Source organism: Aquila chrysaetos, chromosome 4 (assembly GCF_900496995.4).
Source record: "Aquila chrysaetos chrysaetos chromosome 4, bAquChr1.4, whole genome shotgun sequence".
Lineage (NCBI taxonomy): Eukaryota > Metazoa > Chordata > Aves > Accipitriformes > Accipitridae > Aquila > Aquila chrysaetos.
The window spans coordinates 1,782,313-1,836,603 of record NC_044007.1 but is presented as its reverse complement, the minus strand read 5'-3'; the positions used below and the strand labels follow the sequence as shown (position 1 = coordinate 1,836,603).

Sequence of the window (54,291 nt, the reverse complement as noted above, 5' to 3'; positions counted from 1 at the left end):
GTAGGACAGTCCCCCAGAAAGGTTTCTTGGAGTGTCCCAGGTTCAGTATGTCCCACAGAAATAGCTAAGTCGTCTAAGAAATGAGCTGCAGGGAGGGCACTGGGGGAGGGACCCTGTGAAGCTGACTGTCAAGGAAGCCTGGGAATGGAGGAGATGGCTGGTGAGGTAGCAAGAAGCAAGCAGGTTTGACAAACTCTGTATGCCACAGATGGGTTTAATTCCGCAGAATCAGCATTTCCTGGCAAATGCATCTGTCAGAAGAAATTCCAGCTCCTGTCTTGTCAGAATGCATTCTGAGTTCTCTACTTGGAAAACAACACCGTGCCTGCAAATCCCCACTTCCCTTTTCTCTCCTATGGCTCATTTTTATTTGTCATTGCCAGTTATTCTAGCAGGAACTGACTGCGAGCAATGTGTTTCTGTGGTCTAATATCTTCCACTGGAACGGGCTGCTGGCACTGTTTCATTCTCTGGTTTACAAATCAAATGCTAAAAAACTGGGAAGTTTCAGCTTTGCGGTAGCCTGAGCAACTGTAATTCAGGTACACTCACAAGACCCCTATCTCATACAGACTGAGTTCAGGTTGTGCCCGTAGGAGTTGGTCTGGCTTTTTGTAGCCTACATGTGAGCAATTTCACAGCATTTATCTCAACTTTGAGCTGCAGCACCTGACATTTAATTTCTGGGTATCAGGAAGGCATAGCTTCAGCTCTCCTGTTCCTTCCATGTCTTGTAGACTCCCTTCATCCCCACGAGAAGTATAGAAGGGCCTACAGCTTTCTGGTTTTCTCCCCCCCCCCATCCCCCAAATTTAACATTATCAGTTCCACTATTTCCTGGAGAGGACCTGTCTGCTGCTAGGAAGGAAGAGAGAGGACCTAAGAGTCACACAGGACACAACTCACCACAGGATCTAGAGTCATCCCAATACTACTGAAATGGCTGGGTGGGGACAGTATTAATTACGGGATGCTGCAAACAGAAGAGGTGGGCAGAGCGACTGGGGACCAGTTCGCTATGGTGGAAGATGCGCCAGGTAAGGAAGCCCTTCTGAAAGCTTGCTGGTCTAAGCCCATGTCTCCCACCTCCTTACTGAGGCTGCGGTGTGGGACAGCAGACTTCAAAGCTCAACACAGCAACTCTGATGGCAGGGCTTTCTGTTCTAGACGAACACGCAGCAAAACACCACACCGAATGCTCCAGACTCTTCTTGCAAGTTTGGGGTTTGTTGGAGGGCTTTGTTGAACCGTTGGCTTCATACTGTGAATGCAAAGCAAAAAAATGTCTCTTCACAAGAAGAGGGAGGCGGAAAGAAAGGCAGCAGAGGTAGAGTCCAGCAACAGGAATGTGTTCCGTGCTGGGGAAAGGTGGACACAGGTACAAAAACATGCTTAAGAGAAAAGGAGATAAGGAAGCAGCTGGATCATAAAGCAAACTGGTGCTAGAGTAAATATTTCAAGGTTTGCTTGCATGATGGGGAGGAATGGCTAGTTTTAAAATCAGGAAATGAAGAGTATGCCAGCTCCCTTCATGGGTCAGGGGAGCAGGGTAGCAGAGATAGGTGCAGCAATTAAAACTAGAATTACTAGGTCTGCAAGGCTTCAGCGCTGAACTGGCACTTCAGGACTTTGAGCTTGAAACGCGGGCCTGCTAACAGCTTGCTCAGCTTCTGTGGAGCCAGGTGGCAGAGAGTTTCCTTTACCATCACGTTTCTGTTTCAGGGCTTAGGTAAGACTTCCTGAGCCTGGCCAGGGCTGTGCACGTGGCTGGCTGTGAGGCACTTAAACCCCAGTCGAATTTGCAAATGAGGTGTTTCCCCAGTTAGTGGAACAGAGAGAGTTTGTGGAGCAAACCTGCTAAAACCACCTTGCACAGATGGCAAAGGAAGGGGACAAAGTCCTTTCTTTTCAATAGTTACATCATTCTCTGGAGATGAGAAGTGTTCAGGCTTCTCTTCTGCAGGAGGGGATAAGGACTGCTCTGTAGAAGGGTCCTGTGCCACCTGCCAAAGCTGTCTCACCGTAAAATGTGGAGTATCAATCTGGCAGAGCAGAGGACTCGGAGGACATAATCTGTTCTCTAGCCTGGAAGAGCAGGAGCCCAGGATCTCCATCCTTGCTGCAAGGTGTGTTTCAAACAGACAGGTCTCTTTGCCCAGAGCAGTCTGCTACTACGTAGTCATGATGTAAAGGCCCTCACTGCCCCAGGTGCTGGCATAGCTTCCTACGCTGCAAAGAATGCTGGAGCCCTGATTTACCATCCCTGAGACTCCTGCTCACACCGTCCTGCTCCACCTGGCTGAATGAGAGGTGTGACTTCATCTGCCAGCCCTTCCCCATCATCCCACCCCTGGATGTTTCTCCTCCTGAAGCTCCTTCTGGTTGGTGTGGATCAGAGTTGCCCAGAACACCTTCAGGAACATTCTTGGATCATCCAAGGATGCTCCAGACACAGGTTTTTCATAGGCAAATCAAGGCATGGGTGCTTCTTTGAGCCTTCTTGCTGCCTACGGTGCCAAACAGCTCACTGTCCTCTGTCACCCTGACAGGCCACTCTCTGCTGCAGCCCATGGGGACAGACCTGAGATAGCTCTCAGTTAGCTACTGAGGTTCCTGGAAATGTGGGTGTGTAACCAGGTATATCTTTGGGCTGCGCTGTTTACTGGAGTAGGACCTTCATCTGCCCACTTAAACCACAACCTGCAGTCATGATCAGGCTGTCAAATTTATGTACTTTTGTTTCTGTTTGATGTCAACGTTTCCATTTTCCTTTTCTCCCAGAGCTGTTAAGTTGAAAGTGGTTCACTGGTTGGTGCATGCTCAGTTGGTATGAGAGAAATCGGTATTTTCACATGTCCTCCTTCCAGAGTCTGCATGACTCACCCTCTGTCTTGCTTGTTTATTCTAGGCTTTTGACAGGAAAACAATTGTGAAGCTTTAAGCAGGGGTCATTACTCAGGCAAAAAGTTAAACTCTCATTGCTCCTGTGATCTCTCCAGGCTGCTGAAAGTGTGCTGGAACATATGTCCATGTCTGGAGCGACAAGGCTACCTGTAAGAAAGGTTGTTCTAGAGTGCTCCAGCATTATAAACTGACTCCTCTACAAATGGGCTCATGTTGTCATGCCCCGAGTGCATGCATAAGCCTTAATTGCCCTGACCAGCCTCACCAGGGACCTCCCTTCAGACTGCGGCCATGGGTCCAGAAGCCCTATTTAAGCTCAAGCCTGAGCCTTTTGCCCTTGCCAGGACTCTGCTGTAAGTGTGCCTATCTCCAGCCATCTCCCGGATGGACCTTGGACCCTTGCTGTAGGTAGTTTGTCTCCAGCTCTGTTTCTGGCCTCGTGATGGCTACTGGACTCAGGTTGTGACCTTGTCTCCAACCCTGTCTGCTGGATGGCTCTTGACCTACGTAGTAGATACACCTGCCTCCAGTCCTATCTCCATCTCCTGGGTGAACTTTGGGCCCGTGTTGTAGCCTTATTTCCAGTCCTGGCATCTTTTGAACCAACAATGAGGTTCTGCAGCAACCTGCAAAGGTTCCTGTGCCTGGGGGCATCTCCTCTCCCACAGCAGGGCCCTCACTGACTGATGGTTTTGGGGAGGGAAGAGGCTTTTCAGGCCCTTCCCCATCCCTTCCACCAAAAATGTGCCTCTCTGTAAACAAGGAATTCACCAGGCTCCAGGGAGGCTGCACAAACCGTGCTGAAGATGTAGGCAAGGTGCTCGGGTTGCGGAGATTTGAGGTAGAAATGTTAAGTTTGGTATGAAAGACATAGGAGTGGGAATGTGCAAGTGTGTGAAAGCACCTGGAAGAAACAGCAGAGCAAGGGTTAAAAGGAAAGGCATGTGTTGATTGCTCTAGAGCACCCTGTGTCTGACTTCATTCAAATGTAGAGGAGGAATAAACTGACCTTAGATAAGAGTCTCCGGAGGGTGGGAGCCGTAAAACACCCAGATAGAGAAAACAAAAGAACTGATTAGGGAATTTCATCTAAGAGGGCAAAATAAAAGGGAAAAGGAGCCAAAACAGCATCCTCTCTCTAAAGGCTGTAAAGGGGGAGTCCAAAAGCAGTTTGTTGTGCTCTGCCAAGAACCTCAGAGGCATGATGAGAACTGCATAGCTGTCATCTCCTGGCTACCTCTGGCATAGAAGTGACACTGCCCAGATCATCAGGGCACACACACATGTTGGTGCTTGTGAGACAGTGATCAAATTAAATCTGTAAGGATGAGTGTGAGAGGGCAAAACCAACTTGCTTAGAGATTTTGTATGATAAAATTGCTTTCTTCTCCTGGAAGATCTTGCAGTGAGTTTTATTACACTAATTTCCCGTAGACTGCAGAAGGGAGTTTCTTGTTCCCAGGAGCAGTGTCTGCACGTTATCTAATTGCTGATTAACATCTAATGCTGGAGCAGGCCCTGGAGCTGGAGGCAAGTCCCAGGTGAGCTACTGTGAGAAGGAGGCAAGCAGCCAGTGACTGGTTCCTGGCCCTTCTGGACCAAGGAAAATTGAGTCCCTGTCACCCCCATGCATGATGACAATGCTTTGTGTGGTGCTTAGGGATTTGCCTAGGTGAGAAATCAGGTGAAAGAGGAGAAAACCATATGTCATTCATATTATGGAGAGCTGTCTCTCCACTCACTGGCTCAGCACATCTATTGCTTTTACTGTTGACTGAGATCCTGGGAACCCTGAAGGTGTTCTGGGGGTTGAATATCCTTTGGAGTAAAGTTCCTACATGGTGGCAGTGGAAGAGCAACTTTGGGTCACCTTTGCTGCTAGACATTGCTGTATATTTGGCTTTGAGCAACCTGGTCTAGTGGAAGGTGTCTCTGTCCATGGAAGGAGGGGTGGAACTAGATGATCTTTAAGGACCCTTCCAACCCAAACCATTCTTTGATTCTATGATAAAGCAAAGTCAAGCCTGAACACCACAATTCTGCTGTAGTGAAGGGAACCAGCACCCACAACGGGTACATGGGAATGACAGAAAGGAGATGGAGAGAATCAGGAGAGACAGCTGAGTTCATTCTCCAGCCCCAGTGGATGCTGAGGACGGTATTTTTCTGTCATGCTTTGATGTATCTCGATAATGATGCTCAAGCTGCTGATGTTGGAGGCAGTTCTCCAGCTCTTCACTATACATTAGATGCTAGGAAACCTTTCTGATCCTATCTAAAAGCTCCTTTGCTGCTGTGTGAACCCTAAAGCAAAAAGTGGGGAGAATGGAGCAGCCCAGGCCTTCCATTTGGAGAAAAGACTGGAAGGATCTCATCCCATCACACACTATTTTACTCTTCCCAGTGTAAGACTTTTCAATGGATTGCAGAGTTCCAACAAGGCCGCCTTCTTTTTCATAATTTTTTCCCTAAGTTTGACACATGTTAAACTTGTGATCTGTTATAACACCCACCACAACTTCTTTTTCTGCCAGATTGCTGGAAGGAATCATCCTGTATTTGTGCAGATGACAGGTCCACACTAACTGTAGAGCTTTGTGCTTGTCCTTCCTAAATTACATCCTCTTTCTCAGACTATCGCTTAGATTTAGCAGAGTCACACAGAATTCTCCTATTTGCAGATTCTCTCAGTTTGTCACCTGCAAGCTCAATGAACTTATCCTCTAATCCATCATTCAAACCGGTAATTAAAACATTGCATCATACCAGAGCCAAGACAAGCCACAGAGGACCCTCTTTAATAGATCATTCCAGTTTGACAGCAAACTGTTGACAGTTATTTGCTCATGATTTTAGCTAGACTGTGTTTTCTTAGTTTTGCTTATGAGACTGTCATGTGATACGGTGCCAAAAGCTTTATTAATACTGAGCTATGTGACAGGTACCACTTTTACCCTAACTACAGATTTTGCCATCTTGTCACAGGTGGGAATAACACCCATCTGTCACAAAGCTCTTGCTGTTCATCCCCATCTCCTTGATAGCCCCTATACCATTGCAAATTGTTTGATGATTTATTTCAGAGTTTTTTTCCAAGACTGGGGTCTGGGATGACTGCTCTGTATGTCCCCAGAGTGTTCCCCATCCCCTTTATAATGATGGATGCTGCATTTGGTGGTATCCAGTCTTCTGAAATACCAAGATTTCCCTATTGTGAAGAAACAGGAGCAGGTGAAACAGGCTGGGTTTGGTAGCTGTGATGGATGCCAGAGATTTCTTTTCCCAATACCTCTGTGCCTGGACACCACTTAGTTTGGCTGATGTCCCTCACTGATGTGCATATTCGTATTGAAACCACCACCTTTTATTTGCTTAGACCTGTGCCCTGCTTCATTTTAATATTCTTGCTTTTGAAGTGTTAGTTGGCTAATCCGTGTTAATCTCACGGATCTGCGGCAGCAATATGGCTCTGTTACTCTTGTGTTAGATGTGGTTATAGTCTCCACACCTGTCTTCCCTTTTACTCTACATGTACTGCAGGCTGGAAGCAAAAACACATCTCCTGACTCTGGGTGTGCAACTCAAAGTTGTTGTGAGATTGCGAAACAAATTCTACACTGAAGAGGCACCTCCAAGCATCACCTGGATGTCTTCTCCCAGCAAGCACAGCTAAGCCTGGAGAGCACCACCAACCAACCACACACATTTGAAAAAGCAAATGTGACTGATTCTTCCCATGGAGAAAGAGGAGACTAGGCTGTCTGTGCCTAAACTCCTGGGCCAGAGGAGCCCTGACCTTCTACCTGCACCTTCCTCCAGCCCAGGAAAGGCAGGTACCAGTGTGGAAAGGGAGCTGTGATCATGTTCAGCCAGACCAACACCAACCATTTCTCACCTCCAACCAAGAAGGACAGCTTTTAAGTGTCCCTCTTCCTTCTTTATTTGAAAGAGTTTCAGTCATTTCCCACTCGCAGCATCAGCTCTGACAAAGTCCATTCATAAATCCTACCCCCATACTCACTTTTCAGAGACCTTCATCTCCTCATTCACGACTGTGGGCTTTCAGTCCAGGAACCAGGTGGGTGCTGGTATGACTGGCAAAGTAACCAGTAAATCCATTTAAACACAGTGAAAACCTTAAGGCACTTCACCTGCAAGGGATCAATCAGTGTAATCCTGGTATGGTCAGGTGCTCTGGCATCCAGAAATTTAAAGAAAAGAAGGGGTTCCTCTAAATTTGTAGACAAGGTGACCTAGGAAGCCCTCTGTCCATTTTATCTTGTCGGAGGCAACATCCGTTTGGGTGCTACCAGCAGGCAGCACTTAAACTGGCATGGTGAAAAGGAGAGGAAGAGCTAGGAAGGCAATAAAGGCCTTCGAGGGGGCACATACAGAATTCTGCCAGCAGGAGAAAGTCCCCATAAGCAGAACCAAGCAGCTTTTTTAAAGAGCGTCTGATCACCAGGGATCCCAGTGCAGAAGTGGAAGGCCACAAAAGGGAGTCCTCAGTAGTGATTGCTGGGCTCAGCTGGGCTCTGAGCAGACCACCTCTCCCTCCAGACCCTGCAGCAAGTCCCACTCTACTGCTCTAAAAAATGATCTGGATGAGGTTTCCTCTCCCTCCTTCACTCTGCCCATCCTGGTCCACCACATGCCACCAGCCTCAGTGGACTTGTCTCAACCCTTGACTCGTTTCCTCCCCGCCAGTTGGTCTCACACACTAGGTCTTTGCCTTCTCACGTCCAGTGAAACTGGTTGAGATATAAATTGCTCCTTCTGCTGCCCCTTGCCTGTGCCAACTTGCCTGGCGGTAAAGATAGTAATGGCTTTGGCCCGGAGCCCAACTTTCCTGGAGTTTTTTGAAAGCACTCGATGTATTGGGGGGGAAGAAGTGTCTTCTGTCTGTGTGGGTTATTTGTGGAGCATGTGCTCATGGAATCGGGATGCAGCACGGCCACCACAGCCCCTACCAGTGCTGCCAGCCTGTGCGCTTAGCAGCTGGACATCTCTTCCTTCCCTTTGCTTTAAAAAGTCTTTCCCTTCCCCTTCTCCATCATAGCTTTCCTTCCCTTTTGTGTTTGTCTTTGGTGAGAGAAAATTAATGGCATGTGCTGCTGGCAAGTTCACATTTGGCCCTCTTGACATCTGTCATCCCCAGGCACGGCTCACCAGTATGCTCAGATCAATGGGCATCAGCGTCTTGTCCCTGCCCAGCACTGTGGTGTCACCTCCTTCATTTGCTTTGTTTCCCTCCTGTCCATTAATCAAAATGTTTAAAAACAGGCACCGGGCTTCAGAGTTCGCAGTACAAAACATGAAGCTGATGGGGCATCTTTGGCTGATCATCCTCTTGAGAAATCAGTTGCTTTGTAATCCAGGCAGTGTGAAACATCTCAAAAATGCATATCGTTCCACATGTGCAACCAAAACACAGCAGATTTCGAAGGCAATGCTTCAGACAAACCAAAGATCTCATTTAACCATCAGATACAACATCTCATCCAAAAAAGAAAACCACCCTTGAATTGTTTTGATGATCTCTAGTTTTCCCCAGAACACAGCTGAGCTAGTGATGCTGCCAACTCTTCCTTTTTGTTTTGGTTTTTTTTTTGTTTTCCAGAAAAGTGAGCTTGCAGCAGGGGCTACGACCAAGAAGCTCTGGGCTGTTTGTGTTAGCCTCTGGCTGCCTGCCCTTCTTCTGCTCTGTAGACACCCCCAGGCCTCCTACAAAGCTTTTCTGTCTCCCCTCAGCTGCAGCTCTTGGAGGGAGAGGAGGGAGCAGAGATCTTGGAGTGCAAAACTAAACAAAGCACAGCACAATCAATCGTTTCTACGCCAGGAACATGGTTTTGTAGAAACCATCTCACAATCTCTAAATGACTGGGGTTGGCAACAGCTGTCAGGTTGGTTTGGCCCTGCAAAAAAAGAGCGTAATAGATATGGGGACATCTTCTTTTCCAGCTGGAACAGGTCCATGAGGAGGCAGTGTGTGGGCAATTCCCAGCGCAGTGCTTACCATGCTGGCCCCCCCTTCCCTTCTCCATCCCATCTCCCCGCTGGTGCCCTGCTGCTGCCTGTCCTCTCTCAGCCACGTTTGCTCCTCTCTGCCTTTTCCCCAAGCTCAGCCAACACATCGGAGCTGGGGGATAAAGGATGCTCGTTTCAAAATGTCATAACCCTATGAGAGCAAAGAGCCAGAGGAGCCAGAAATTATTCCCCACTGAGGCTGGAGGAATGTCCAAAATACTGCCAGAAAGCAGCTTTACCTCTACTTACTTGTTTATGAACTGCTTGACTGATGTGTGATAACCAACCTAGTGTGAACAGAAGATACTGAACATCCCCTCTGTGCTGACATAACTATTGAGCTATTACCTGTGTTTCAGGCAGGGTGGGTTGTTATTCCTCACAGTGCTTTGAAACTCAAAGAGACAAAAATATGTCTTCAAGGATCTCTTCAGAGCTGTAACAATTTGAAGCCCGAACATGTCAAAAGGGCTGTCTTTTATGTGTTTTCTTAGGTGACTTGAATGGCTGGGGACGCTTAGGATTCAAGTAGGCTTAGGAAATCAATGGTAGTTCACCACCTAATTAGACTCTCTTGAAAATCCCAGGGGAAGCTCAGCTGCAAAGCATGACTCTTTGAGAGCAGTAATTATCCCAGAGCAACACAATTTTATTTCGGCCAACAATGCCATCGCGGGGAGCTTTTCCTAACCCATCACAGTCCACATGCAAAGATGTAAGTGATACTGGCTAGGACACCCAGGGACATCGCTCCATAGCTGCTTTCCTTGCTGCTGACTCCATTCACATTGCATAATGGTTTCTCACAGCAAGAAACCGTCTGATAGGTTTGGTTTTGTTGCTGACTTGTTGCTGGACACGTTGGAGAACACATCTTAGAGATGACATATTTAGGCTTGTTGGGCTCTAAGGCAGAAGAGAAGGAGGAAAAAAAAGAAAGAGTAGAATGTAAGAATCATTGTTAAATGTTTCCATGGCTAAATCTGCATTGGTGAGTAAAAGAAGGCCAGGCACTAGTCCCCAAGGCCAATATGTCCTCTGCTCAGGATAGCAACAGTCTGGCCATGTCCACACTGCTGCAACAAGAGGCTGGTCTTCTCTGGGCTCCACGTTTCATCTGTCCCTAAACTGGAATTATGGGGATGTATGGGTGGCTTTCAGTTCAAGCTGCCTGAAGCGATGCTCAGGCTGGGTCACTGCCCACCAGGACAGTTTTCCTACAACATAAAACCATGGGGAATGTATTATATGATCTGAGATTTGGTCTGAGAGGACATGGAGGTGTTCGAGGGTGCCGAGCCCCAAGGACAGACCTGAAGGATTGTGCGTGGCAGGGAGAATCAGCTGTGGTGCAGTTTTGCTGAAACATTTTTGAAAACAACCCTGGGAGTGAATATCGCCATAACAAGAGCTGGCTGGCGCGGTCAGCAGAAAGCTGGTGGGAGCTAACTGTGAAGCCGTGCACACAGCCCCAGGCTTGAGTTCACTCTCTGGTGCTGCTATATGTGTCTTCAGAGTTTCCCCAACAATATCAAGTATGTATCGACACTGCAGTGACTGCAATAGCGAGCAACAAGGTCGGTGTTTCCTAACAGTTAGTGTTCGGGGGCTATTGTTTCCATATGTGGCCGTGACTGGGATGAAAGCCCATTCCTGGGACTGCTGTTCTATAGCACAAACAAGGTGTTGTTCAGAAACATACTTGTTCCAACGTTGTTACGGACAGTCACGCAGTATTTGTCTTCCTTTGCACACATGGAAATGGTCAAACAGTTCTTGTTGGACTCCTGTTCTTGGCACACATAGCAGATAAATGGGTAAGCTAGGGGAAAAAAAAAAAAAAAAAAAAGAAAAAGCATGTTACATGATTTAGGAACCACAATACCTACAATCCAGATATCTCCATTTTCCTAGTTATAGCCTGATGAATGCTTGTGTGCGAATGACCAGTGACTTTCTTTATCCCTTGACCCATGGCAGCAATGCTAAATCCCTCTCTGTCTCATATGTCTCAGACTGTGAAGTGCTATTGATCTGTTTGCAATCTCTGGCAGCAGTAGATGTGAGTGGAATTCAAGGATTTGGGGTCTTTTATGATGGAGATTATTGCTGAGCAATAGCTTCTCTGTCCTGAGAGCTCTGCCACGTGAATTGCCAATTACTGCTCAGTTGCTTCTCCTGGGCCAGCCTAGGCAGGGCTTGCCAGGGAGAACTTGAGGATGCCTGGAGCATTTTGAGGAGGTGGACAATGCCCAGTGTCCTATTTCTCTTTCATCTGGCTCAGAGACTACTGTCACATACCCTTTCTTGTGGTCAAATGTCACTAACTGAACTGGCCTAACCTCAGTCCTAGGAAGTCTGGCGAGAGTAGTCAGATGCTCTGTCGAACTTCTGCATACTACTGTAAGATAGAGAACAAATGGGACATCTTAACCAAAAGTATGGTTTAACTAGTAAGTGCAAATTTGGTAGGATAATTCATACATCTGCAATACAGATACAGAAGATGACTGGCAGGAAGGGCAGGCAGCAATGAGGTGTATCTGTCAAGAATGTACACACTTGACCTTAAATCCAGAAGGTGGTAGGACAGACCTCTGGAAAGCCTCTGTAAAGTAATGATAAAAAGGAAGAAGAGCAAAAACAGTCTGGATGAGAAACCACACCAAAGTGTTCTGCAGAACACTCCCCAGCCAGGCAGATTAATTGTTTTATAGGTTTTATGGTGGTGGTTGGGTTCTGAGCTTGCAAAATCACCCAGGGCAAAGTACATGGCTTTGTGTGTAGGAGAGGGGATGAGTTAGTTACTTTAAAAATACAGACATTTTGGGGAAGGGAAGCAAACACAGTGCAGAATGCTTGCTAAGTTCCTGGTAAGTCTGGGGACAGTCTGTCAATATGGAAAGAGCAGAAAGCAACTAGAGGACACGTTCCTGTGAGTGCAGTTTTGCCTGATAAGAAGTTGGCAGTAAGAAAGTGGAAGGGCAATGTAGGTCAGAGAGACCATTAAATGAGAAGTTCCTGATGGAAGGGAAGGAAAGGGAAGGAAAAAGTTATCCACAGTTGATGCTGAGAGGGCCATAACACTGTGTAGCTTTTTTGCTTTGTTCATCACTAAAAAAGTTGAAACTTCATGAACAGGGTAGAGGCGATGCAATAAGGTTTTACCAAAATTTTTGGCACAATCTTGAATGACATTGTTATGAGCAACCCCAGGAAACACAAGCTAGTGAAAATGCAACAGAATGGGTGCAAAGCCAGACATGAAAACACATTCACAGGGTTGTTCGCAATGGTAATTGGTCAAACCAATTGGAGCAATGCAACTCTTACGGTTCTCTAGAGCTCTGCTGTGGGCTCAGGTCTATACAGTATCACGACTAGTGACAGTAGGAATGGAATAGAGGATGCACATCACATTTTCAGATGATGTAAAGGACAAAATAGCTGAAAATGTACTATAAGTAGAGTTCTAAGTGATTTTGACAGATAGATATAATAAAAGAATGAAAAAAGAATGGATGCAGTTCAATAAAGAGAAATATATTACACAAAGATAAAAATTAGCCACTTAAATGTAGGATGAGGAACAACTGGCTGAGTTACAATTAAGGACTGCAATGCAAACAGCAGGAGTCAACAGTGTCACACTACAGCGATGAAAACAAACGTCATCCAAGGGAACACAGGCAGCAATGTCATGTACAAGATATGCAAAGTGGCCTTTCCACTCTGGCAAGGCCTCAGCTGGAACACCTATGACCAAATCTGTATGCGGCACTTCAAAAAATATGCAAAGCATTTGGAGAGATACCAGAGGAGAGAGAGGAGAAATGGTCAGATATCTTGGAAATATGACCGCTTAGAAAAGGTTAGAAGCATTTAGTTTGTTCAATAAAAATAAGAAAATGCTGAGGAAAGACACAGTAACCTTCATGCAAGCAAAAAGAAGCTGCAAAGAAGAAAGTAATAAACTGTTCTACACATCCTATTGTGAAAACACAGGAGAACTGTACAGAAAGAGATGTTAAGTGATATTAAGACTAACTTTCTAAAGGGATGAGGGTCTGAGCAATTCCAGGCTCTAGAATCTTCTTTGTTGAAAACTTTCAAGGACACATTAAACAAACATCTGCCTGGTTTGGTCCAGCATTAGAGCAGGGCAAAGGATTTGACCTTTTAAGATTTGACCTTTTAAGATTTCTTCTGGACATAATATAACAGTGAGTTCATGGAAGCAAATGGCAACAGAACCTCTTTGGTGGGCTTTGAGATCAACAGTTTTGATCAAAAGTTGCTTATTAAGGTCCGTAATGGGACCCCAGATACATGAGAAAGACCAAATAACAGTTGTCTTGAAGATTTCCTTTGTCCCTGTATTAGGCCAGAAAGCTGTGATATCTTACTCTTGAATGTGAAAGCCTTGATATTAGAATTACTAGCTTTCTCCAACCTAGAACTGGCTATAGAAAGGTGCTGTATAAATGACTGTCCTTAAGTCCATTTGGAAGCTAATGCCAATATAAAACGTCATCAGCCTACTACAGCTATAAGGTATCCCACCATGAATGTGTGCTACCAGAGACTTGGATCTCTATTAGCTTTCCACTTCATCCTGCTAACACTGAGGATATTGCCTTTGATAATTACTCTCCTCTGTCCATACTGTGTCACTGCATTCAGGAATTATGGGCAGAAAATCCTTTCTTCTTTCAGAATTTAATACTCCTTTTCCCATTCCAAAACTGGCCAAAGCTTTTGATCTTCCAGACATGCTGCAGAGCTGTCTGTCCAAAAAAATTTAGGAGTAGGGGGTTGATACATCAAAGAGCAAGAATTAATTAGATGCTTCTTTCTCAACTCCTGCTAGATATGTATCATGGTTTCTGGGAAACCATCAGGCGTGGGGGAAATATTGGCAATATGGTCATTATTCCTACGTGCAAGTAGCGATGTAGCAACACACGTGTATCAGTCCCAGAAGAGGGAAACACACTCAGCGTACCTCAGACTTCCCTCTGGGAGAAGGATGCCTTTAACATGACATGTGCACAGAAAAGCTCTTTCACCTCTGCCTCTGATTTAATCTACATAATTCTCCCTGGTGCATTTCCTAGGGAGCGAGACACATGGCACACCACGTGGCTCGCTACAATGGAGGAGGCAGTAGTACAGAAAAGTCTGGAAAATACTCAAAAAACGATATGGATTAAAAGCAAATGTTTTGTTCCGCTTTCTGGCACTTCCAGCTTGCATTGTTTGGGACGATCCCATAGATCACTGCATGGATATAACCTGGCATCCAGCACCGTACAATTAGAACACTATCACTCAGTACCGCCGCTGGAAAGAATTAGTTTATCAGGATCTTATTTCTGCAGCAAATTGTTAATCAAGGTGCAAAAGGAAGTTGGTGGCAGCATGGTTGCAGCAATGCAATGCTGCTAAGTTGGTGACAGCCCTCTAAAGTTTTGCCACTCGAAAAGTTTCCACCGTCTTCTCTATAAGCCTTAACTAGTAGTAGCATTAGAGGCTTACCTTGCTCCACACACAGGACAGCAGCCAACAAGGTGACAAGACTAGTCTTCATCTCCACCAGATCCTCTCCGCTGGACTGGGAAGATGTTTGGAGGACAGGTTATATACCTTTTGAACGGCAGCAGTTTTACAGGTTCCGAATAGCTCACGGGTGGACAAGAAATCAACCCAAGGGTGTGTAATGTGCATGTGGGAGTTCTCCATGCTGGAGCCCATGGAATAGGCTGGCACCTTGGGGAAAAGTCCTGTTAGCAACACATTTCTTGCTCTTCCGGTCGTATGAGCGATGGGAAATGAGGTTCTGCTCTCTTCTCTGAGTTTCTTCCTTTTCTTCCTCCCAGCAGAAGCAGCAGCTGCACTGATGAAACAGCGGAGCCTGGAGGCACGGGGAGATAGTCCTAACAGTGCCTTTTTCTAATCCCTTTGCATAGTCAGCACATGAAGTACAAGGGTTCATACCATTCATTTTCTTTAATTATTCCACGGTACCAGAAGTTCAGACTCTCAGCTGGCTTGCGCTGGTTTACCGCCAATAAAATCAGTGTATTTTACACAAAATGAAATTAGCTAATTGTTAGTTAAACAGAAGATTTCCCTCAAATTTTCATGTCAGTCTTCATTTCTTTTATCAATTTTCCATTACCTGTAATTAATCCCTCTGCTTGCTCCTCTCTTGGTTGTAATTCTCAAATACCTTATACACTTTTTATTTAATGAAGTTTTGCTTATGTCTCAGGGATCCTTTAGGGGGTCTGCTTTTCTCCACGCCCAACAGTTTCTGGAAATCATTTATGATACCACAAATTGGCATCCTGGAATTTCTGCTCTACTTTGAAAAAAGCCATCTCTCAAACTGTCTCTTTTTCAATCTCTTCTCTTAAATCATTCCCTTTGTTCTATTCCTCTGTGTTGCTCTCCTCTGAATTTCTTAAAATCTGTTTCTGATATTCTGGGAAATAAACCCTAATACAAGATGCATCTTGTAAGAGCTCAAGCTGCCACCTCAATGGAGCTTCTTCCAAACTGAGATTAGTCCTGGACAGCAGGTAGCAGAATGTGCAAAAAAAAAAAAATTTCCAATTTGCTGGCAATTACAGAATAACTTAAGAGGCAGTTACCTAGAAGTAGCCATCAGTAGGGTATTTTTGTCTGTTTCTAATATGAATCATTCCAACACTGGATGATTTCCTTATCCATGTGAGTTTCTGATACTTTTTCCGGCCCTCCTAAATTGCTCCTTGAATGACATCATCAGGTGGTGAATTCCAGAGTTGTTCAAGCCCGATGTCAAAATAGACATCCCCACTCCTGGTTTGGGAGGTTTGTGAGGTCAGCAGGGGACATGCTGGTAGGGACATGATCAAATCCAGCCTTCTGCTTTGCAGAGGGGAATTCAGTTTACTGCGTAAGTGCATTATAAACAGGTTGTTCTTCATAATTAGTGGGTGTGTCCTCTTGCTGGTATTTTGCAGTGAGGGTAAAAGGAAGCAACCATTTTTTTCCTTTTTTCGGTCCTATTACTTATCCCACAGACTTCTGTTATATATATGCCTTTTCCCTTCCTCCGTGAATGAAACGGTGCTCTAATTACTGCCATATGCCCCCTCATGTTGACTTTGCCAACATCCATTTTTTTCTACATGAACCTTCATGCTCATGCGCATGTTGGCTCATTGCAAGTCAGCTTTGAAAGAGAGTGGTGAGGCTAAAAAATCCCCAGCACTGCCAGAAAACATGTACTAAGGAGAGAAATTTGAGTAGGAAGCAAGCTCTTCTATGTCAAACGGTTATCTGGGAGCTGTCCCCAGGACATTAACATCTTCGTTAGTACCTAGGCATACCACAATGCTGGAGCATGCCCTCTTCTCAGGGTCTGGAGAGCAGTAATTTTGCAGCACAGTGACTGGGTCGCGATGATTCCTTCTTGCTCAAGAGGACAGATTATGAAACTCAATGCGGTTAGAGGCAACACTTAAGCAGCCAGCGTGGGGAGGATGTCTCCTGCTGCCCAGCATCACAGCCTTCAGCCTGGAGGAGGGCCTGGAGCCGGCAAGCCAGGGACACCAAGTGAGAAGTAAGACTGAGGAAGACTGCAAAAAACTCAAGGAAGCTGAATGACCTCTGTAGAGTAATATCTCATCACTAACCATTCAGGAAAACTAAAATGGACCTCAAAATGGAGCCATGAGTTGGCTATATGACAAGAGAGCGGCAGTTAATTTTGAAAAAGGGATGCCTTTGTCTCTTTCCATGGCTTCCAGACGCTTTTTAGACCCAGCGGAGACCTTGCTTTGATCTTGTGCATCCATCTTGTCTCTCACTTTGCCATTGATTCATTGGGTGTTAATCGGATCTGGGCAAATAAACAGAGCGAAAGGGAAGAAATTTCATGTTGTGAGGGAAAAGACAGCCAAATTATTTAAGGAGAGCAGAAGGCAGCACAGGTCCTTCAGAATCAGTGGGGATAGAGCCCTGAGTGAGGGAAAAGAAGGGCCAAAGTTAAACCACCTCCTCCAGGTGCCTAATTTAGGCAAGGCAAGGCCCCCTTGGCTGATTCAGGTCCTGGCACAGTGACTTGGAGAACCGAAAACTGAGCTTTTCCATAATCCAGGGAGAGACAGACAGCTACCTCCCAGGAGCAATCCCAACTATTTGGATGAGATGCCCATCTTCTTCCTGAGAGCGCTCCAGGCATCCCAGATGTCTCTGCAGGGCAGCTCGCCACTCTCATGCAAGGAGTATGCAACCATGGGAGCCAGCAAATAAGAAACGCTGGGCGGAGAGATGTGGAATTAGGCAGCAGCATCTGCGTGGGTGATGTCACATCAGGATTTCTCAGGGAGGCTGGCAGAGAGGAGTCTCCTCTTACACAACACCCGTTGCCAAGGGAGGGTTCACTAAGGGAGCTTTCATGGGTTTAGGACCTCCTGTACCTCAGGGCAATTGCTGCTCCCACCTCCAGATAAGGACCCTTTTATGTAACCTGAGATGTGGGTCAACTTTGGCCCACGTGCATGGGTTGTGTTGCTGGGCAGCAGGGAATGCAAAACCTATGGGAGAAACCAGACAAGAAGGAGGCAGGCTGGGACCCGTGGATGGAGCTGCTCCCTTAGGGATGGGACTCCTGGCTTCCTAGTGCTGATCATAAATTCTCCATGCAACAGCCATAACCAGACCATGAAAGCCTCCACAGCAGAAGCAGACTCAACCACGTGCCTTTGCCCCCTTTGCCCACACATTTTTATACCTTCCTTCACGTGCCAGGTTCCCTCCCGGCCCAAAACGGAGGCACCTACCAAGTTCAGGTAGCACAAGACATGACCTTATTTTAAACCTGGATGCCAAGAGCAGTTCTGTATTCATCAGCGTTGTCCCTAAGAAATCCTAAACCTGTGGATAGCAAAGGCTGAAGACTACTTCAAATAGTTCGGTTGTTACCACCTTATGATCTGGGTGTGGGGCAGAGTATGGCCATCCAAGGCCACAGAACAGTTCTCGGCTCATTTGAGGTGTTCAAATGTGTGTGCTGCTTGAATATCTCTAAATCTGGCAGGAGGGGAAGAAAGGTGAAGAGAGTGGATTGGACAGAAGGCTGGAGCCAGCTCAGCTGTGGGATGGCAGTGCAATAGAAACTGTGAGGACAACGGAGAGTCTCATGGCTAAAGCTGGACTATCCTTGGCCAATCTTGCATTTGCACCAAGGAGAAAAAAATGAGCTGAGGCTCTAGTGAGAAAATAGAAGTTGGAGGTAAAGCCCAGACTAAGGCTGGATGAAGAATCCAACGGGGAAGGCTGAGAGAGAAAACAGCCAGGGAGTGCACAGCTGGGGGTCGGATGTGAATAGGAGGGAGGGTGGACAAGAAGGGATGGGAGCAGGTCGGGGTGAGCTGGAGCTATGAGACCACATTTCCTTTGCAAACCTCTTATAAATATCCAGCTGTTTCTGAGTGTTGTTGTTCCTCTGCTCTCAGTAAAATACCCAGCAGACCGAGCAAAGTGTGTAGCTGCTCTCCCTGTGCAATGAGTCCACAGAGAGAAAACCAGCTGGGTGAGCTGCACCCAACTAATTATCCTGGGAGATCTTGTTGGGGTAATCCTCGAAGAGAGCTTCTTCAGCTCAGGAGAAAGCATTTCAGCCTCCTGTGACTCACTTCAGAAGGGTTTGAGTGAGCAAATCTCTCATTCCCAGCTAAGATTATCCATAAGGAAGGTCAGTGCAGAGGAATGGTTCCTTCAACTTTAACCCCGATAGGAAACTTGACCAGCAAACATGAAAGATTTATTTTCAAAGTTAGTATTTTGTTATAGATGAAGCTGAAATTTCCAGACTCAGCAGACACACGGTAGAAACGGTCTGTCTTTTCCGATGATTTTCCTTTAAGCACCATGCAAGATGCTTTTCTTCCCTTTCAAAATAATCCGTAATGCTTATAAAGCAATTTCCACTGGAAGATCTTAAATCAGTTTAAAGAAAACTTAATGCTCAAGATCCCTTCTTGCTGGGTCCCGCCTTGTCCCCTCTGTTTGCCTGCTGGAGAGCTCAACAGCCATTTCCTTTCAGCTGGCTGACCCAGAAGAGAAACTGAAAGCAAGTTAAATAGAATACAGTTTACTCTGAAATGGAGTCACAAAATGACACTTCTGCCAATGCAGAAAAAAAAGAAAAATCTGGGGAGAGGCTTCCTGAAGTGAATGCAAAGCAATTGCAATATATTTCAGCATTATTTCAATTCGACTTGCAGACTAACGCCTCCGCTTTTATTGCTGCTAACGTGGATGCATCCAGCTGCTACGCCCGATGTACCATACCACACAGTCACACAATAGAATAAAATAACACTTTATTGTGCCCAGCTTCTGTTTAACAACTATAATATTAAAGGCTTCCTCAGAGCAAAATGATACAGGGCAGAAAATGGTATAAAGGGAAAAATGGCACAAGAGAATGGCAGGGACAAAATGAAGGGGGAAAAAATGCATGGAGGAATAAAGGCCAATAGTAAGAGAGATGGTGACTATATGGTGCCCTTCTGCATGTGCAAGGCTCCACATCACGCCTTTCTCTTCCAGACACCATTCTGAGGTAGGGCTGTGCTCTCGCGCATTGCCATCAGAGCACAGAAAGCAAAAATATTTGGTGATGGGATGTGACCTTCCAGGTAGGAGAAACAGGGCAGCATTCACACTGTACAGATGAGGGTTTGATCCCTTGCAATGCAAGGCCAGGCAGCTCCTTTCCCCCTTCCCAGCCCATTTAAAAACCCAGCCGGAGGATGCAGGCGAGACTGGCCAAGACGCCCAGAGCTATCATAGTGTAGCTGGTTTTCACACTGCTGGCACCGCTGATGTTGCACAGGGAAGTCTCGCAGCAGCTGGTAGCGACCCCGGCTATGCCAATATTCAGGTCAATTGTTGGGCAAAATGCAGAACATTTCTTGGTAATACGCTGGTTACGGTCATTGCCTGAAGTGGGAAAGAGAGAAAACAGGGAGAAAAGTCAAGTTTTCAATATACAAGTTTGTCTTGTATATTTTTTACAGACTTCAATGATAGACTGGCTGTGCACTATCCAGTGGGGAATACATTGTTCTGTACTCAATGCTGTTGGTTTTCCCTTGGGCTTCGTTGCACTGCATCGTTATTTGTGTATGTGCGACCTATGGAGACGATCTCCAGGCCTTACGACTCTGCTGTTTTCAGGGCCAACTGAGTGCAACCTAGGGCAAGAATTCAGAGATCTAATGCATTTGTACGGTGCAAGATTGCAAGACATCATCCTCACCATGCCTTGGGATTGCTCCTTCCACAGGACCTGGCCCTTTCCAATCCCACCACCTCATGAGCATATATTTGAGCTTGGAGATGAGACACGGGGTTTGTGCAGAGAAATCCTCTCTCTTCCAGTATCTCTCTGTGCTAGTTTTGGCTGGCATAGAATTAATATTCTTCACAGTAGCTACTACGGGGCTATGTTTTAAATTTGTGCTGAAAACGTCTTTATCTGAACCGACAAATTTTTTCACTTTTACCCTTCCGATTCTCTCCCCCATCCCACCTGGGGGAGTGAGCGAGTGGCTGTGTGGGGCTTAGTTGCCGGCTGGGGTTAAACCATGACAGTCCTTTTTGATACCCAACATGGGGCTCAGAGGGTTTGAGATAATGACGGGTTTGCTTGGAATGTGCTAGATCGAATTTATAGCTGTTATTGCTGTTTAGCTTTTAATTGGCAGGCTCCTGTGCTTGCCGTGGGGCTTACTTGCCTTACTGTATATTAGAGTCTAGAGCTCGTTAGTGGCTGCTTTTTGCTTTCACTGCTTGCTATACTGCTTATCATCTTACTCTGCTGTGCCTGGGAACATTCTGATAACAGCAATGGTGATGTGCCTGGGCTGGCAGATGGCCAGGGCATCGCTGCTGTTTCTGTGCTGCTGTACCGGTCAGGCTGGAACACCAGTGTGAACTCTAGTCGAAGGGACTGTGACCTGTGGAGGAGTCCACGCAGGAGCAGGACATCCTGAAGTGTCTGCGGCCGTGGATAAGCCCATGCCAGACCAGGTACATCTCGAAGTGTCTGTGGCCGTGGTTATGTCTGTGCCACAGCAGGTATACCTCTGAAGGGATTGTGGCCCAAGGATAAATCCATGCTGGAGAAGGTACACCTTGAAGTATCTGTGGATAAGTCCACGCTGGAACAGGTACACCTGAAAGCAACTGTGGCTGTGGATAAGTCTATGCTGCAGCATGTATACCCCTGGAGAGACTGTGGCTCACAGACAAAGTGGAGCAGGTACTCCCCTAAGGGACTGCAGTCTATAGACAAGCCCAAGCCGGAGCAGGGGAAAGGGGAGGAGTTTATTGCAGTTTTAAACCCCATGGTCTGGTCCAAAGGGACCAATCTCCAGGGGTGGAGATTGTAGTAGAAATACCTTTAGATTGTTGTAACCCATGATTTGTGTTGCATGTTTTAGGAATTACTATAGCAGGAACCACCTGAACCAATAGAGGACAAGCCTTAGAAGAAGCAGTGCAAGTGCAGCAGTGACCCAACCTGAGCTGGCTTTGGTGCCCAATAACTCCACGCAACACACCACCTCTCCTGTTCTGAGTGACCACTATAAGAGATGGAGCCCAAAGTCATGGACTAAATTAACTCAATTTGTGGACATTTCTGGACATTTTGTGGACATTTTACAAGGGTGGTCCATAGACTACGGTAATGATATCTGTGTATTACATCAAAGGATGGGAAGGGGAGTGGTGGGTAATGAGGATGCATTGGATAGCACAGGACCTGAGCATGACGTAAATGGTATGGAATAAGGGGTGGAGAATGTGCTGGTTTTGGGTGGGATGGGGTTAATTTTCGTCATAGTAGCTAGTATGGGGCTACATTTTGGATTTGTGCTGAAAACAGTGTTGATAACACAGGGATGTTTTAATTACTGCTGAGCAGTGCTTACACAGAGCCAAGGGCTTTTCTGCTTCTCACCCCACCCCAGCAGCGAGGAGGCTGGGGGGGCACAAGAAGTTGGGAGGGGACACAACTGGGACAGCTGACCCCAACTGACCAAAGGGATATTCCAGACCATATGACGTCATGCTCAGCATATAAAGCTGGGGGAAGAAGAAGGAAGAAGGGGACATTCAGAGTGATGGCGTCTGTCTTCCCAAGTAACCATTATGCATGATGGAGCCCTGCTTTCCTGGAGATGGCTGAACACCTGCCTGCCCATGGGAAGTAGTGAATGAATTCCTTATTTTGCTTGAACATGCGGCTTTTGCTTTACTTGTTAAACCGTCTTTATATCAGCCCACGAGTTTTCTCACTTTTACTCTTCTGATTCTCTCCCCCATCCCACCGGGGGGGGGAGTGAGCGAATGGCTGTGTGGGGCTTAGTTGCCGGCTGGGATTAAACCATGACACTCCCTTTCCTGAGTGTGTTTAATAAGCAGTGCAGTATTGATACGATATATTGCAACAGAGACAGGCTATGCTGAGTTCCCACCTGCTGCAAGATTTGCTCTCTGTGTGCTACAATCGTCATTAATTGTTCCATCACAACTCATGGTGGGAGGAGGCTTTGCAGTCAGCCTAACCTGAACCCCATTTTGTCATCAGAGCCTTAGAAAAGCTTCACACTTACCGAGTCCTGTGGTAGAATAGGTTGTGAGACAGTACTTCTCATGGTCAGAGCATGTGGTTGTACTGAGACAATGTAAATTGGAAGTTGCATCTTTGCATGTGAAACATGTCAAGGAGAAAGCTGCAAAAGAAGCACACAACACCCATCAATCCCCTCTAGAAATACCCATAGGAGCACAAAACTGGTGGTGCTCGTCCAGATGGAGGATCTGTCAAGCCCAGTGGCCAAAGGCAGACAACCTTCTGGGTGTGTGAAACTTGGCCCCAGCAACTCTCCTGGATGCAAATTACTTTAAGCTCAGATTCCTGACACTGATGTGGTTTGCTCATTTAGTAACCCTCAAAGGATCTTCTTTCTGGATACTTACTCGAGTGTCCCATTTGAACATCTGGCATCCCCAGTGTGCTTTTGGGAAGAGCACCCCAGTCTACTACCACTTGCAGCATGAAGCTCTTGTGGTTTCTTTCCAACCTGGCTCCTCCAAGCCTTGGTTGGTGGCCACTATTTCTTGTATAGAAAGAGAACAGTGGATTCCTGTCCACACTCTTTCGCATCCTTTTCAAGTCATCTGAAGAGTCCTGGCCTACACATCCTTTCTCAGAGCACACAAACCAACAGTGAATTACTTTAAAAACCTTTTTTGAATACAAAAAGAGAGACACAGACCTAAGAGTAACGCCCTCTGGCCAAACTAGGCATGAATATTTTACTGCATGCCCCCACAATGTATCTCAAATGAGGGACAAGTGACCTAGATCTGGTTCTCAGCATTTGCTGGGAGGATGGATCCTAGCATTTGGCTGGTTCATTTTCAGAGCTCTCCTGTGTGGGGAGGCAATCTTGGACCTGTAGAAGACAGGACTCAGCAAACCACCCCCTTGGCTGCAGCAGATTCCTTTTTACAGCCATCTGTGGGTGATGACTGCCTAACACTACAAAATGTGTACATCTGTAACACTGTGCATCTGCAAAGCGCTGTGCTAGTATGAATGAATGAAAACAGCTTGCACTCAAGTAAGCTAAAGCAGTCATTCATAGCAAAGAGATCCTTGGGGAAGGTTTCTCTGCATGATAAGGGGAATTTCCTACTCATCTGTTTATCTGGAGCAAACACTCCTGCAGTAATGTCACCCACCAGGGATTAGACTCATTCTTATTTCCAGGATATCCCTATCTATGGCCAGTTAATACCCCTCTTATTCTTGTACCAGCACTGTCCTTTAGCTTTGCCTTCCTTGCTCTTCGTCTCCCTTGCTCTTCTCCCTTGCCCGAGCTTCTTTGCCATTGTTACTGCCTTTGCCAGCAATGCCCCAACCTCATTGCTGCCCTTGTTTAACCTTAGACAAGCTCTTCTGGCCCAAACAGGGTCTGTGCTCCTTAGCATCATACTAGCCCAGACCTGGTCCCAGCTCAGACCGTGACCCCAGGTGACCACGGTCACTGTATTTCATAGGAAGCCACAAAAATGCCTTTTAGGGCACTATTCATCCTTCTCTGTCTCTGTGGAAACTGTATTCTCTCCCCACGCCAGCTAGCAGCCCCTTTTCCCTTTCCATGGCCACCCAGCACTGACCTTCACTTTCTTCTTGTGGTCCATAGTCCTCACAGTTCCTGCTCTCCCTCTGTTGTCTCTCACTGAAGAGTAGCTAGCAGAGGACACAGACACCAGGCAACTGGGCTCGCAGTGACTCAGATCCCATCTCCCTCTGTTCCCATGCTCAACACCCTTATTTCAAAAGCCTTAGACCTGGCACCCCGCTCGCTCTGACTTGATACCGAGACTATTGCAATTTAATTCCTACCTTGGTCATTTCCAACTCCAGAACCTCTCAGCTGTCCTGTGTGGCTCTTGCAGTCAGTATTGTCCTGACACTGCAGGATAATTTTTTTTTTTTTTTCCTAATTCTAGGATCCTCCTTTAGACCATCTGCACGCAAAGTGGTGTGGCTTCATTCTTTATTGTGCAAACCCCATACAGGCACATTTCTGCTCCACCCCACTGGGAACCACCCTTTCCTCCCAGAATAAGTGTAGACCAGAGCAGAGTCCCCAAACTGGGATTTCCAGACATGTAGCTCATTTTATTCCTTAATTAATGCAGCTTCTTTAATCAAGCCCTTTCCAAGAAAAACTTCCTGAATCTGTGGAGGAAACAGTGAAGCTTATTGCATGGCCAAGTCCTGTTTCATCCCAACCTCCCAAAGCTGCCAGATCCCAGTTGCCCTGGAACCCTCCTAGCCAGGAGAGGGGGCAAGCACCCTGCAGGGATGATTTTGCCAACCTCTGTGCTCAAGAGGTTTCCTTCTCACTCACCGTGTACTGCAGAGGACTCTGGAGCCGTATGGGCTCCTAACCTGGTAACTCAGTTAAGACCCTGAAATCAGGTAAGACAATTTTGCTCATGCCACTGAAAAAGACATCTATTTTATTGCATCTGTTGAGATATCTGCGGCAACGAGGGCTGAGTGGGGAAGGGAACGGTATTTCTTTTGAACTGTGCCCTACTTGGGATGCAAAGCTGGGTTTAAACCAGGCTGCCTTTGGAGGTCTGCTGTCTGCACCCCGCAAGACCTCTGCTCTAACGGAAAAAGAACACTCCTGAAGGAAGATTTTCAGGTGAATAATTCGAACCACCCAGATAAACAACTTACACGTGTAAAGCATTAGCAAGTGCAAATGCCGGCAGATGCAGGATTTACACTGTTAAAATCAGTCAGGTTCAGGATTAATTGGAACAGCAACCAGCCTTCTGGCTAGATTGCACAGCGAAGTGGTGCTGCGTATGTGTTAATTTTCACTGACTCCTTTGGTAAGTTTGCTGTCTCATTACGTGATCTTTTTAAAAAATGCGATTACAGTTGATAAGCTGCAGGAAAGAATCCTTTTATTACCCTCAACTTTCTCAACCCTGTTGAGCACAATGATTTAGCACATGCCAAGCCTGAAGCCTGTGAAGTCCTGCAGTAAGAACATTTACAGCCTCAAATTAAGTGTGAGCCTAAGTGCTCTGCTAGACCTGTACCAGAACGGCCAGTAATTTGCAAGTAAAACCCTACGGCAGAGCCTGAGAAAAATTCAGTTTGCAATAAAGCAAAAGCCCCCCGAGCTGAAGGAATCAACTATTCCCTTGGAATAGTCAGAGAGGGATATTCAGGGCTGCACCCTCTGTTCCTTGCCTGACCCACAGCCCACCTCTGTGCAAACAGGGCATCTCCCAGAAGCACAGGCAGCGGTCCTTGGCAGAGCCCAACCAGGCAAAGTTAAAGTGCAGTTTCCCAGTGCATCCTTCCCAAAAAATCCAGTTATCAGAATGAGAATGGGACTCTGCATCTCCATCCCAGACCCGAGATCAACATTGGCAAAAGTTATACCTCAAAGCAACAAGCTTCAAGAAAGAGATGGGAGCCAGAATTGCATCTTCTTGTGGCACGACCATCTCTCCCAATTTAGGTAATGCTGGTTTGTAATTGAACCAGTAAACAAGTAAGTGAAAAAAAATAAAATTAAAAAATCAGGCTGTAGCTAGTTACATGTCAAATCTGCAGCTTTATTGCACGTATTGTCCTCTCCCTGTCCAGCTCTGGATATTCCTCAGCCAACCCCCCCTCTCACAGAGCTGGACCAAGGGTGCTCAGCTGCCTGCACTGAGCCACTCCAAGGGTTGGGCTGGGACTGCGAGAGCCAGGTGAGGTGGGTATCTCATCCCCCACTTCAGCTCCTCAGCATCCTTCCAACTTCTGGTGGGGATACATCCTCTGGCTTCTTATCCTGAGGACTGGGATACTGTCTAGAGCCTAATGACCCTTCAGCTTTACCATTCGTGCTGCAAAATCCTCTTGTCATCCTGCAATATGAAAGACATGACCCAACTCGGGGGGTCTTAGTAGTGCAAAGCAATTCTTGGAGACTCACCACTCTCCGTGCACAGGGCTATGATGAGCACGACAAGAAGAGAAGTCTTCATCCTTTATAGGTCTCACAGCCTCCAAAACAAGCAGGACTCACCCAGGGCAGGTTTTATACCTCTGCAGTGTTTGCTTTGATGCTAGGATAATAACTATAGGGTTGCTGTGTCAGATGATGGTTGATTGAGAGTAACGTGTCAGTGCTTGTATGTGGAAGTATGCTTTGCTGGAAATCTCAATAGGCATATATTCTCCCCCCACTTCTTCTTTTCCTAGTTGTTTCACAATGCAGCTTGCTCATCTAGTGTTAAGTATGCAACAGTTTCTAATTCTGGATAAGTGGAGGAAAAGCAAAACACAAAAACAAACCAGTGTCCACATGAGAAGAGGAACGTTTTCCTTTCCAGGCCAACTTGGGTCTCAGAGCAGGCTGCATCCTTAAAGATCCTGTCCTCGCGCACTGTTTTAGTGCATATGGAAATTGATTGAATTTAAAATTGAAATTGGGATTGAAACCTCTACGAAATGTCTCCCAGGATTGTCAATACAGCTAGATCAGAAGCGGAGTATCCTTCCACTGCATTTCATAGGGGACCAGACATAATTTTCTGTGGGCCTTTTTAAGACAGCAGTTCAAAATCATAAATGTTTCTGTTAAAAAATTGGATATTTTATATGAGGGAAAATGTTATCTTATTAGAAAATAAATTCCACTGGGCAATGAAAATGACCACTTAAATTAAAAAAATAGAAATAACACCCACTCCCATCACATTGAACAAGCTGTGACTTTTTTTCACAAATCACAAAAAATAAATGTCAGGGAGAAAAAAACAAACCAGTTAAAGCATGGAGAATGAGGGATTGCCTGATCAAGGATCTCAACTCATTAAGTCTTCGGAAAAAAAAAATTGTAGCCAAAAATTATGTGAAATGCCAAATCGGAGTACTCCACTGGATTTCCATACGGTGCTCTTTATTCCTCCTTTTTTATCATGTTTCATCCTATCTCCCTGTATAAAATGAGAATCTTTCCCACCTTCTTCTGAGTGCTGTTGCTTTTTCCTCCCACCGTTGTCTTTTTGCCATCTAGTCGTGGGGATGGAGGCACAGTCCCAGAAATGGTCCAGCTGGATCCCTTTCACATGACACTCAGAGCTGCAGGAGCAACCTGCATGCCCCAAGCTTCTGCCAGCGACTCTGCCCCTTGCTGCTCTCCATCTGTTTTATTTCCCTTTTTTCTTCGTCTCAAAGTTGCTCAGATTTCCATCTCCCATTAAATATTTGGGCTTCCAATATGACCCACCTACAGTCATTATCTCACCAAAAAGGCATGCCTAGTTCTTGAGGTGATGTAAGTCTTTCCAACACCTCTAAATTGGACATATAAATATTGTTCGTATGGAGACCTGCATGACTAAGGTGAGAAAATTTCTGCTTTCTCAATAGGTAGAGCATGAAACTCAGTGGGAACAGAGGTGGCAATTAACCAAGAAAGCTCAAAGGAGGGGCGTTGTTTGGCTTCGTAAGACCAATGCCTTTGTAAGACACCAGGCAGGAGGAAAACAGAAGCTGGCACCCTCCATGCCAGGCAGTGCAACCCTCTATTCCTTGTGAAATATTTTATTTTCCCCAGTTCAGAAGAGATTTCATGAGTCTTTATTGGTAAATCAACTTTTATGGCTGACTATTTGAGGTAATAGCAGAAAGAGGGGCTCTAGTCACAAGGCGATGTCATTCTACAGCCTGTACGTTGCGCTGCAGAGGCAGCCCACATTCAGATTTATTTCAGCCAACAGCATCCATTAACAGGTACAGAAATAGCAGCTCAGCCAGGCACTTCCCCCCCCCCCCCCTTGTAGTCTCATCCAAGCAAAAACTAAAATATCTGTTGTCTCCTGCAAGCTGCTGAGATTTTGAGATGGCAAGGCTGTATTTCTTAAAGGAGTTATTGCAGGATTTCTGACAGTTGAGATTTTCCATTAGATGGTCCTGCACTCTTCCAACTGGTCCCATATGTCCCCCTGATATTAATGTTATCTTCATCCTTCACCAGTGCCAGGTGAGATGGATTGAAAAGAACCCATGGGGATAGAAAAGACACAGATGATTAGGACACCAGAGGGACCAAGGCAACGGAGAAGGTAATATCACAGTTTACAAGTATTTGGAAGCTATAAACTTCAAGAAGATTTTGGAAAGAGTAACAGGGGATTTAACTGGGGGTGGAGGATGGGGTGGAAAGACTTATTTCCCTTGACACAGTTGCTGAGTGGAGAAGGAAGGAGAGTGTTTCGCTCATCTTGTTCTAAACCTGGTTGAAATTGTCATGTGAGAAGGGCAAACGATTCCTTTATCTTGGTGAAAATGCGTAGCTGTCATGAAACAAAAGCTGAAATTTAAAAGGAACTGTGAAACTCAGATGTTTTCACTAATTGTGGATTTTCAAGTTGGCCAAAAGCTTTGAGAATCATTTCAGAAATTATTGTGATTAACATATAGGAAAAGCGATGGGAAAAGTGGTTAAAAAGAAGTGCAAAAAAACAAGTTTCAGTTAGTCCCTCAGCACAGAAATGCTACAACACTACCATTCTTCAGTTAGCCCATCTCATATTTAAATCAATGCCAGAACACCCTCCTTGCTCAGAAATTACATTTTTATAGGATGACTAAACCTTATCCCATCTTCACAGCCTTTGGCCAGCGCTGCATTTTCTCCCCGTTGTACAGAAACACGTGCACTTTGCAGCCTTTCTTGAGCCCTGGTAGAGCAGCACTCCCCTCAAATTCACCTGGGCTGCAAATGTCAGGGCTTTTTTCTAGGTACCACTTTTATACAAGCCCTCCTGAAATGCAGCACTGCACTTATAAATTGCTCAGCTGGGACTTACGCACCCTCCACCTGCAAAAGTACATGTATTTTGCCCACCTTAGCTATAGTTCTGCTCCTCCGAGAGCTGAAGGAGATCTCCACCCCATCTCCTCCATCCTCAAACGTGGAAATGCAGCAGCGACGGAGGAAAGGGAAGGAGCAGAGACCTCCCCACCAGATCAGACACCCGTTGCCTTTGCCAGGCTTTTTCTGCCCGTTTTGTCATGAGCAATCGCTCAGACAGCAGCACCTTCTCCAAGCAGGCATGGAGGTCCCCTTTCCATCAGGACAGATTCCAGCAGTACCATCCTCATCTTGGACATCTCCAGCATCTTGGTGTGGGCCCTTTACCTATTTTAAAAGCCGAAACCATCCACCCTGCAGAGATCACATGAGAACGTTGCAGCACAGCCAGGAGCACGACGAATACCTGGAAAACCCCCAGTCCTGTGCGTTAGCAGTTACAAAACAATTCTCGCTGTTGCTTGCAATGAGAACAACACAAACATCTTTGACCTCTCCAGATTGACACCTTCATTCGTTAGCACTGAGTGATCAGGCAGAACATCTGGCTCTGTGTAGTGTCTGTCCTGAGCTGCGGGATGCAACTGAGTCAATTGGGAAAGGCAGCCAGGAGAAGATTCTCAGGTGCTGAAAAGAGGAATTCAATGTGAAGTAGAGATTCAGACTACAGCCCTTTCTGGCAGAGCTGTTTTCTCAGGCTGATCTTAGTGTGGATATAGCAAACACACGCTAGAATAACATAAATCTTTATTTTGTCTGACAATTGTCACACACATGCTATCAAAAGAGCTTTCCCAGGGAAGATTAGTACAAAACAACAAATGATACAGGGGAAAAGATAGGAGCTACGCTGCCATGCCATTTTGTGGATGGGGTCTGAAACAGTGTCTTGGAAAAAATCAGGGTAGCATAGACACTGTTGGAGACACTTGACAGAGGGTGTTGGTTTCTCAGCTGGGGAATACCTTGTAGGTTCTTGGGTTGTCACATCTTCTCCCACCCCTCATCACAATCCTGCCCTGATGACACAGATCAAACTGGCCACAATTCCCAGGAACATCACAGCGTAGCTGATTTTTATGCTGTTGGCACCACTGAAATTGCACAGGGAGGTACTACAGCATTTGGTGGAATAAGCCGCCATACCGAAGTCCACGTTCGTCTCAGGACAGTCTACGGAACATTTCTTGGTGATGCGGTGTCCTATGTCCTTGCCTGGATGGAGAATAGACAAGAAAGGAGAGCTGTGATTGAAGATTCTTCTGCAAAAGCTGACCAGAGGACGGTAGGAGGAGGTGTATTGCACTATGCTTAATTTGCAATGCAGCGATAACAGCAATCAGTGGATTTGATGAGTGCTGGGTGAGGGTCCACACGACCTGTATCAAATGCATGACACTAGAAAGTCCTTGGTAGAAACCACACCATGTTTCATGTAGGACAGCAAAAAATCACTGCCAATGCATTTTCGGTTTCTAAACCCACATTACTTACATCCAACCCCTTTCCACCTTCCATCACGAAGTGTGTGTGTGTGTGAGCTCTCAGATCAAGCAACAGGGTCTGCTCATGAAAATCTGTGTGCTCCAGCCAGCCCTCCCACAAAGTGGTGAGGAACATACCCCAGGTGGCGGATCACAGAGCACCGCTGAGGGATTCACACACATTATGTGTTGTGATCCTTAAACCTCAGTGATCAGTTCTTTCCGGCAAGACCAACTACTGCCCTAAAAAAACTCTTGCTCATCAGTGTCTCTGGAGGGAAAAAAAAAAAAAAAAAAAAGCCTTGACATGTTGCTGGTACTCACCAAACCCAGCAGAGCTGTATGTGGTTATACAGTATTTCTCATGGTCTTCACACTTATAGGTTTTAAGACAGTTCCAGTTGGAGTGTTCATTGTCGCACGTGTAGCAAAACAGTGAGGAAGCTGGAAAGAGCGCACATGACACATATTAGTAGTTTCCAGCAATGCCCTGCTGGGAAGAAAGTGTCAAAAGCCATGTCCGCTCTTGGAAAATACAAGGTGAAAAGTATGTTACAAACAAGTTTTCACGACAAGTGAAATAAGAAGTTGGTTTTGATTAATGAAGCTGCAAAAGCAAACAAACAGAACAAAACAAGTTTTCTTTCTTTACTTGAGATTTTTGGTGATTAAACCTGAAAACACATTTTTTTTCAACCTGAGCAGCACTCTCAGGTGACCTTTCTTTCTCCCCAAGGTCCGCATTGGCCCGGTTGACAGCCAACCTGCAAAAACAGAGCTCGCGCCCTGCCCAGCTGGGTCTGGTATAGTTCTGGCAAGCAGAGGATGAACTGGCACTGTTCTCAGGTAAGAGCTTAGTTTTAGTATTTTCAGATTGCATCTGCAAAACACTGTGCAGACCTGAATTAATTAAAGCCTATGACACCCCTGCGAGATAAATTACTGAGCACAGAACCCCATTAAAGGGAGTTCCCTGGGAGAGGTTGCTCTGGACAATAGAGAGATTATTTCTACCAGCGCCTGGAACAACATGTTCTCAGTGATATTATTAGCAGGGCTGAGCCAGGTCTATTACAAAGCCTGAATGAGGTAGGATATGTATTTCTGACAAAACTGAAGTAAACTGAGTAAAATTCCAGGCTGGCCAGCTGGCCATGCTAGAAACACCAGCACGTGTCATCTCGTTCCCTGGAGGTCGATTCACAACTGGTGGAAACTGTTTCCCTCCTGTTCAGAGTCCCATTAAATGCTCCTCATGTCTGAGCAGGGGTGACAGAGGCAGTTAAGCTGCTCTCGGGACAGCCTGTTCCATTGTCACCAGTGGTGAAGAGCTCTTGGGTGAAGGTGACCAAGTTGCAAACCAGGAAGGGTCCTCTGTTAGGCTGAAATTTCCCTTGTTCAGTTCCTCCTGGCTTTCTCAGCCCAGGAAGGCTCGTATTTCTGCACAGAATAGCCCCCTTCAATTGAATTTGAACCTGGTTTTAACAAGGGAACTCCTCCCAGGGACTCTCCAAAGCCCAGCTGCTGTTGTTTCAAATTCATCTCTGAAGTTGAACCTGGCCCATGAGGCTTGGTTAGACAATTCCAGAAGCAGTTTAAAAAGACAATTAAAAGCCATTTTAGGTCCTAACTACCCCAGGTAGGAGAAGAAAAGGCCTCCCCTCTGTGATGTGGGGAGCTCAGATGCCTTGGGTAAGGCTCTGGTTGCCTCAGCATGACTGATGGTCTTGCTCTGAAACCTACCCAGATGCTCTTTTCTAGTGCCAGGTGTTGCGAGCGCAGGGGTTCTCCATAACAACACATAAAATCATCCGTCCTGCATCCTGGTTTTAACTTCTCTTTAAGTGGCCGTTCAGCACTCGCCGGTTCTCCATCACTTGGATAAATTAAGCCTCTCACCTCTCCTCTGGAGGTCCCCCAACTCGAGCTGTGGGCTAATGTCCCTTTGAAGACCATGCCAGAGCAATCCCAGACGCGCTGCCCAGCAAGCGTTATTGCATTTTACAGACCCTGTAGCACTCTCTGATCTGGTTTTCTGCCAAATCTCACAAAGTTGTTCAAACCACTTCCTGCTGCAGATGGAGCCGAGACCCCAGCGTGTGTGTGTGAAAACAACTGAAATGCACTCGTATTCACTGACTGTTGCAAGGAAAATCCCTCTCAGTCAGGAAACAATAACAGCTTAAACCATTATAGCTGTTATAAAGCCTTGCCTGCGTCTGGCCTCCACCCTCCATTAGCTCTAGTTTTGTGAATGCAGCCAGAAATTGCCTTAATGGTGCAAAAAAGCCTCGCAGTACTCCTCGGGATGGCAAATACATGCACAGAGCCAATGTTTCTCAACGAGGTATTTCTACACAATTATCTAGTTAGAGCTGCACTTCCTTTTGAAAGAGGATGAGCACAGAGCATTGTGGATCCCATTACAAACACCCTCACTCCCAGACACTTAAAAAAGCTCTTCAAACCTATAAGCAAAGAGCTCTTAGGCTTTCAAATATCTGCCAGCAACCTAGTTTCTTAATTGTAATGTTATTGTGGGAAATAAAGTGAAACGCTGGCAGAGGATGCGGTGTCAATACTAGCTATATTACCTTTATCAACAACTCTTCAATTTTCATTCAGGAACAAAAATAAAAACAACAACAAAATTTTGAGCCCAGCTTGATTCTTGTTAGCATTTTTCAGTTCACATGCCTATCTTCAGATGTGAGTGGTCGGAGCTTAATACTTGAGGGTGTGAGAAACCAGAGCAGTGAGCTCATTTTCTTTGGGTTATGGGTACCTCGGCAGAACTCACCCAGAAGCTAAGACTCAACCACACTAAATATTGCTTGACGCAGCTGATGCCAAAGAAAAACTGCACTACCAAGACCTCACCAATTGCAATAAAATCTGCCGAACTGTCTTGTCCCTGAGTTATCTCTAATTTCCCTGCTGGTATTTTCATCCTCTCCATCTGGCGCTTTCAGCTTCCAAAGCTCCTTACCTTGCTCGGCACACAGGACTACCGCCAGCAGGGCAATCAGAAAAGCCTTCATGGTTGTTGTGCCCTCAGAGCCTGAACAATGTGGGATGGTGCACTACGGTAAGGTTTTATACTGGGACCACGTTTACTTTGACTTCCTTTGATTACAGTAATTTGAGGTTTGGGGAGTGACAGCACATAAGATGTGATCAGTGATGGGTGTGTTTGTGCGTAGGAACCTATTACAAGGCTCCAGGTAGCAATTTTTTTTTACATATCATTCAGATCCAATCTTTTTTTCCAAGGCCTACTCCTGCTGACCATGTCTGCATTGCTAATTTGGGGAACAATTTATCTGATTCAAACATGGGAGTCCCTTCTCACTCCACTGGGCTGAACCGCGAAACCTGGAGCAAAGCAGAGGCAGCCACGCCAGGCTGGGGTGGCTCATCGCTTGCAAGATAGTAGGTGTCACCTGGCATCCTCCATCCTTTCTCTCTGCCATGGATATGAGAGCTTCACATCTGTGGGAAGTGGGAGAGGAGGCAAAAAAGATTTTCGCTGGGTTGTCCGCAGTCATTCAGCATTATCTCACTTGTACTAAGGAAAGTGCTTTAAGCAGAAAACCAGCTGGTATCATTCCTGCAATGACACTATTTGTGCCTGAAGACTCCAACTCAGAGGATCCCGTGGTCCAGGCAGGGATGGGGTCCGATGCTTCTGTTTTGCTCTGCTTCTCTGTCCTCCAGAAGCATCCAGGGTTTCCAAGCAATGATGTTTGTTGCTACCTATAGACCAACTCTGGACTCTGTCAGGTTTTTCCAGTCCCTCGTGACCTTGCCAGTCCATCTGGGCTCCCTCCTTCTGCTCCCACAACCACTTGCCAAATCAACTCTTGCCAAATGACTCAGGATGCAGCAGAGGCACAAAGTGCATGGAAACAGCTGCAGGAGTTAAACTACGAATGGGAGCAAAAATGACTGAGAAATAAAACAAGTCCTGGTCAAGAAGACATCTCAGCAGACCAGGACCCTTCATCTTTAGAGAGAGACATGATCAAGGGGAGCTCAGAGTCAAGGTTTGTAAGATCACAGATGATGTGGAAACAGAATACAGAACATCCAGTTGCTCTTTGTTTTCCCCAAATTACTCCCCAAGAAGTTGGTTCATAGGCTCTTCCTCTGATCACCTGTCTGCAAGATCCTGGGCAGATGGCCCCATGCCCAACCCCTGTGATGAGTCTTTTGCTTCCAGTCATTCTTCCTTTGCCCAGTTCTTCCTTTTCTACAGCAGCTTCAGCCCCCAACAATTTCTGTCTCTGCCTGTGCCCAGAGCAGGGTGGAGGGGATGAGCACCCAGTTTTCAAAGTCTTCCACTCTGTTCTCTGGATTTGCCCTGACCTTGACCATGAATCTTTAATTGTCTCCGCTTTTAGCAAGGATGTGAAAGACCCACGTGACACCTAATGTAGCAATTATACTTTGGAAGTAATCTGTGAAAAAGCCACACTCTACAAACAAGACTTCATATAAATACACGCATGAACGACATCAGGCAGGAAACATGATCTGCTAGAGCATGGGGGGAAATAGTGGGTATTAGTCTAGTAGGTATTAGTCTACATGTTTGTTTTACGTATAATAGCCAGGATTCTCTCAGCCAGCTGGAGAAATGGAAACCAAAACTTCCTTCCCTCCCATCCATATCAGAAATCCAGAAATGAAACTGAATTACTGCACTGAATTCAGCTCGTCTTGGAGCCAACAGAGCAGAAAAATGCAGCTCCTCAGCAGGAAGAAGGGAGCAATGCATGAACATAGCCCACAACAAGAAAGAAGAAAGGCTTTAAAATTAAAACAAATAAATGAACAGTAAATAAATGACACTGTTAAAGCAAAGTGCAGCTGAATAGAAAATCTGCAAGTGAGAAATGGGCTGTAGGAAGTGGAAATGTGAGAAAGCATTTAAATAGATTAAAGAGAGGGAAGGTTAATAGTAATAAACAGGATTAATATTTCACCCAGAACTGGAAAGAGAGAAGGAGGGAGCTGAGAAATATTGGTGCAAAGCAAAATAAATCAAAGCAAACACACAAAGCTTGGGGGGAAATAATTAAAGACAGGCAAAGTGAGGGTAAGAAATAAGATGGAATGGGAAGTATCGACGCTTCACCGTTTCTGCTATGGTGGCATTACTTAGCGCTGTGCAAAATGTACGTGTTGTTATGTGCAGACACTCTTCAGGTATTAAACACAGCCTTTCAGGGTCTGAGAAGCATTTTCTACAGCTCCCCAAATCCCAGTTTAACCAGCCACTGGAGTCAAACTCTGGGGTCTCCTGCAGGGGCTGGATGGGGAAAGCAACCAGGGCATCACCTGACCCCTATCCCTGTGTCCCTGAAGGAGAAGACTGCAAAAGCTTTGGGACCCAGACTGGGGTCTGGCCAGGTCCCAAAAACACACTATTCTTGTGTGCTGTTGATATTGCAATCACGCCCAGGGCCACTGCAAGGGCTCTGGGCTCCAACCAGCACCACAGCGGTGGGGTGGGGGACGGGTGTCCTTTGAAACAGAGAGCAACCCTGTTTTTTCCAGCAAGGGGTGAAGAGAATTGGAAGAAAAGCCAGGGCAAAGACAACTGGGGTAGTGGGAAGTGCAGATGGTGTCAGGAGAACACAGCATGGAGGTGTTAAAACTACTTTCCCAGGGACATAAAAAAAAAGAGAGGGGAGGGCAGCAGGGTGAATCTTGCTGCAGAAACTGGGCTAGGTGGGTTTTAACCCCATAGGTGCCACGGAGGGTATTAAACAGTTAACAGAGCCTGGGAGTTTTAAGGAAGAAACCTTAACCCACTTTGAACTTGGCAGCCATAGCGTGTGTTTGTGCCAGACCTTGGGAGCGCGTTGTGCAAGGCCTGTCCATTTTGTGTAACTGGAGCCAGACAATGCGTGTTTTCAACCCGTGATGGAGCAGCGAGGTGGAGCAAACTGCCAGGTCCGGGGGCATTTTAATATCAGCTCTCCCCACTTTCTCCCTTTTTCTTTCTGGAGGGTGGCTCCCATTGTGGCTCTCCTCCATGGTGCAGGGAGGAAAGTCTCCATTTCAGCTCAGAGTTGTAAACTGCAGCCTCAACAGGGAAAGGAGAGGCCATGGGACAAGGTGAGAAGGTGGCAGCCATGGGTAGTGCTCCCAGTGTCCCTGAGTAGCGCAGATGGTGCATGCAGGGCAAGCGGTCCAGCCCCGCAACGGATAGCATCAGGCTGAGCTGGTCGTGTCCTCTCCTCCTTCCCCGGCAGGTCAGGGAAGGCTGGGTTGCTTCATCTGGCCGTGCAATGGCAACAAGGTTAGGTGAAGGATCAGAAGGGGCGAGATCATGGGATCTAGAAACCCCAGGAAGAAAGGAAGACCTACTTGTGATATTTTGCCTTTTCCACTTAAAGCCTGACTGTTGCGGGCAGCGTGCTCTATTCTTCCCTTTCCCAAAGCACATCTGGGTCTGTAGCTGACCTGGTAGGCTCCAAACAACAGGGCAGAGCTCCTCAGGTCAGCCCCCGTGGCAGATGACAGAAGCTACCAAACCTCTAGCTAGGAAGGACAGGGGTAGCCCAGATTCATTGTGTCTGGCTGAAATACAAGGTGATCCAGGTAGACTTCCATCTCAGCATGACAGCTGTGACAGTTACCAGGAGCCTTGCTATCGGTCACAGTGGGTGAGGAACCTGAGTCCTTTGGGGCCGCATCTACCAGCCACCAGGGAACCAAAGCCATTTTGTCACCTTCGCTTAACCTCCAAGGTCCTAAGAGATAATTCAGTCCCATCAGGTTGGAGGCTCATGGGGAGATATCAGACATCACCATCATGCATGGAGTCAACCACCGTGATTAACATCCCTGCTAATGCCCTGCCTGAAGGGTCAGATCCAGACTAGCTCACCAAACAGGGCACAAGCCCGGCCCCAACGCCATCCATGCCACTAGACCATCAACATGGCTTGGGCACACCCCAACCAGCATTGTCTCAAACAGTGCCCTGACATAGGGCTGCTCCTTGCAAGCAATTTGGCTGTAACCACCCTGTTTGTAGAGGAAAGAGGGTTATGGATGTGAATCATCCTTCTTGGATCCAGGGCCAAGGTTTATTATTCTGTGGTGGCATCTCTGCAGCCAGAAGTGGGGGTATTGGAGACCTGCAGGGTCTGAAGGAAAAAGGGCAGTGAAGAAGGACAGTTGAGAGATAAAAACCCATTACCCGCTTGGGATTCCCCCAAAAGAGTTAATGCCAGTCCTCGCCAAGGAGGACGCCACTGGCCACAACTGTGTTTGGGGAGAAATGATCCTCATAGGTTTATTTAAGTTTGTACTTGTAACACAGCTCAGCTGATAATTCCTACATCTGTCATTGCTTTTTCACTGGAAGTGGGAATTTCCCCTTGTCCAAGGTCCAACCCTCCCGATCCTCTTTCATAACATGAGCAGTCAACGTGCAGGCACTAAAATGGGACCATCCCCTCTGCCGCATGTTCACACTGGTCCTGACAAGCAAGGCTCTGATCTTTCTTTGAAAATCTTGGGCTGTGATAGGCATCTGAACCATGCCAATACAAACGCTTACGAAAGGCCGATCAAAAGCTTTGCCATGGAAGATTTTGGCCAGCCTCTCCAAGAATAAAAGTAGGTAACAGCTGTCGTGTTTGTCTTCACAACTGTCTTTCTGATCATTGTGGGGGTTTTGTGTTTGTCTTGTGGGGTTTTTTTAAATTAAACTTTATGATCCTGGAGTTACGTGGTGGTGTAGAGAGCAGTCATTTGAACCTGCCAGGCCAGTGATATGTGGGAGAAACTCATCTACAACGCAGCTGTGGTAGCAGCTGGCCTTGTGAGAGCCTCCACAGCCATCCGCAGGGACACCAAGAAAGCCTTAGTCTAGTCATCCATTTTACTTCTGTAAGAAATAAACTTTTCCATGTCTACCCATTATATAGGGTAGTCACACACACCTCTCCCCGGAAGGCAAGGAAACAGTCATGGTTTCCAAAATAGCTCTTTTTTTTTTTTTTTTTAATTTGCTTTAGGTTCTTGACTCATCTTTTGCATGATGGGTATTTCAGGCCTGGAAGTGATCCTCTGCGCTGAAACCCAATAGCTGAAATTTCCAAGGTTAGGTGAAAGCTGAGAGTAAAATGAGAAAAGTACGATTCTGTATCTGTGGAAAAGCTGTGATCAGCTCCATAGACAACCTCTCTACCCTTAATTTGTTTTAGAGGCTCTGGGTCTGATTTTTCACAAAAGGGTCCCAACTGAGAGTGGAAAAACTCAGCACATGCGTGGGAAGATCAGGATGCTCCAGTTTCTCTCCTGACCCACTCCTGCTGATCTGGCCAGGTATGGCATCAAAACCCCAGTTGCATGGTGAGAACAAGAGCTTGGGCCATCCCTCATTACGTCTAGAAACTTGTCACACCTTAGGTAATAGCCATGCTGAAACCTCCACAACTGTGGCCGAGGAGGGCAAGGAGAGAAGGGCTGTCCCTGGAGGAGGAGAGCCCACGGCAGGCGGAGGAGCTGCAGATCAAATATCCTGGCTGAAACCATCCCAGCTCGACGGGTGTGTTCAGCAGGACAGAGAAACAAACAGTATGATATCTGGGAATGCAATTGTCTTCCTCACTGGGCGAGCAAAAGGGTATTTTCCCAGGAGGGTTAGCCAAAAATTCAAGGCTGTGTTTTGTTTGGTTTTTTTTAGTTATTATTATTTCGGAAAAGCAGGGCACGGTTTTGCTGGGGTGTGTTTGCGCTGGTGGTAGGGCAGGAGGAGGGAAAGGCGTCAGTCCACCTCAAGGGCATCCCTGCACACTGCAGCTGGGCTTTGGCTTCTCTCACCCCGTCCTCACCACTCATGGGGTATGGTGAGAGCAACTCACGTGCCGCGATCGATCCCGTTCACCATCAGAGCAGCCCCTCTGAGCCCAGCTTGCCAACCACTCAGCGCAAACAAGGGCTTGTAAACCTCACGGATGACAGCCTGGGAGGGGCACGGGAACCAATGATCCAGGGAGGAATACCAGTGTGGAAAAGCCACCCTGGGTTTGCGGACACCTTCCTGCTTGCCAAGGAAAGGGCATGGTAGGAGCAACTCGCCCCACCTTGATCGCACACACGGCGTACCAGGCTTTGACCCATTCCCAGCTTGTTAAAATGTCAGGAAAAAGACAACCGTGTCTTGAAGGGACTTTACAATCTTTCAGCAAAGGCTTCCAGAACCTCAAAATTAAGTCTGAGTGAGGATAAGCGTGCCCAAAGTCACAGGCGTGGGAGCGCGGTAGCTTTTGCTCCTCAGCCCACAGCAGCTGCGGTTGCTGCTCTCGCCAGCTTTGCTTTGCAACCCAACCACTGCTGCAGGAGTGGCAGGGGGGGGGGAAGAAAATAGGATCTCCAATGGGAAAAAGAGGCCTACGAAGCTTTCCTTCCTGTGAAAGCAAAGCCCGGGGATGTGCCCTCCCATTTCTGGGCTGTAAACACAGTGCTTGGCATCAGGCCCTCGTTTTGCTCACAGCCGCTCTCTCCTGCCTCGCCGCATGGAGGAAAACCCACTTTCGTTCAAGCTGAAAGGGCGATGGGATGAAGGAAGTGCCAACAGAAACAAATCTGGGGAGGGCTTAGCACCAGGACACCTCTTCTGCAGCCAAAAGCTCACCCCTGTTCCCTGGGCATGGCTTTCACAGCAGACATACAGGGTATGTCCTCTCCCCTCTCCACTCCTCTCCTCTCTTCTCCTCTCTTCTCCTCTCCTCTCCTCTCCTCTCCTCTCCTCTCCTCTCCTCTCCTCTCCTCTCTTCTCCTTTCCTCTCCTCTCTTCTTCTCTCCTCTCCTCTGACATGTCCACAGCTCCAAGCAATGCCTCTAGTGTCACTTCCACAGCCAAAATCCACCCATGATGTCTCTGGTGCCCTCACTGCCACCTGGTCCTGATGGTGGGACGAGTCCTGCCTACCCACTCGGATCCCATCTAAATTTCCTCGGGGAAGGGTGGCCAGGAAGGGGAGGATGCAAAACACCATCCTGAGCGAGCAATCCTTGCACGTGCTGGAGTCAGGCATTGCTTCCTTTGGGTTTCTCATGCCAGTTGCACAGTGTGGTGAGGTCCTGGCCAGACCCACAAAGTGCTCTGATAACAAAAAAGAGGTGTGAACTTACTTCTACGCCAGTAAATACGTCAAGGACAGGGCACAGGCTCGCATACTTGCCCACCATCAACACTCACCCATTCCAAGGAACACCTCCCAGGCTATGGCGAGGAGACAGCCCAGGGTCAATGGGCCATTTGGATGTGACCACCCTGTTTTGGGGAGGGGAAGGGTGCCACAAACATGGCATACCACGTGGACTCACAGCTGGAGGATGGTCCCTGCCCTGTGCTGTTTACCTGTCTGGATGGAGCCTCTCCCTGTAGTATTTCGTCTCAGTAGCTTGGTTTCACCCACTTGCTTCTTCACACTCCTGCCAACGCGTGCAGTGCAGCATTTAGCGGGGAGGGTCTGGAGTGGGAGGTGAGATTATCTGCAGGGACGCTGCTGTGACAGCCTCCAACCCAGCTCCCTCTCGCTCCAAATAAAAGGAAGGGGCTCTGCAGGCAGGACCAATTCAGTAATGCCTGGGAGATGCCGGTTTCCTTGGAAGCAGGACAGCATCTAGGGGAAGCACTGGGTTTCTGCCACCAAGCCTTGGCGACTGTGGGTATTTTGGGAAATGAAATATGGTCAGACCTAGAAATTCATCAAGCTCTGCTTCCTCCGGATCCTTCAGCCCCACAGCAGGCAGCAAACCCTGGGGACGGCATCTGTTTCCAGATACATTCACCCCAGCAGCAAGGTCCACATGGCCAGGGAAAGCTTTGCACCGCCCTAAGCATGGGGAAAAGAGACACGGAGCAGCCTGGTGAGGGTTTTTTTTGCTGTGGGGAGGGGGTAATGCACCACCCTCCCTTCTCACCACTGCTGACATCCAGCTGGGAGCTGGGTGATGAGCTGACAAGCCAGTCTCCCAGCTTTTCCAGGGCAGGACACATCCCCAAGCTGCCTCCTTGCTCTCCTGTCTGCTGTACCATGGGTTGTGCTGGGCTCAGCACTCCTTCTCTCCTGTGCCAGTGCTGGGGAAGGAGGGCAGCCTGCCCGCTGCAGGGAGAGGCAGGTCAGCGGCAATGCGTAGCCCTCCTGCTGCCCTTCGAGGCTTTCTGAGGACACGGGGCTCTGCGTCTCCTCCTGGCATCGGGCTCATTCCAGGGACCAAGTCCTGGCCCCGGAGCTCCTCTGTTTACATCATCGGGAGACTTGAAGTTGCACAAAGGGTCCTGGACCCCATCAGACCTACTAAGCAGCCTCAGCCCATCATGAGACCTGTCACCCTGCTGACAACAAATCAGGCAGTGGCCAAGCAATCGATGCATCAGGCAATGCCCACACCCTCGCCTTCACCTCTGTGTCTACATCCATCCATTGTGAAAGCTTGTGTGATGGGGAAGTGGGAGAGAGATGTCTTTCTGCGCCGTTTGCACGCCCAGCTCTTAACAGAGCTCCTGACAAAAGCTCCTCATCACCACAGTGAGTCAAAGAACAGCATTTCTGGAGGAGTGAGCGACGTGGGAGCAGCCCCGGCTTTGCCATGACAGGTTTCTGCATCGCATTATGGAGAGGATGAGTGTTCACGCCGGTTATAGCAGTACAGCGCTGCAGGGGCTTGGGAGGGGTAAGCTCTGAGTGCACAGACATCTGCAGTGGGTGGGCAGGCTGATCCTTCTTGGTCCTGGTGTAAGGACATCGCTGGACCAGCTCCGTGAAACATCGCCCAGATAGCGAGTGTTGAGATCCAAAGTGCCCTCCAGGTCAGGGCAAGAAGCCCTGCATTGTTATCTCCATTTTAACTACATGAATCAGAGGCACCAGATGACTCTCCTGAGGTCAGACATGGGGAAGCGGTGGTAGAGCTTGGTTTGAAGTCTCACCTAGACCACCCTCTCCCCAAAGACCTTCGTCGACTTCATCTTTACTTTCATACAGTTGCTGAAGGCATCAGGCGGTGGGTTGAAGACAGGGTTAAAACCCGTGGGGTGAGGAGGAAAAAGGTGGAATTTCCATTATTTGCTTGCATCGTGGGTTGCAGGTGCTAGTCTTGTTTTTTGGCTGTTACTATTTATGAGAGGAATGGATGGAGTTAGTGAAGTCTAATATTGGAGGGGAGGGAAGATGTTCAAGGAGTCATTGCAAAGAGGGAATGTGTAGGAAAATCAGAAAGAGGGGACAAAGTGACCCATAATGGGACAGAAGGGTGCAGCACCATCTGATTTGATCCTCTCTTTACTCCCCAGGACCTCACAGGTGCCAAGAAAATAAGGCTTCCTTCATGCTGCCCAGGCCCAGCCCAACATCAGCCCAGCAATTTGGGGGACTCCCCAGAGCACCGCAGCCATAGGAGAGGGAGACATGGAGGGTCACCTCCCACTTCCAAGCAGCCCACGGCCACAGGCTCTGGATTGAAACCCTGCAGGGCTTGGTACCAGCTTTGGGATTCGGATGCAAATGAGCTCTCTTCTAGCACAGGCAACCCAGGAGCTGATATCGGATGTGCCAGAATTATCCCGCACAGCCAAACCAAGGCATGTCCCCGGCGTGGGAGCGAGCAGACGCTGGAGGCTGGCCAGGGCCCGCCGTCAGCAAGCGGAGCTCAACGCGGCTGGCATCGGCAGCGCGGTCCTGCGGCCATTCTTCCCCGGGGTTCTTCCAGCCAAACCATCTCATCCCTCGCACGGCTGCTGGTTTTCCCTCTGGAAATTGCTCCAGGAGCATAGGCTTTCTGCGGGCAGACAGTATTTTGTGGCCAGTCCGGCGCCGCGCAGAGGCACCAGCTCCCTCTCGTGGGCTTAGTCTGGCCCTCTGTGCTGGAAACAGTCCAGGATTTCCCAGGAAAGTGGTTTTTTTTGTTGTTCCCTTACCCCTGCCATTATTCAGAATATTCATTAGTTCACCAGATATGGAAGTTTTATGGAAATGTGCCAACTTCCATCAAGTTTCCTCTCGTAGGCTCCATCAAGTTTCCTCTCGTAGGCGGGGTTTTTTGGTAGTTTTGCCATCCCTTTTTTTTTTTTTTCTTTTTCTCACTGAGGCTGGGATTCAAAGCAACTAATTTAGGCATGTAAATGGTAGGTCTTTCTCATTCACTTGCCCTGGGCCTCTGAAAAGAGTTGGGGGTCTCCATTAAGCCCCTCAAGCGCCGTCTTCTATGTCTGTCCTAGGAAGGGGGAGTCACCTCAGAAATGCCCAGCTCTCTGCAACTTGGGGGGGGCAGGCACAGACTGAGGCATCCACCATTTAGATAAGTCAATGCAGGCCACGGCATAAGTTCCCAAAGGCCATTTCAGTTTGCAATGCTTGAAATCAAGTATGTTTTATGAAGTCAAAAGTCAAGAAAGAAAAGGAGAAAAAAATTTTTAAAAACCCCTCTTTTGATATGTACCACAAAAAAACCTGTGGTTTAACCCCAAACCATGCTTGGGAAACGCTGTCATTTCAGCTTCTAGCTTTGGTTTGAAAGACTTCTAGCTTCCCCAAAGAGCTGGAATTTCCCCCAGAACTGAATTTCCTGCAGCATTTCCACCCAAGCCCCCAGCAGGGAGGTGTCATGAGTCCGGAGAGGTGTTTGTCCATCCTGCAGCACACCCTGGTACCTGCTGGGGACAGCCAGGTCTCTTCCCCTCCCTCTCCCTCCTCCCCGGGTTGCGTGACCCAGCAGGTCTCACCAGTATCCCGACGATGCTGGCCACCCCACAATTGAAACACAGACCTCACGCCCCCGCCCCGAGCCTTGCGGAGAATTAGGCAACACATCGGGGGCTGTGCTTCAGAAAGATGGTTTGGTGTTTTCCTGCCTGCCATGATACTCATCTCAGTGGTTTGGGTGGCCGTTGGACAGATGGTGTGGCTGCTGGCCGCAGGAAGGCTTGGCTGCCTTCATCTGCCATCACCACCCATGGGGACCCCTGCCCAGGGCACCGCTGCTTCCCTTTTTGCAAGGTTTGACGGCTCCATCCTGCTTCTAGCCTTCCTCCCAGCACTCCTCCAGCCTTGCCCACATGCACAGCTTGGCGCAGGGCTAAATTTATCTTGCGGGTTTGGCTGTTCGAGGCTGTAAGCTAGTACCTCTGATAGCAGAAGGGAAGGGTGACAGCCACACACAGCGAGTCCAACTGTCCTACAGCCTGGACCCAAAGCAGCCACGTCACAACTGCCCCTGACGTCCATCCGATGAGTCCCTTAGGTATTTAAACTGCTGGTTATTATCTGCAACCAGGCATTTATTATGCCATTTGTAATTGTTTGTTGCTTCATCTCCATGCTGTGTCTGCCTGCCAGCTCCAGCCACTGAAAGGACTCTGTGCTTTGTGTTGCCTCTTCTAAGTGCCATGCTTGGGCACTTCTTTCTCCATGGATCTATCTCCATGCCTTGAACTGGGGTCTGTTAGCCCCTTTGGGGGACAACAGCCCTCTCTCCCCTCTCTCCCGACGTCTGGCTGGTTGGGTATCCCCTCCCCAAACGTCTGCAATAACGCCGTGCCGCGTCTCCGTAGCATCTTTCTCCCACACCGTGGACCATCTCCAGCTGAGCTGTCTCTTTTGCCCTGAGGGATGCCCTGAACTACTCAGGTGTTGCACCTGAGCCCTGCGTTGTGCTGGGGAGAGCAGAAGGGCTCCTTCACCCCTCTCCCACCTCTCCCATCACCATCATGTCTTTGAATGGGGTCAGAGAAGGTCAGTGCAGTCTATAGTGATGATAACAACTAGTTCCTTTCCACCCAGTGCACAATCCCTTTCTGTTTAGGGTCCTCCAAGCACCTTTCAAACCCAAGGGGAGTATGCTGCCTTGCACAATGACACAGACTCGGGGTAATTTTCTGGACAGCCTCATCCGTGTGTGAATGACTGCCATCTCTCTGTGGTCCCGATTGGCCCTAATTCCTGGTCAAAATTAGTGGTTAGGAATCACATCCACCTCTTCTTCCTCCCTGTGCATCTCAGATGTATTGGGGAGGAGCAATTGCCACAAGGGTAGCTCTGCACCACCGGACAAGGGCAGATTTCAATGTCCTTGAGCTGCAGTGCCCTTTGGGCAAGGGAAAACAACCCTCTGCTCTTCAACTATGCCCAGGATGATTTATTTCCCCTTGTATTAGCCATGGGATCCAAGAATGCTTTTCTGCAGGAAACGCAGACCAAACCAAGCAAAAAAAACCAGTCAGTTTTGCTTTAAAGCGGCAAAAAAATACCGAACTGTGTTTTCCTGCAGGCTGTGGGGGACTCTGTCTCTGCTACTGCAGGACGTGTAAATCCAACACAATGAAATATTAATTATTAGAGTCTGTCCAACTGGGATTCCTCAGTGCTTTCAGAGAGCTGAATAATTCCTGCACACAGAAGAAAAATCACACAAGTCCCTTTTTTTTATGAGAAAATATTGTGTGAGGGGTAAATTAGGGCTTTTGAGCATTCCGGCTGAGGGACAGGAGGGGACTTGGATTGCTTCAGGGCGAAAAATGCAAATTCCTAAATAGGGCATGAAAGAGATCACGGTCTAATGAAGAGGTAAAGGGAGGTGCATCACCCAGCACGGCTCCTTCGGCACGGAGATCTGCCCTCGCAGCATGGCGTAACTGTGAGAAGGAAGGAGTAAAGGAAAGTAGAAGTCGATTAATAAAAGAGAGCACACATCTCTGAAGACTCCTGTTATGCAGCACTTCAGAAGAAGGCATTCATTCAGAGCAGCCATGGGCACTAGCCCAAGGCAGACGCGCTCGCCATGGCTCAAAGCCCCTTTTGTCCCTCTTGTTTACCGGGGCTGGCTTCGAAGCACAGCGTCATCCCTTGGCTGAGCAATGTTTTGCAGATTTGGGAGCCCAGGCTGACCCAAGTTTAAGCATTTTCATGCTTTTGCCGGAGGAAAACTCCTCCAAAAAATGCTGCTTGGGAGGAGGGAGAGGCATTCAGCAGCACCTCTGGCAATGAAAAATCTTTGAGCTCTCATCACTGTTCATTTTTTTCAGCTTCCTTTTACCCTCATTTCTCTGCAGCCTCTGGAAACATCTACATGAAATAGTTGGCCTCTCTGAAATCTGTATTCTTCTCTTATAAACCCCTCCACTGTTCCTCAGCAGCTCGACCCAAATGCTGCAAATACTTCTCATTACCTTGCGGTTGCTTTGGGGGATGTCGGGGGGACGGGTAAATGAACGGCTTGCTGGAAGACACAATGCCAAGTGGTAGGTCCGGGGCAGTGCTAGCCCTGGGTAAGGTCGCTTGGCTCAAACAATAGCCCCAAGCAAGCAAGGCAACATGAAGAAGGGGATGACCAAGGACAGCTGCTGGAAGTGGAGGTGGGGACAAAGACTGCAGAGAAGCAGATGTGCGCAGATGTGCGCAGCTGTGCAGGCCGTGCGGATAAGCATCATTTTGATAAAAATGTGGCACCGCAGGCAGAGCCAAAAGGAAGAGATATGTGGCTGGTGCGTCTGACTGTTAATGCAGCACAGTGGGATGTCATTGTCCCTAGCTGGGAGCTGGGAGTGAGAGGCTGGATGGAGGGGGTGAGGATGTAAGGGAGGAGAGTTGCGGTTAGCACCCATCGCAAGCTCAGGCTTTTATACACAGGACCACCTTTTTCCCTTCCCCAGCAGCAACCCTGTGAGTTTGCATAGTTTCCTTCCTGACTTGGTGCAGAGGGGTTGTTATTTTTGCCCACCTCCCTCCTTGAATTTGGAAGCTGCCACGGTGTGGGTCCCAGCTGCACCTGAGATAAGGTAAGATTGCAGGAGAAATCCCACTAGAGATTTGCAGGACATGCAGAAGCAGCATCTCTCTGCCCCAGGCTGCAGGACATAGCACGGCCGCTTCTCCATCAAGCTGCTGGGGCAACAGAGCTCAGGTACGAGAAGCAAGTGAGAAGCTACAGGTTGGGAGGCAACACAGGGCAGGAGGTGGAGACCATAATACTTTATCTATTCTGCAGCGTGTTCGATGTCCATACCCTCCTGAGGGAATCTGACCATGCTCTTCAGGCCTTCAGAAGCCCCTTTCTCCCACCACCGCTGAGCAGGTGAAGAAGGACACTGGCATGGGACTCCCTGCCATCTCACTGCCGAGCTAGCCTGGGTCCCGGGCATGCACTCAGGTTGCACAAGAAGGTTTGGCAGCAATATGAGGTGTAGGAAGCCAGGCCCAAGCTGAAGTTGTGGTGCGGACAGGTCTCGGAGCACTTCTTGGTGATCCTCTTCCACAAAGACAAAAAGCCTTGCCCAAAGAAGGGAGAGAGCAGTATTAGCAATGAAAGTTTGTTGAGCGCTCCTTGATCTTGTACGGGAGGGAGATGGGCTAATGAGTCCCACCGTCCCCCACAGCCCTGAGGACCAGCATGGCCAATGAGACCCACCCTCATCCCACCACAGCCCAATAATTGCTGGGACCACAAGGCATTCAATATCCCTGCTGGGCATCTGGCACCTCCCAGCATGGACCCTCGCGTCAAGGCTTTTTTAGGTGTACGATGGCATCTGTGAGACAATCTTCATGCCTGGATTGAAAGCACGTTTCCAGGCTTCTCTGCTTGAAGGAAATAATTTTATTCCCCTCTATATCTCTCTAGACCTTCTCATCCACCCTGGCTACCCACTTCTTTTCATGTCCTTGTCTAATCACAGTTCAAATTTATTTATTCTTCCTCTGAAGGATCCTCTCTTTGTCCTTCCTCTTCTCTCAGTGTCCCCTGCCTTTCCATGCAGGCATAAAACAAAGGCTAAAGAGGACAATCTCAACGTGTGATGGGGAGGAGGATTTCATACCGTGCAAACTTCAGCACTGCCAGGTTCCACCTCCCACATATGCTTCCCCATGACTCCTCAGCCTATCCATCAACAAAGGGCAACCATAACAAATCCCATCAAAATCCCACATCCCATTCCTGAGTCCCCATCAGAGGATACGCAGCCAGCACATACCAATTCCTACAGAAGCAACATTGGTCACACAGTACTCATCCTTGTCCGAGCACTTCTTGGCTTTCAGACAGCTCCAGTTGCTTTGTTCCCAGTCACAGGTGTAGCAATAGAGGGAATTTGCTGCAGGAGGAGACACAGGGTATGGAAGACGGAGACAAAATGCCACCAGCCCTGGCAGCAAAACCTACTACCTTCTTTCCATTGACTTGCACGGATGGTGCAAGTCTGCCCTTCCTGCCCTACACTCAAAATAATAGCACGATGGGCCAAGGGCACTGGGTTTGATGTGGTGCAGGGAGCTGGGAAGGATGGGGTCCTTTGTAAGAGTCTACAGGGGTGTCCCAAGGGTCGGGGTCACCTTTTCTGGTTGCTGAAGACACTATAACATAGACTATAGCCTAACTGGGCAGTAAGCATTGGCAGTTGAATAGGGTTAATTGGGACCTCTATCGCCTTAAAAAGTCAGCCTCCCACACCTGTGTCTTTGGGTGGAACTTCAATGCCCTCAAACATATAGCCATTACCTGGGTTAAAAAAAAAAAAAAAGGTGAGGAGAAGGGCTTTTAACTCTTTGCTGTGTGAATTCATCCCTAAGACGCGTGCAGTCTAGCACTTCATTTTTACTGCCTAGGCTATCTAATGCAGATTAGGGCAGTCTTTGTTTTGGCACTGAAGACAATCTCTCTGTCCCCCAGGCCTTGTTAACACTTGGAAATTTGTCAGAATTGCTATTCTGGTAAGTGAACAAAGCTAAATAGCAGAAAGGTATTCTTAGGCCACAATGAGACAGAAATAACTATTCCAAGAAATTATTTTTCTGCACCAGACAATGTGGCAAATTTCCAAGCACTGGCAAACCCTATCCCTCTTTACAAAATGTGGATAACAGTTATTCTCTCTGGTTGCTTAACTGTCTTGTCTATAGAGGCTGTAAGATCATATACTTAACAGGGCTCTGATTTCATTTGCAGTCTCTCTGTGAAATAAAATACATAATCTATAATGCAAGTAATATGCAAATATATGACTCCACACAATATCCCAGCATAAGGCTGTTCAACCCATTTAGTCCACAACCCAACTTCTCCCTAATTCCCCAACTTTGCCCCAAAATCTCTGAAATCGGCAAGCTTGTCGGGTCTCTGAGATGGGCAGAAATCAAGGGCATTCAGCAAGCAGCAGCACAAAGCCAGATGTTGTAGATCTGGCCCCGTACCCTGATGCTGTTAGAAACGGCATCACTGACTGCAGTAGGAATCAGGTGCAAAGAGTTGCTGATGCATTGTGCTATCGTAGGCTGAAGCAACTCTATATCAAGATTTAGAAATAACCACAGCCTCGCGTCATCTCAACAGCCAAACTCACTGGAAAGTCTCTTGACAAAGGCAGAACAGTGGCAACAGCTTCCTGTTTTCTGTCTTGCTTTTATAAAAATCCAGTAGTACATGTGTCTATAGGGAAATATCCCTGCAGAAAATAAACCTTTCACACATGGAGGCTGAGACTACAGGTAAGAAGCCCAAAGAGGAGCACCGTGCCCTTCAGCTGCACCATTGCAAGAGCTAAGGCACCCTCTCCCATGATTTTTTTCCCTGGCTACGAGGCCTCCCTGACTTTAAAACATGCAACTCTTCTTTGTCTAGTAGCGAACCATGATACCTCACCTTGATCTGCGCACAGGATCAAAGCCAGCAGGGCAAGGAGGGAGGCCTTCATCTTCTCTCAGTCGTCTCCGCAGCCCAGGAAAAGCATCCTCACCTGGGGACAGGATATATATCTTCCCTGCGTTTGGCCTGAGTGATGATTAAAACAATGATTTTGAAAGAGTGGGCAGGGATCGTGGATTATTTGAGAGGCTAGGAATGCATGTGGGTTGTTTTCTCACCTCAGCATTGCCTTCAGGCTGGTCTGATGGGTCCAGAGAGGAGAGAAAGCACCAAGGCAATTCATTCCATTTATCGCTTTTAATACTTTAATTTATCTATGGTCAGGCTAACAGTGCTAGTGATGTCTGAGTGGGGTTTTTGTACTGTTTAGCTCCAATCTGATCATCACATCTGTGGCCAGATAGTTCAGTGAAGGCAGCTACTCAAAGCAAAATTGTAGTAAGTGGCATCAATTAATGGCTTCATCTAGGTGGATTATTGCCAAGTGTGTTTCCAGGGTTAGACCTGGAGAACTCCCAATATCTACAGTCAGGGTAGATCTAGCTGTGTATTCATGGCAATATAAGCAGAAAAGGTCTTATAAGTTCCTGTTTGCCTATAAAAGCTGCTGATTACCTACAAAGTCCTAAATGCTCTGCATCTTGATTTTGAGAACAGCTGCCGCAAGAGAGCAATGGCTTTGGAGTCAAATGCAGAGGCCAGGACACTGGAGGTTGTTTTCCAGCTTTGCAACAGCTTTCTTTTGCTACATCTGAGCAAAGGGTAAAAATTTCTTTGTCCCCCTTCCACATGGAGCATCTGATTCAAAGTCCTGCTAGATACCAGTCAGATATAATGTTCTCGGCCTTTACGATTTCTCTGCAGGCTTACATTTGGGTGGAGCTGGAGCTGACAATTTCAGCCCTTCTGGGGCCTCCATTTGACGGCCTGTCCCACTTCTGCTTCTAAGGAAAGAGCTACCAGGAAGTCTGGTGCTGGATATCAGCAGACATCTCCGTGGGTCACCACACACATGCCCATGGCCACCAAAGAGCAGAGAGGACCGAGCAGGAGCAACCCCCTTGGAATAAAGCTGCTTGGGCAATCTGCTCACCCTTCCTTCTCCACCCCGCAAGACTCAGTCTGCAGGAAAGAGAACAGAGACCCAGCTGTAGCAACACAGCCCGGGGTTTAGAAGATGGAGATGCAGAAGGAGAAGAGGCAGGAGCTCAGAAAACATGTGGAAGAAAGGGATTAGATGGACAAGGGGAGGGCTAAAATGATTGGGGGCCAACATTAGTTTCTGGGCAGGAGATCAGTCAGATGAGCAAGCGTCCCTGAAGCAGGGGTCATACTCATCAAAGAAATGTAGAGCATCTGATGGGACTGATCATTGCTCATCACAGTGAAGCCACGGCCAGAGGAAGTTCAAAGCGACACCAAAACCCATAGCGTCTTCCTTTTCAAGAGAAAAAAAGGAGGGGGGATTACTGGGGTGAGATTTTTTTGGTTGATTTGCAGATATTTTGGCGGTTTCTGACACCGGTGTTAAACCAGTGGGGCTGCTAATACAGCTGACATAAAGCAAGATCAACAGGATGGTGAAGTCAGCCCTGATAAACCCGTGAGCACTAACCGATCCTCACCAATGGACATACGCCTTCTGGGCGTGGAGAGGATAAGCCACAGCGCTTGCCCAACAGATGAAGTTCTGCCAGACTCAGAGACTGCATGCCACTGTGGATGCCGGAGAAGATGTGTCAGTCCTCCCAGATGTCACGAGGCAGCAACTGAAGAGCCAGACCTATTCCAGGGAATGAGGATTGCCCAACGTGATTCACTGCATGTTGTCTTCTTGCAGGGACGACTCTTTAGGGGAGTCTGGAAATCGGCTTGGGAAGCCATGGTTCAGTGTCCTGCAGCAGTAGGAGCACCCTAGCAAAGGTCTGCGCTGATAAAGCAGTTTGCTTTAACCAGATTTGACTGTTTTTTCTGAGGAAGAAGGGAAAAATAATTGTGTTACTTTTCAGTATGATTAACAAAGCGCATTCTTGATTTATTTTTTTTTTTTTAAACAAAGAAATGCGTCTGACTCAGTTTATTCCCTCGCTTCTAAGGACTGATGGCACGAACATCTCTCTGACACAGGGCGGAGAGGACTCACCTGGTCCAGGGATTCAAATCTGCTCCTCACTGACAGCAGGAAGATGATCTGCAAGGCCACGGGAAGTGGTCCACCACCGGTCCGCTGGCAGGAGCGGTTTGATTGACAAGTGTGATGATGGACAAGGGTGCACAATGGGCCGCTTGGCATTTTGAGGGTTGCCAGTGGCCCATTGAGCCAGATAGTTGGGAAGTTATCATCCTGACCTCAGGGATGTCCGAGGCATATGGGTGAGGTGTGGGACTGCCATGGCTGGCATTTCCTCAGAGGCACATGGGAGACTGAGGATGGTGGTGTCACCCTGGGTGGCCAACACATGGAAGCAACATGACTGCAGCATGGAAGGCAGTGCTTGGCTGGGTCAGGGCAGAGAGCTGCAAAAAAAGTTGTCCCAATATCCAGCATCGCAGAGCAGAAATGAGGCTACAGCTGTAGCAGTAAATTAAACGTGTCCAGGACCATCTCCAGTGCCGAGGCCAAGAGGTGGACATCAACAGGGCCTCTTGTGAATAGTTCTTCCCTTGCACTCTCTCTTCTGTTTTTTTCTAGACATGGCATGGGACTATGGTGGTTGGTCCATGTTAAAACCTCGCCAGGGAATGTGCTAGCAATTAAAAGGATTAATTAAATGTTGTGGATGATGGCAGTACAGAGCAGGGAATGCTCCCAGGAACTGTTTATTTCCCTTGCTTAGGTTCAGCCTTGGAGATCAGACCCTTGCAGGCACATGAATCACATCCTTCAGGATAAGAGCTTGGTCCCTGATTTTACTCTTGGCTGTGCCACACCACACTACACAATTGTGTTAGAGCTGGCTAGTAAACACAGCTTTATTTGGCTGCCCTCTGCAATGGTCTGGCCTTTGAGTCTTCCTGGATGGAGAACAGAGATCAGCAGTCAATGAACAGAAGTCAGCCAGGGATCTACTCATCTTCTGGGAGCCTCATACTGGGCTCTTCCCACAAAAGGCCTTGGGACAAGTCCTTTTCTGTTTCCACATATGGAACCACAGTGACGAGGAGGGACAGGAACATCATGGCTTGGTCTCGTGGGATGTCTTCCTTTTATTTGCCCTGAAGTTTTTAACTATTCAGCTTCCCTGTGGTCAGGGAACAATGTCTGCCTCATCACTTCTTAGGTGGCATCTCAGAAGGTTCCCAAGTATTTCCATCTATCCCAATCTGTGTGTATTGCTATTTCCCACCCAGTTGCTAGTACAGCAGGGGCTCCCAGGGGCTGCAGGACCGATTTGGTTCTCATCACCAGGTATGATTGCACCACCAGGGATTTTCCAGGCCTAAATAAAACCCATTGAATCAATTGCAGAATCTAACCATGTCATGTTGCCCATCCTTCATTCTGGATGGGGTTGTGGGGGAGGAAGAGGCCAGGTCAACACAGCACCACTTGTTTTTGGCAGAGAAGACAACAGTTTGAAGCACACATTGCCTTAGGAGGAGAAGAGGCAGCTGTGCGTGTTGAGGACCCCCTGGGTGAGGGCAAGGTCCGGTTCTTCCCATCCTTGAGTCTAATGATAGCGGCTGAATAGTGATTTTTCCTTCTGGCTCTTTCCATCTTTCTC

The 54,291-nt window shown here is 47.5% G+C and overlaps 3 protein-coding genes and 1 long non-coding RNA gene across 4 annotated transcripts; 1 reads left to right on the top strand and 3 right to left on the bottom strand.

The window, feature by feature from the left end:
• Positions 1-9,559: 9,559 nt before the first annotated feature.
• On the bottom strand, positions 9,560-14,748 carry LOC115340471 (lymphocyte antigen 6E-like). Its single transcript, XM_030012122.1, has 3 exons — positions 14,470-14,748; positions 10,634-10,753; positions 9,560-9,837 (listed from the first exon to the last, which is right to left on the bottom strand). The coding sequence occupies exons 1-3, from the start codon at positions 14,519-14,521 to the stop codon at positions 9,626-9,628; spliced, it is 384 nt and encodes a 127-aa protein (XP_029867982.1). The 5' UTR covers positions 14,522-14,748; the 3' UTR covers positions 9,560-9,625.
• A 4,545-nt stretch (positions 14,749-19,293) lies between these two features.
• LOC115340749 (lymphocyte antigen 6E-like) lies at positions 19,294-26,751 on the bottom strand. The gene is made up of 3 exons (XM_030012732.2): positions 26,526-26,751; positions 22,614-22,733; positions 19,294-19,932 (listed from the first exon to the last, which is right to left on the bottom strand). The coding sequence occupies exons 1-3, from the start codon at positions 26,575-26,577 to the stop codon at positions 19,724-19,726; spliced, it is 381 nt and encodes a 126-aa protein (XP_029868592.1). The 5' UTR covers positions 26,578-26,751; the 3' UTR covers positions 19,294-19,723.
• On the top strand, positions 24,198-34,510 carry LOC121233266. The gene is made up of 3 exons (XR_005932258.1): positions 24,198-24,997; positions 31,635-31,744; positions 34,172-34,510. It is a non-coding gene; the product is annotated as an uncharacterized LOC121233266 (long non-coding RNA).
• LOC115340748 (lymphocyte antigen 6E-like) lies at positions 30,171-33,999 on the bottom strand. The gene is made up of 3 exons (XM_030012731.2): positions 33,888-33,999; positions 31,223-31,342; positions 30,171-30,629 (listed from the first exon to the last, which is right to left on the bottom strand). Exons 1-3 carry the CDS (start codon positions 33,937-33,939, stop codon positions 30,421-30,423), a joined length of 381 nt encoding a protein of 126 aa, XP_029868591.1. The 5' UTR covers positions 33,940-33,999; the 3' UTR covers positions 30,171-30,420.
• Positions 34,511-54,291: the final 19,781 nt, after the last annotated feature.

What these genes read in the sequence shown, in the direction of transcription:
- LOC115340748 (XM_030012731.2), bottom strand. Translation starts at nt 33,939, where the DNA reads ATGAAGGCTTTTCTGATTGCCCTGCTGGCGGTAGTCCTGTGTGCCGAG. An exon ending in AGTCCTGTGTGCCGAGCAAG is followed by an intron (nt 31,343 to 33,887) that starts GTAAGGAGCTTT and finishes CGCTCTTTCCAG; the next exon opens with CTTCCTCACTGTTTTGCTAC. An exon ending in ATACAGCTCTGCTGGGTTTG is followed by an intron (nt 30,630 to 31,222) that starts GTGAGTACCAGC and finishes TTCTCCATCCAG; the next exon opens with GCAAGGACATAGGACACCGC.
- LOC115340471 (XM_030012122.1), bottom strand. Translation starts at nt 14,521, where the DNA reads ATGAAGACTAGTCTTGTCACCTTGTTGGCTGCTGTCCTGTGTGTGGAG. An exon ending in TGTCCTGTGTGTGGAGCAAG is followed by an intron (nt 10,754 to 14,469) that starts GTAAGCCTCTAA and finishes TTTTTCCCCTAG; the next exon opens with CTTACCCATTTATCTGCTAT. An exon ending in CCGTAACAACGTTGGAACAA is followed by an intron (nt 9,838 to 10,633) that starts GTATGTTTCTGA and finishes CTTCTGCCTTAG; the next exon opens with AGCCCAACAAGCCTAAATAT.
- LOC115340749 (XM_030012732.2), bottom strand. Translation starts at nt 26,577, where the DNA reads ATGAAGACTTCTCTTCTTGTCGTGCTCATCATAGCCCTGTGCACGGAG. An exon ending in AGCCCTGTGCACGGAGAGTG is followed by an intron (nt 22,734 to 26,525) that starts GTGAGTCTCCAA and finishes CTTCTTTTGCAG; the next exon opens with CTTTCTCCTTGACATGTTTC. An exon ending in CTATTCTACCACAGGACTCG is followed by an intron (nt 19,933 to 22,613) that starts GTAAGTGTGAAG and finishes TTCCCACTTCAG; the next exon opens with GCAATGACCGTAACCAGCGT.